This window comes from Gopherus evgoodei, chromosome 9 (assembly GCF_007399415.2).
Source record: "Gopherus evgoodei ecotype Sinaloan lineage chromosome 9, rGopEvg1_v1.p, whole genome shotgun sequence".
NCBI lineage: Eukaryota > Metazoa > Chordata > Testudines > Testudinidae > Gopherus > Gopherus evgoodei.
The window spans coordinates 29931471-30003559 of NC_044330.1; the positions used below are offsets into that span (position 1 = coordinate 29931471).

General features: G+C 39.0%; 1 long non-coding RNA gene across 1 annotated transcript; it reads left to right on the forward strand.

The window, feature by feature from the left end:
- Positions 1–3290: 3290 nt before the first annotated feature.
- LOC115657513 lies at positions 3291–38380 on the forward strand. The gene is made up of 4 exons (XR_004001992.1): positions 3291–3360; positions 25532–25592; positions 27954–27996; positions 37807–38380. It is a non-coding gene; the product is annotated as an uncharacterized LOC115657513 (long non-coding RNA).
- Positions 38381–72089: the final 33709 nt, after the last annotated feature.

Here is a 72089-nt window from a genome sequence, read left to right on the forward strand (position 1 = left end):
CCAATTTATATTTAAAAGTAACTTATTTATAAACAGTTCTGCATATCATCTTTCCAGAGCATGATCATGAAAAAGTATTTTAAATGTTATTCTTTCCACAGTATGTATGTCCTATATAGCCCATATTCTATATTTCCGTTGCATATTTAATATTTTCTGGGACCAGAGAGAGAATTTTTTCCTTACAAGTGTAAAAGTTGTTTGTAGTTAAGACTCCTGAGCTTTTTTAAAAATAAATAAATTAGGAAATAGTTTTATATATAAACATTTTCTGTGCTGGTCTCCCTCTTCAGCACAGTGCATTCTATTTCACTTACAGCTGTGTTGAAAAAAAAACATGTTTTAAATAGTGATTAAATTTCTCTTTGTGGCCGCATAGCTTCCAGATTATTAATTCTGGATTTTCATTATAATATGTAAATTGCATACCTGTCAGAGGATTGTGATGGAATGCAGGCGATGCTATCCTAATTTCATCCATGAAAACAGGTCTCCAGGTCATTTGTATGGCAGTCCCTTGTGGAATCCTCCATGAGGTTTCCAGCCTGTTTGATACCAAAAATGCACAAGAGCACTTGTTAGATTGTAACTATTAGTTCACTTTCTAATTACCGTAGCACACAGAATTATTTCATGGAAGTTTATTTAACATTAAAAATGTATTGACTGATGGCTAACAATCTAGTAACTTTTAAAAATAGATCTAGTGGAGTCAATGTAAAAAACAAACACAAATAACCCCCCAAAACAAAACAACTTTAAAAAAATCAACCAGTTTAAATGTTCTCCTTGCACCTTCACTATGTCATTCTGTCTCTGCCAGGAAATTACTACATTCCAGAGATTCCTCTGTGAAATGCACTCAATCAATATTCTTAAAACTCTTTTATTATTATTTATTGTTAGGCTGGCATTAAAGGCCTGCATGGGTTGCTGGCCATCTGGATTGATATGTAATATTTTTACTGACCTTTTTCAGAACGTCTGGTGCCACAAGGGTCCAGAGGAAGACAAAGACCTTGACTAAAAGAATTAGTCATGTAATGATGCAAACACATTTTTAAGAAGGAACAATCTCCAGAGCCGTCAATAGGTGACCATTCCAAACATACACAACTATGTTACCTTATTTACGTTACCCTTCCCTGCAACCCAGTTTTGTCAGTTTTCACTCAGTAAATTTACGGCTGTGAAATCTTACTCTTATGAATGGTCCTCACTCATTCAAATACTTCCACTAATTCCAATAAAGCTGTTTGCATGAATAAGGACTACTCATGTGGTCAGTGGTTTGCAGGATTGGATCTTAGAGTGTGAGCTCTTCAGGGAATAGGTCATGTATTTTATTTGTTCAATAAAGTGGCATAGACATTTGTGGTGCTGCCGATGTAATAATTATAGGAATATTTTAGCTTCTGATCATATGTCAATATGTACATAAAACATTTAGATTAATTGGAAACCACCTAAGACTTTTTTTTGGTAACATATAATATTTTGCATATTCAGTATATGTAGCTGTTTAGCAAACTGCTGAAGGTACCATTTTTGGAATGACTTACAAAATCTGTAATATTTTTTGTGCGACATCTGGTAGATGACAGTTTCATATTATATTGTCTATTCACATGGCTACTGGCTACTTCACTTTCCTAATTAAACTGAGTATCAGAGGGGTAGCCGTGTTAGTCTGTATCCACAAAAACAATGAGGAGTCCAGTGGCACCTTAAAGACTAACAGATTTATTTGGGCATAAGCTTTCGGGAAGAAGTGGGTTTTACTCATGAAAGCTTATGCCCAAATAAATCTGTTAGTCTTTAAGGTGCCACAGGGATCCTCGTTGTTTTAATTAAACTGATGAGATTTAACAGGGTTTTTTTCCCGCTCCCTTATTGCTTCAATAATGAAAGAGGCAGTTTTGTCTCTAAATAAACTGTAATACTGTAACTTGTTTTACTTTATAGTTATAGAGTAAAGCTTACATTGTACTTTCAAAGCAAGGGGAATTTATAGCTGTTTCAGGCCCTGTTTGTCCCAGTAGGTGTCACTGCTGGGACTGCACGGTGGCAACCTCAGACCTTCAGTATATATATTTTTTAAGATGCTTGACAGTGTACATTAAATTAACTAGATGCCTATATGACACCTCTTTCCGCACCCCATCTTTCCCTTGAAAGAGGTATCATTAAGGTAATCTTAGATTAAAATTAGTTTATGATTATGTAAAGATATGTGGAAAATAGGTTCATATATGATGTCATGAAGAAAATACATGCTCGTCCAGTCTTGTTAAAATTCTGCTCTCTCATTTATCCAGTGCATGTAATTTTTTTTAAATAGGAGAGTGAAACATATATATTTTTTGTTGTAATTTGTCACTCAGGTAAAGGACAGGAAAGTAGATTTTGGGTCAGGGCTGATAAATTTTCATGACAGCTGTGGAAGTTTGTTGAACACATATTATCTTTATGGGAGTAATCTTATTTTCATTATTCGATATTATTTTAAAAAAATGTATTATAGCTTACAAGTTTTCAAAAGTTTTTGTAATTGTTTATAATCTGAAATAGTACTGTGTACCATGTGCTGTAGGTGTTGGGCACCTTTTTGAAAACTAGAATGTATTAATAGACTTTAGGGCCAGAAAGGACCATTATAATAATCTAATCTGATCTCCTGCATAGTACAGGTCAAAGAAATTTACTCTGTGATTTCTGATTAAGCCCATAACTTCTGTTTGGGCTATAGTGTATCCTTTAGAAAGATATCCAGTCCTGATTTAAAGACTTCTAGTGATAGAGTCTCTTCCCATCCCAAGGCAAATTGTTCCAATGGTTCATTATGATCACTGTCAAAAATGTGCCCCTTATTTCTGGTCTTAATTTGTCTACCATCAGCTTTCAACCATTCAGATCTTGTTATGCCTTTTTCTGATAGATTAAAGATGGGTCTGTTTAACCCATCATTGTTTAGATAGGAAATTTCAACACTTATGAAAATGGATAATCTCCAGTGAGTTACACCTTCTGTGGCTAGTGGGTTGTTTTGATGCCCATGAGTAAGATTCAGTTCCTGGGTACTTCTACCCTGGCATATGGTTTGCACTACATTTAAAAAAACAAGAAGTCTATGCATTTAATTCTAAATATCTTAATTTTTCATGAACAAAATGTCTCAATCTTCAAATTTTGTTTTTAAAGACGGAAATGCAATCTTATTTTGAGCTATAACTGGTGATACTTTTATTAACACAAAATACATAGTTATTCATAATGTTAAATGCTATTTACAGGAACCCAAATGGAAGATTTTGAAGTTCTCCATCTGTGAGTTGTCACCATGGAACCCTGATTCTCCAGGTTTTCAATAACTTATTTTTCTAGTGCTCTCAATATAAGTTGTTTGAGCTTTGATGTATGTTTTGCTTAAGCTAGGAGAAATACACATATGAAATGCCATATGCATACAAAAATTCCATATTTGAATGGTTTTAAATCCCAAAGTTACATGGGGGTCCTGTGCACAAAGCAAAATGATTACTCATTCATTTTAGTCATATAATCTTAAAGTATCTTAAAATGTCATAGAGGCACATACATCACAGCTGGGATAAACCTTTATAGTCTCCTTACTTTTTTTAAAAAAGCAAATTTATACTGCGTGTGATGGCTTAAGGAAAAAAATCACAATTATTCTGTATTTTACACAATATATTTATCAGTAATCCGTTCTGCATGCAACTTTAAGAAAAAAACTTAGTCATTTTACTACTTGCTGTTCCAAGTCACTTGTAAATAAAAAATTGCACATAGTGAGACTGGCCAGTAGAGGCCTCTCTAGATTTGCTTTATGATGAAGAACTCTTAGAATGTGCCTTGAATCAGAGGGAGTTAGCAAAACTACTTGAAAAGATTCTTTTGCATAGGGGGGAAAAAGATCACTCTTTAATGCCCTTTTAAGTTTCAAGATGTTGATTAATGTTGCCCTTTACATTAATGAAGTTTCAAGTAAAAGAAAACAAATTTAAAATGGATAAATTCTATTGAGAATGCATTAATTAAACAGAGACTTTACCATATGCTGTGGCTGGAGTGCTTGCTGGCCTTTCTGTTGTTGTTACCTGTGTAAAATCCACCCCATCCTCTACATGAATGCCCAAGCTGAATAGCCATTTGAATGAAGGCTTTAGTTTGATTCGCCATACAAGGGGTACTGTGTCACTGTGTTTTCTTTCTAGGAGTCACTAAGTGATTTCTATATCTGTTGTCATGGTGATATAGCAAAGCAGGGGAAAATGGGGGCAACTTCAGGCTTTCTCTACACCCTCTGCACTAAGAACTAAGATGTTGTTAGCAGGCCTATAAAACATTGGGCTTTATCTGGGCCTTCTTTTTGTTCTCTGATTGTCAATAAAACTCATTTTAAGGGTAACAAGGACATCTAAATGTCATCTGTCACAGTGTTAGAGAGATTAAGTTTGTTTAGGAACTTGTGCTGGACAAAAGGCCACTATTTGTTCGGCAGATACAAAGCAGTGTTGGCTATCAGTGCTCTTGATTTAGAAGGAGGCCCCTGGAACATCTAGGAAAGATCAGCTCGGTTGCAGGTGATAGTGAGAGGTCTCTTGATATGACAGTGTTTAAAACAACACCAAAATAAATATGGTTTTGAACTAAAAGCTATTTTATTGGTCGGGGGGGAGGGAAGAGTTCCATATCCTTTGTAGACAGCACATTACTAAAGTAGCCTCCTAGACCTGAGGTAAGAAAACAGCCATTGACAGCCGTTGGCCTGTTTAAAAACATGACACACACACCTGATAGTCCTTGAATGAATGATAAAAGAAGAGAGAAAAGAGGGTTTTTTTCCAGGGAAAATCCAACAATAATAGGTGTTGCATTAACTCAGCATTTACTCAATAATGAGGCTAAATGGAAAGTACAGATTAATGAAGACATTGGTGTTGTTAAAATCAAATCCTGTGGTTCATATGCTTTCCTTAATAATGAACATTGTGGCTATTGTAGAGGAAGAACAGGATTTTTTTTCTATTAATTTGGCACACATCCCAGATCTCATTCAACCAGAACCTATCCAGTGCAAAATGCAACCCATGGCCTTTATGTTCCACAGTCTTTCCATGTTATATTTGTGTTAATCCAGAAAAAAGGCTTTTCTTTTATCAAATTGAAGAAAAGCAAAGGGTGATCTTCAAGCCTAGATATTAATTAAATAACAGACTAGCCATATTCCTCTCAACACAAAGGTTGGTTGAAGAATAAGTACTAAAATATACATGTGATTATCCTTATTTGCACTACCTATTTGTGCACTTTTAATATTTTTGTGCGCCATTAGGAATATAAAGGAATAATGCTTGTGAAAGCTTGGAGGCTTTTTAAAACCTGAAACATACAGTAGAATAGCTAGGTCTTAGACAATTTAATATGTTTTAGTCTCGTTCTGTGAGCTTGCAAAGTTTTGGTACCAAAAGCAGCGTTTGAAGCAGAACTAAACAATGGTTGGCAGAGCTAAGTGATATTTTTCAATATGGTCTCTAGGGAATGTTTGTTTGTAATATGGAAGGAGATTGAATATCTGTCTTGGGTGTATATCTGTTTGTTGATGTTTAAGACTAAATCCTGCAGTACTGACTCCATTGGGAGATCTGCTTGACTATCACTACAAAATCTGCTCCTTAGTGAAGTGATTTTAACTATGTTGTTCAAGTAGCCTTTCCTGGTGGTCTGTAGAGTGAAATATTTTGAAAATCATTTAGTGTGGAACTGGGAGGGAAGAAGTGGCCCACGGGAAAGGACTCTTTCTCTTATCAAGTAGTCTACAAATGAAAGATCTGAAGAAACTCTGCTTTTTAGCCAATTATAGGGGCTAATTCAAATCAACCTGATAATTTGATTCTTCATCTGGATTAAAGCTGGTTTGTGTTGCCAAGTGAATTATAGCATGTGCTCTATATACTGTACAAACTTCTAATCTTTTGCATAGCACAAAATTAAGCAATTTTGTGGAGGTGGAAGTGAAATCACTCCAGAACAAGGTCTAAAATCCTCTTTAAGTGCTGGAAGTAATGTTGTCTCATTTTCTTCTGGAAATGTGACTGTAAAAAATTAAACACGTGTAAGTATTAAAACTAAACATAACATGCTTCTACCTTCAGTTCCTGTACTAACAATTTCCCTGCCTGATAACTTAACATTCAAATACAGATCCTAAGCTACATCTGCTCAAGGGGGTGTGGGGCCTTTGGAGCCATCTTTTGTGAGACCTGGTTTCTCAGACCAGTTTGGGACTGATCTAATTTCTGGTGCACATTAATGTAGCCCAAGGGAATCAGGATAGCCAAATTGCAGCTATGGCTCTAGCCATGTCCTCTTGTCTCTTCCCATGCCCTTGAACCATAGAGATTACAGGGGTGGTTTAGAGTCCCTATGCCACCCAGGGATTCCCCTTACAAAGGAGGAATTCCCATGCAGACAATTAAGGTGGTTTTCTGGCCTCTGTGCTGCCCTATTGGCACAAAAAAAATTAGACCAGGAGGTCAGAATCTGTTCCTTAGTATTCCATATTAGAATCAATTGTCAGACAAACATGCAGCAGGCTTGTGAGAAGGAAGTATGTGGCTTTTTCTTTGCAGACTTTTTTAGTTTATGACCTGCTGCTCTCCTGTTCTTTATTATTGTAGGTATGTGGTCTGCTATTCATTCAGCCATACCAAAGATTCCAGGGTGTTTACAAAGTTAAAAGGTATAGCACAAGCCAGGAACGCCTGAGTTTCCTTTCCTGCTTGGACTCTGATTTACTGTCTGCCTTGAGAAAGTTTCTATACCTCTGTTCCTCAGGTTCTCATCTGTAAAATGGGAATAATAAAGATTACCTGCCTCACAGAGGTATTGTATGCATTAATGGTCACAGGGCACTTTGAACACGTGAAGTGTTCTATAAGGGCTAAGTGGTATTGTTAACAACAGCCCTGATTTGTTTGGTGGTTTTGCATTAAGATTAATTTCCACTGCTATACAGTATCTTCTATCTTTTAAAAACTGCTTCTGACTGTGATGTAAACTAACATATATGATTTCTGGTATTCTGATATTGAATCATTTTTCTATTATTGTAAAGTGTAAATTGTTTCATAATTTTTAAATTAAAAAAAACAAATGGCATTTGAGAGACCCCTTCCTTTGGCCTTGCAGCAGCAATACTGTTGAAGGCCTAACTACTTGTGCAAGTAATCCCATTGACTTTATTGGAAATACTAAGTACTAGTCAGTGTGAGAAAGACTTGCAGGATTAGGCCTCAGTTAGGAAATGGTTTTAATGCCATCTAAAACCTGGCCACCTTCTCTAGCTTCAAACAAGTTCTAGCTGAGTAGTATTAGAGTGCTCAAACTGGGACACTTGGAATAGTTTCAGAGCAGAAAGCTCTCTGTAGAGCCAGATCCTGCAAACTTTATTAAAGTAAAACTTTCAACAGGAATTTTGCATTGGTAAGGTCTGCAGGATCGGGCTATCAATCTTTGAGCTTCCCACATGCTGTTGGGAATAAATAGGCAGAGGTGCCTGGGACTCTTCAGGAGCACAGAACTTCTTCATTAAGGGCAGGATTCAGATACCCTTTCTTACATTGAGAAGTCCCTTATGTCAGTGGGACTAGTTGTGTAATATACTGTTTGAATGGAATCTCAAAGGACGAAATCCTGCCAGTTAGTGAGTGTTTTAAACTCCTCTGGAAATCAGTGGGAGCAGAGGGCTCTAGCCAGTTGGCAGTATTGAAACTTTAATGTTAAGTGGTGAAATTACCTAGGTGTACCTGAGAAACTTGAAAGATTCTTTTACAGCAGCTGTTAAAAAATGAACAGAAGGAGAATGATGAAAATGGCTTCTTCGTGTTTTTTATCTGCTACAGACATTAGATGTGGTTAAGTTTGGTTAAGTGAAACATTTTGTATTGTTGTTTCTGATATTATTCCTACTTCTGATTTAAATAATGACAACAGCAATCAACTAGCTATATACACTAAAGAGAAGACTATAGCTATGGGTCTTTCACTGGGTTAGCAGAGTCTGACGATGTTCATTTATTCCAGTTGTGACTGTATGTGAGATCTGTCCATACGCTCTTTGCAATAAGTTTAACATTCGAATTGCAGAACAATTCGAGTTAAAAAAGTTATTGCCATTTACAGTTAATTCCAACAACTAACGGAGAAAAATCTAGCAAGAAAACAAAAGTGCGTTTTATTATAGTTTTACACCTATTAAGTTATTGTGAATTGCTAAGGTTTATAAAGATCTTTGAAGATGAAAAGCTCTATATAACATTATTGTACTGGCTTGGAGAAAGTGAAAAAAGAAAAAACCTGTTTGTCCTGATATAATCCTTTTAGAAATTTTAGCAAATCCAACTGCTTTCAAGTACTGGAAACATTTTAGAAAGTGCCCCCAGACTGCTGCTGTTGCTCTAGGCTATCTTATCATATACCATAGCATGCATGGAAGCAAAGCTTAACTAAAGTCATTCTAATGAATTTTGAACAGTTACATGGACCTAATTAACTTTAGGTCCTATTTGAAAGGCAACCTGTTCATGCTGCAATATCTAGCAGAAACCCGAGTTGTGTTATCAGCCTACTCTGCATTTTTCATCATCTGAAAGAGGTATGAGTAATGCTTAGTCTATGAACTCCATGCAAGTGTGTGCCTTTTCCATAAGGTGTCTGAATAACATTTTTCAACTTTTGAAAAGAACTGAAAATTTATGTTGTCTTGCTAGCTACCCTTCCAGCTCTAGTTTCTCTGTCTCAAATTTGGTAAGAAAAGTGATTCTTGTCTATAAAAAGCCAGTGTTTTACCAAACTCTTTTGGTATTGGTTCTTTCATCCATTCACAAGAAATTATCTTCCTTTTAGTCTAATACGGTGTACAGAACAGGGATCTCAAAGTCCAGATATCTTTGATTCCTTTAGAACTGTACAAAATTGAGTTGTTTGCAAATCTGATCTTCAGAAGTATTCAGTATCCACAATTCATACTGAAAACATATAATAGGAATTGGACTTTGGATCTGATCCAGCATGCCATCCAGTCCAGTATCTTCTCTCTGACAGTGGCCAGTACTATCTGATTCAGTGGAAGGTCTAAGAACCCTGTAGTCAGCAGATGAGGGATCACCTGCCCCCAATAACAGTTGGAGCATAGTTGAAGCACTGAAACATGAGGCTTCATATCCTTTCCAAAATGTTTGTTATTATTACTTATGATTAGTATGGATATTCCTAATATTCATATAAATATCCAGTCCCTTTATGACTTTTGTTAAGTACTTGGCCTCAACAATGTCTTGTGGCAATGAGTTCCACAGTAGAGATGTTCTGAAGCACAATTAAAAGCCAAAATTTCCTTCAAAATAAAAATTCTGAAAAATGTCAATTTAGGACCATCAAAGCATGTTTTCCTTTATATTATATTACATATGTTATATTTAATATGTAAATAATACAATTAATATCTTAATAGACTATAACATTTGAAACAAAATGAATCAACATGATAGTCAAAAACTTAACTGAAATCAACATGTTGCTATGAAATGTTTTTATTTTGACTAAACTGCATTTTTTGATGGAAAATGATTCAGCTGAAAGCTTTTCGACCAACTGGATTCTACAGTTTAATTACCTATTGTGTGAAATTGTGTGTTTCCGCGTCTCGTTTTGAACATGCCACCCTTTGGTGTTAGTAAATTGCCCTTGTTCCCATACTGTAAGACAGAGAGAACAGAAGTTTGGAACCTTCTGTAGCCCATTCAGTATTTTATATACTTTTATCATCATATACTCGCTTCTTCATCTCCTTTCCAAGTTAAATAATCCCAGTCTTTTTAATCTATCTTCATAGGAAAGTTTTTCTAGACCTTTGATCATTTTTGTCACTTTTTTGAACTTCCCTCTAATTCTGCAACATCCTTCTTGAGATGGTGACCAGTACTGTATGGAGATATACCTATCTCATAAAGCTGGAAGGGACCCAGAAAGGTCATCAGGTCCAGCCCCCTGCCTTCACTAGCAGGACCAAGTACTGATTTTGCCCCCAGTTCCCTCAGTGGCCCCCTTAAGGGACAAACTCACAACCCTGGATTTAGCAGGTCCATGCTCAAACCACTGAGCTATCACAGTATTCCAGCTGAGACAACACCACTGAATTAAATAAGGGCATTTTAAAATTATCCATACTATTCTCCATCCCATTTCTTGTGCAACCTCATATCTTGTTAGCTTTCTTGATACTGTTGAACATTGAGCAGGGAACCTCATTGAGCTGTCTTCAATATCCCTCCAGGTCCCTTTTCAAAGTTGGTGGTTTGTGTTATGCTTTGAACTTCTGATTTGAATAAAATCTCAAACTGAGACTGTCAGAGCCACTGAATTTCACTTGCTTTTGTTCTGAAACCCTAAATTGCCCCAGGTTCATGCAACAGGTTTGTGAACTGTTTGACAAATCTGAGCTGAGGTTTGAGTTTGTAACAAAACTAGGCAAGTTTTTCACATTGTTTTTGATTTTACAACAAAAGCTATGTGTAGTTTGAGTTTATTCCTGTCTCCAGCATCATATTGTTGTATGTACTAGCTTTGTGTTTCATACAGTTCACTTATCTGTAAAATGGGTATAATACTTTTCTATCTCACAGGATGGTATGAAACTTAATTATGGTCAGCCTGTGGCTGCATCATCCACAATCAATTAGGGGACTGCAGAGGAACACCACATTGACATCAGTGCCTTCAGGCAATCTGTCTGCAGAATACACAGGTTTACAGAATATTTCCAGGAGCAGTGGGAGTATGTACACAGGAGCAGCAGCAGCTGTGTCATGTACTTGGGTGCTACTTGTGCTTTCACCATTCCTTGGATCTCTGCAACCTTTGTTGCAGAAGGAGACGGGGATATGGCAGACACAAGAGACATGTTCTTTTGGTTATTTTGAGATACTATGTGGCATGATGCTGTTCCCTTCATAGGTCTAAAACTGTGGGAAAGGGCTGCCCGTGCTGTCCCTGCTCAGCTCCTTGCAAGGGAGGCCAGAATAAATGCTAGGAAAGTGCTTTGTAATTCTTCAGTGAACCTGTAAGGACAAACTGTTATATTAATAACTTTTTTTAATATGATTTGTGCAGTGTGATAAAATGGTGTCTATCCCTGGCTGTTGATGTCTTTTCCATGTACTTAAAAGATAATCTTTAGTAAATGATAAATCCTGCAATCTCACCCCAATGAAATAAAACCAACCAACCAAGAAGATGAACACAAATAATCCACATCCTTTTACTAACCTTGTCTTGCTCCTCCCTCCCCAAAAGCCTGGGAGAATTTGCCATGCACCCTAAAGATGAACAGATTTTACCTTCTTTGGACCTTGTAGATGGAGTATGTTCCAAAATCAAGACTTCTCCCTTTTAGACTGAGTGTCCCTGCTGATCAAGACTTTGGCAATTTCAGACCATAAAAAAGTGGCCTCTTGAACAGATATCAAGCCATTTATGTAAAATCATATGCCAGGGATAACTTCTAACTAAGCCAGATCACGGGCACGTGACATTACAGGTTCTTGTGAGTAAACGTGTGTTTCAGATAAGGCTAACCTTAAATCTTCATCTTGATTTATTAAGTTTGGTGTTGGCTTCAATGGATCTATTCCCATAAGTAAGGACCACTGCTGCTACTTACTATTGTTGATTGTTTCTTTGGATTTATGTAAGGATTCCAGAATCAGACCCTGAGAAATAAAGAGGACCCAGGGCAGATATTCAAACCTGAATAGTATCTTTCAGTTTTCAGGAAGAAACAGCAAAGAAAATGCTCCATATATTGACATTAAGATTATTTTGATTCTCAGCTGAGCACTTCCAAACTTTCTCCATATATCAAAGTACGCAATGTGACTTTTTTGTATTTTGTATCAGGACTACTACCTCATTCAGTCCAATTCCTTCATAAAGGTTCTGCAGACTTTTATTTTAATTTTTTTTGTACTTTCCTTTATAATTTTCAAGAGATCCACTTTCCATATGACTTCTCATTTATTTCAGTGGGAATCCACACTGGCACATCTCTGTGTAGAATGAGGGCATAAGTTTGGCCCGTAGCTATTAAGTATTCTGGGCATTCTAAAGAGTTACACGGCAGTACATATTCTCGACTTTCAGATAGTGAAAAATGTTGAGATTTGAAGCAGGAAAAATTTGAGACTTAAATTATCTTGTTCAATTAACTGGAACATTTTAATTTTTACTAGAGCTGAATGAGCTTGAGTAAATGTGGTGAGTTGGAAGCTCACTTTGTTTAGCAGATATCAAAAATGCCCATAATGTTGCCCAGTTTAATTCACTCTTGCCAAGCTGGAAAACGCATCTTTTATATAAGGTCACTGAACAAAAAAAAAAAGGCCGAATTTTATTTTGATACACAGGCATCACTCTCAGTGACATGAACTTGTGTGCTACATCAATATCATAAAGCAGAATTTGGCACTTAGCAGCAAATACCTACTACCAGATGCAATGCTTACCACTGGGAGTTATTCCCAATGAAGTCAATAACCGTTTCTCCAGTGTTCTAAATGAAATATGTAAAGTCTTGTTCTATGCCTTAGGTTATCTCTTTTTCCTTTTCTGTCTCTTATCAAACACATACAGTACAGTAGTTTGTTCAGTCATGCTCAATAATGTGGATTTTATTTTTTAGCTTTATACCCTGAGCTTAAGGGGGTACATTTTGTGAAGAGTGAGTCAACCACATAAATAGTGGCTGCTATGGAGCTTAAAAGCTACAGGTTTTAAATTAGAAGGTGCTTTTTTGTCAGATAGGTCTCTGTCGTTCTGATACTGTATTAGTAACAAAACACAAGCTTTTCAAATCAGAAAAGAATCTTTAGTCTGACTCTGTCTCACACTTAACTTTGTATTCTTGTCAAATTGGACTATGTTCATCATTAAAAGCAACATCTGTCTGAGGATGTACAAGTGCTTTACAAATATGAAAGGGTCATTGGGAGATTTTTATGGACTAATGTTTAAAAATTAGTTTTCTGATAAAGCATCCTTTCAATAGTAAGCCCTGTTTTTTCTTTTTAAAAAAGTTACTTAAAAAAATTAAAGTTGTATCTGTTCCCCGGAAATTGTTTAGAAAGGTCTTTTGTTGGCTCAAGAACAAACTGCTCAAGCCTATACTCCTTCCTCCTTCACTTTATTTCTGTGCCCAATCATGCTTCCATTTTCAGTTTCAGCTCTTTTGCTACTTGTAATTAGTAAACCCCGTTTTCGAAGTGTGGGGAATAAGGTGCACTTTAAACAAATCAGTAAACTGAGTATACACAAAGTGCTCTAAAATTCAGAGGGAGTGCAAAAATATTCTTTTTTAAATCTCTTTATAATAATCTTATAGGTTTATTGTGACAATTTTTCATTGAATTTTTGTTTGAATTTTTAAATGTATTTGTTTTAACTGTAAGGTCTCCTTTGCCTTAGCTTTTCTGAAAACGTTCATGTGATTTAAATTTTACTAGCATGAATGCTGGAGAAAGATGAAAGAATTTTCACTGGACATGCTTACAGTTATCCAAACAGGGAATAAACACAACAGCCAGTGATTTACCTGAGCAAACACAGCTACCCAATACTTGTTCCATATCTGAGTAGTGAGTATGAAAAATTGGTACTTCCAAAAATCTGTGCACAATCAATGAAACATATTTTTAAATACTTCCAAACAACTAATAAACTCAAGGGAATTGAAGTTTTCCTAAATATCAAATAAATTATTAATTGCAAATTATTTGGTCAATTCTCATTACTTCCACCTCAGATTACCTCCTTGAGGAATTGTTATTTATTTATCTATGTATGGATGAATTAACTGAGAACTTTAACGGAGATGTTAAGGGCCAAATTCTCAGAAGTGGTCTCTACCTTCAGTGCTTTCATTTTTTGGTGCCCAAATCTAGAGATCTAGGTTCTGATTATCAGAGATGCTACATATTTAAGATTCCAGTTGAATTCCATGTGTGCTGCAGGTATTCAGTAACTTTGAAAATCAAATTCTAGGCATCTTAAGTTAGGAAACCAAACCAGAAGCATATAAAACAAAGAGTTCCTTTTATAACTTGTCCAAGGTCACACACGCAGTCAGGGACAAAGCTGGGAAGGAACCCAGAAATTCTGATTGTACATTAAGGTGTCAAACTCACTTCTGTGAAAAGGGACAAAGTCATTTTAATTATAGTCGGGGGGGTCATATTCTACTCTTATTCTTCTGATAACAATAGAAATGTTGCATAAGACATGGAGAAATAATAAGCTATTGTGTAGTAGGAGGTGACCCATTGGAAGTATTACCCTGCATGATTAAAAACATGAACTAAAGCTTGGAGAGATGGTCTCCTGAAGATCTACACCTGTCAGTCCCAAGTGATGGTAGGTGGGATAAAGTGAAGTTGCTAGCAAAGCATACCTACCATGACCCTGCACTTTGCCCTCCTGTCAGTTCACTGACCCTGAGAGCTCTGAAGAAAGCTGTGGAGAAACACCTGAGCAGGCCTTACAAGGGGTAAGATAATGAGATTCATCTTGATTGTGTGCTTGAGACTTGGTCCAGCCTTCCCTCATTTGTGGAGCGCAGGTTAGTGGGTCTCCCTCACACACAAAATGATATTTTTGCTAAGTGAGAAATCACTGGAGCAAGCCAACTGCCATCTAATAGAGTGGGCAAAGACTCCTTCAGTATATTCCTGGGGCATACACCAAACATTATTGTGCAGTCTTCTAAAGCAGATAAAATTATTAAAACCGCCCTGGTAGCCACCTATGATGCTCTGGCTATGGACTGCCATACAAGCCCTAAAACTGTTACACACAAAGGCTCCACAGGAACTCCACAATTGGCATGAGCTCACTGTCTGCCTCTGGCACTATCTGTCAGAACCTTTTCATCTGAAATCAAGGTAAAGAATCTAAATACTAAAGTTAAATACTGCAGGAGAAAGGCACAAACCATCCTTGTAACCCTGGGAAACCTGGATGTTTGTTGATTGAATGACAGTCGGTCAGTCTAAATTATCAACTTCTTATCATGTCAGATGTCACCCAACAAGATGATGGCCACTAAAATGGGAATAACGTGAGAAGTTATAAAGCCTATTATCTCCTGCACAACCCATTTCTTCTACATATCTCTGAAGCTCCAGCAAAATAAACCCAGAATCTCACATGTAAAGTACAACTGGTATACCAGGAGAGAGTGGCCACTCAGAACTCCATTGGGACACCCCACTGAAGTCTCAAAGGAACTTGTCCCAAAAGACCCACTTACCCTCAATTTTGGGGATACATAAGAATGGTCATACTGGATCAGACTCTTTCTAGCCCAATATCCTGTCTTCTGATAGTGGCCAATGCCAGGTGCTTCAGAGGAAATGAACAGAACACTCAAGTGATCCATCCCCGTTGCCCAATCCCAGCTTCTGGCAAACAGAGGCTAGGGACATTGCAGAACATGGTTTTGCATCCCTTTCCCTCCTGGCTAATAGCCGGTGATGGACCTAACCTCTATGAACGTATCTAGTACTTTTTAAAACCCTGTTAGAGTCTTTGCCATCATCTGGCAAAGAGTTCCACAAGTTGTCTGTGCATTGTGTGAAAAAATACTTATTTTTGTTTTGTTTTAAACCTGCTGCCTATTAATTTCATTTGGTGACCTCTAGTTTTTGTGTTATGAGAAGGAGTAAATAACCCTTATTTACTTTCTCCACATCAGTCATTATGTTATAGATCTCTATCATAGCCCCCCTTAGTCATCTCTTTTCCAAGCTGAAAAGTCCCAGTCTTATTAATCTCTCCTCATATGGAAGGTGTTCCATGCCCCTAATCATTTTTGTTTTCTGAATCTTTTCCAATTCCAATATATCTTTTTTGAGATGGGTCAACCAGATCTGCACACAGTATTCAAGATGTGGGCATACCATGGATTTATATAGAGGCAATATGCTATTTTCTGTCTTACTATCTATCCCTTTCCTAATGATTCCCAATATTCTGTTTGATTTTTTTGACTGCTGCTGCAGATTGAGTGGGTATTTTCAAAGAACTAATGATGCCAAGATCTCTTTCTTGAGTAGAAAGAGCTAATTTAGACCCCATCATTTTATATGTATAGTTGAGTTTATGTTTTCTAATGTGCATTACTTTGCATTTATCAACATTGAATTTCATCTGCCATTTTGTTGCCCAGTCATCCAGTTTTTTTACATCCGTTTGTAACTCTTTGCAGTCTGCATTGGACTTAACTATACTGAGTAGTTTTGCATCATACAAATCATCTGTATCCCATCCTGTGGTGACATATACACGGTCAATATGCGGATAGTTGAAATCCCTCATTACTATTGAGTTTTTTATTTTTATAACCTCTCTAATCTCCCTGAGTGTTTCACAGTCACTGTCACCATCCTGGTCAGGGGGTCGGTAGTATATCCCCATCCTTATGGGGCTATGTGGTTGGAATATTCCAACCATTGCACAATATAGCAAACAGCAAAAAGTTTTGCCTGATGTGGCAACCATTCACACAGAGCCTAGCTAATCAGGGAGTGTCTGAAGTTGTTTATAATGGCAGTTGAGTACAGCTTCTGGTTAGGAGGCTTGTAAATAGAATGTTGTCTCTTAATAAAGAAAAAAACCTGAAGACATTATTAGAACATTTCCGCTTTTGTTAAAATGTCTTTTAAATTGCATTTTAATTTCAATATACAGTAATGACCGCATCCTTGATTTCAATATGAACAAGAGCCTGCTCTTTTATACAGATATAGCAGGGGAAAGTAACAAATGAAAGGATGCACTCTGTTGATAGTGATGACAAAAAACAGGAGGGAAATTATCACCATATTTTGAGCTTGACTTTTTCATTAATACTGTAAAAAATTGAACTTAGAATAGATTTTCATTCATACTTTGTTCATGAAATAAGGGGAAAACCCGTATTTCATTATATACAATCAGTGGCTAGTACTAACAGGATGTATTGTAACTAGAAGAGATGGATTGCTGCTCATCATGCTAATTCTGCTTCAAGAAATTGTGAGATGCATCTGGATTGTGAGGCAGAAGACTTTTTTATAGCCAAGAAAGATAGTGAAATAGAGCTGCTGAATGTGTGTGTGTTTAAGGAAGCTAAAATCAATACACTTGATTCAGTGTTGTACATCTGTTTACTATTTAGATTTATTTGCTTTTGGACCGATTCTGCCCCTTTTACTCACATTGAGTGATAAGTGATTCTGTAATTAATCCTACTGAGGTCAGAGGAACTTCTAATGGAGTAAGGAACTAAATCAGCATGCATGAAGGCAGCAGAATCAGGCCCTTTCAAATGTAACTATTTATCTTAATTGGTAATGTCATTACATAGGTACCACAATAAATAATGCTTGCTAGCTATCTAGGCATTTCTAATACAGTCATCACTATCATATGAAGCAAAGCTATGCTTGTTCGCACTTTGATTTTATTCGCATATTATTAAAATACAATTCTCCATAGGTCAATCTGTTTCTCTCTTGTGGTGCATTCTGCAGCGTTCATTTTTTCACGATTGTTCCCAAGGCTTTACGATAGAGTTCTCATACTTTAGCCTGAAATAGGCTGTGTAAAAAAATTATCATTACACAATCATCATTTCTGGCTTAAGAGTCTCCAAAAGACAGATTCTATGCAGTAGTCATTTCATAATGATGGCAGCCATATTACCTCAGCCTGGGCTCTCTTAGCAAAGCAAAGATGGGAGGCCTCCAAAGAACACACCTGGATACCACGGAATGTGGTGTTGATGAATCATTAGGTGGTACTCTTTGAGTCAGCACTGAACTAAAAGCCCAGCATGGTGCTATAGGACACTGATCTGTAGACAGCATTATCTGTAAAATGAGGCTTTGAACATTTGTAGTCACTGAAAATCCAAGGATGCTTTTTCCAGAAACAGATGTGTTTACCCTGAGCATCTGGCCCAATTCCAATTTTTTGGAGAAATTGGTCTTAACTCCCACCTGACAGCTGATGTGTTCTGTTGTTACTTCTCAATGGGTATCACATTCTACCTCTGATGTGGCTATATTTCAATGGTGGGTGCAGCACATCTTTTAAAAGCAGCAAAGAATCCTGTGGCACCTTATAGACTAACAGACGTTTTGGAGCATGAGCTTTCGTGGGTGAATACCCACTTCCTCAGATGCATGTGGGAAGTGGGTATTCACCCACGAAAGCTCATGCTCCAAAACGTCTGTTAGTCTATAAGGTGCCACAGGATTCTTTGCTGCTTTTACAGATCCAGACTAACACGGCTACCCTCTGATACTTGACACATCTTTTAAGATGCCTTGGGTTCCTTCTTAATTAAAAGTTCTCTATAAATGTATAATGTAGTATTTATTATTATACTTTTCATCTTATAATTCAATTTGTGATCAACAGAATTCAGAATTTAAATTAATTGCATTTTGAATTTGCCTACCCTTTAGCTATATCACTGCCTTCTACATGGCGGAATGTGGGCCCTGCTCAGGTTTATGAGATTATCATTCCTTTGTTGCTGTATATAAACCCTTTTAGTGGCCTAGGCAATGGATATTGTCCTTCAGCTCAAGTGATCAGATCTTATGTGTTAGAAGTAGATGACCATTAGTTCTAACCTCAGTATGGAAAACCTGTATGACCATGGAACTGTCCCACTAAAGTGTATCAGAGAGCCAATGGGAAATTGAAATGTATATACTGAGCTGTTTTTCATAGATAATTGCAAGAATTTTATCTAACCCTGCAGACCATTGTGGGAGTATGTCACATACCAGAGGAAATGGATTTTCTACATTATTATTAAAGGGAGTTTGTGTTTACAGGTTTTAATCCTAGAGGGCCCACAATAATCTGTACAACTGTTAGGAAGGGAAATTATTTTGAGATACTTATTCCAAATCTGCTGGCTAATGATTGCAAAAGTAACTTACAGTTTCACATGGTCTTACTGCAAAAGAATGTGCAATTTTAGCAGCTTTTGAATGAGTTTTGCTTTGAGTTTTGAGGTTCATTTCAAACCCCAAACTCAAAGCGAAACTCAGGGAATGCAAAGTCATTAGATCAAAACCTAAGGAAATATTTGCACACACCCCTGAAACCTTTGAGTCTTGTAGTGCTCATCTCACTGGAGAATGTGAAATGAGGAAAAATCAGGGCTGCAAGAAATAATAATAAAAATAAAATACTAGATCTTGAAAAACAATCTGTGAGGAGTCAAAAGCCCTTGTCAGGCAGTTGCTCATTAAATTTATTTCTGGATATTGCTAGCAGAAGTTCCAAAAATATTTTCCGCAACCTGGGACCTAAGCTACTAATTGTATATTCTCCTGCTTTCTTAGTTGTAATCATTATCTCTAACAAAAGTAAAATTAACCTTATTGAAGGAGTTACTGTTATTTTGTTTGTGTCGTTAATTTGAAAAAAATTGTTCTATTAATTAGTTTTCATTTCATTTTCATCTAGGAACGTGAAAGCCCTTAAATGCTGCAAGAAGTCATGCTTTTTGGATTCCTCTTCCTTATATTTTAGTCCCATGCTCTGAATTGGTCCCTGCTGGTTAACCAGATGTATGCACATTGGGGTGCGAGGGGAGGGAATTACACACAATTGTTGCAAGAAGAGAGAATATAGTTCATTAATTCTAATCCTCCTCCACTACAGTACTTTGGTCCCTGAGCCAAAGTACCTAAGATCACTGTCTCTCTACAGTCCTTCCCCTTATACCAACATCTCTTCTGACATCGTGCATTTCAGTTCTTCTCATATTCTTCAGTTCAACTGATAGAAGCCCATGTATTAGAAGATGGCCATTTGTTGTTTTCCCTTTTGTTTGCTTTTCTGCAACTAGCTAAACTGGTTTAGAAGGACTGATGGGAACAGTAGCAAACTCAGTCTCTCCTTGTGTAACATTTGCCATTAGTTCTTGCTGTCTCCAAAAAGCTTTTAACAATCTGCTCAATGAACAGGGTAAAAGGAGGAAGGAAAGTGAAGAAAAGGAAAATGAATACCGTAGTATCACTAACTTTCTCAGACTGGCAACCCAAAGGGCAATGGCAGCACAGCTTGAAGAGATTTGGGCGTTTTTTTTATAGGGAGCTTCCTTAGTAAATGTGTGACTTTGAGGTGGATACAGGTCAATGATCAGTAGCTTTCTTAGCTGGCGGATCTAGTTCCTAAGTGCTGCCAGAACAGGGACCTATATTTTTCTGCTGTTCTTCCTCCTCTTGCCAGTCTGAGAAAGTTAGTGATACTATAGTATTAATTCTCCTCTTTACTTTCTGACCTCCTTTTGCCCAGTCCATTGAGCAGATTGTTAAAAGCTGTTTGGAGAAATCAAGACCTAACAGCAAATGTTACAGAGTCCTAGGGAATGGAACCATTCCTGGCAACATTTTTCAGCAACCCATTGTCCTTAATTGCTCACTTTTGAACTTTCAGTTCTATTTCAAAAGTGTGAGTGAGACATGGTGGGACTGGGTTGTCCATTAGCCAATACCTATTGCCCTTTGGATTTCTTTCCCTCCTTGACAGGTGGTCCTAGGAAGAGTTGTTCATAACCAGATACAGTTCCCACCCTTCTCTACCTCCCAGTAGCCCTTAAAGCAGCATTAGGAACACTTTCTGCAGTCTATCTCTGGGATGTCAGAGCTGAGAGAAGTCTACGGGTAATGAATTACCTGCAGCAGCAAGCAGTCTCCCCATCATATTATTCTAGTGTCTAGGAGTCTTTGATAAGTTTCCCCATAGAGAAATGTTTCTCTAGAGAAATTTGATGTAAAACTATTTTGCAGGTTCATTGAGATTCCGTTGGGATGAGTCCCTTCAAAAGTCCCTTTTGCTCTGAAAATAAAGTGCCATTAGAAAACAATCTTTCTCACCTTGTTATTGTTATAGGAGCACCTAAGAATCCTAATACTATTAGAGCACCATTGTGTTAGGTTGATCAATTCCATAACACAGGCCTTACGATTTCATCCAGTAATTCCTGCATCAGCCTGAGTGCCTGGACATTCTACTATTACATTCAGGTCTCCGTCCTATGCCATTGAAATCAGTGAGTTCTGCCACTGACTTTAATGGAACAAGATTGTACTCTTCTGGTACATCTTGGACCAAATCTTGAAGATCTTAGTTGATTTTCTTTTAGTTAGACCCTGATTCATTGAATTCTCACACATGTGCTTAACTTTAAACACATACTTAAGTCCTGTTGAAGTAAATGGGAACTTTAAGCATGGTCTTACAGTTAAGCATGTGGTTTAATGCTTTATTGAAAAGGGATGGACTTATGCATATGGCAAGTGCTTTACTGAATTGGGACCTCAGTGCTTACCCAGGAAAAACTTCCATTGGCATCAGTGTGAGTCTTGCCTATGTAAAATATATGTAAGGTCTTCAGGATTGGTTACAAATATGAGATTTTTTTGCTTGTTTTCATCCGTTGTTTCAGCAGAAAAGCACATCGGAATTTTTCATAGCTCGATAATAACTGAATGTCTTAAAAATATTTGGGAGTTTTGCTTGAATGTGTGTTTTGATTACAAATTCACCACATATGGCATGGGGGAAAAAGTGCATGGCCTTAGAAGTTCAATGTTATTGAATTTCACCAATTGTTTCAGATGGAAACCTTTATTTTTTTTCCCCAGATATTTGTTTACTTCTCAATACTAGGACTTACTACAATTTGCACAATAGGTCAGCTCAATATGAAGTATTAAAATCAGGTATTGAATTTTTTGCTTTCTTTGGAGTAGTGTTATAAGAGATAGATTTCACACACAAAAATGCTTCCTGTCAGAACACAGCAAAAAAGAGAAGCAGAGTAACTGAAAGCACTCTTTGTGTCTGTTTTGAAACATGTTCTTGTTTTTTAAAAAGGTTTATGTAATTTTATTTTTACATTTATTCTTTTGCCAGAAACATTTTAGGTGCAGCTAGGGCAAATAATTAATGTAACTCCAAAGATGCATTTTCAAAGATCCATTATATATATTTTAACTTCTATGAGAATTCCTCTGATGCTATTTTTATGTGAGACTCTTGTTCCATTTCAGTAAAAGGATGACACAAGATGTTTGCTTAGAGAAAAGTCTTTGACATCCTCCTGAGAATGTTTTGATAGAATGGCATACATTTGGTTACAATTAGTAAGCCAAACAAGTTGCCATTGTTATCTCACTATGTTTGTCCATAGCTGTAAGGAGCTTTCAGAAAATATCCATCTCCATGTTTTCCATTAACTGGTTGCATGTTCAGCAGAGTTAAAGATCAGGACATTTTGTAAAACTCCCTTATCCTTAAGCTCAGTTTTGTCAGAGAAATTTTAAACTAAGATAAGTGTTTGAAAGTGGCAAGTACTGGTATCGTTAAGTATAAAGGGATATTGTAGATGTACCGTGGCTCATGTTCCTATATGTGGGGAAAAATACTGATCTGTTCTTGCTGCTTCTGGATACAAGATGTTGTATCTGAGAGCTGAAAATAATAGCTCCTGGTGAGAAGTGAAGTGCAGATGAATTTTCCTGGTTAGATTGAAAATAGGGTTAACTCTATTTTAGTTTAATTTTTGAAATTGCTCCCTACCTGGGTTTAGTTGATTTTATTTTATTCATGCTTCACTATGTAGTGTAAAAATAATCAACCTCGTTTCTGTATCTGACATGTGTTGTACTTTCATTTGTGCTCATTTGATGTTTTCTGTATAATCTCGGTTCCTTTTGTATTTTAGCTATAAGATGTCATCTTGTTTTTACTGCTAAATTATCTCCAGTATTTATTAAACTTAATAAATAGAGATTGAGGGAGACTCGGTGGTTCATGAGTCTGATAAAGAGATAAGAAGCCTTCAAAATCATGATCACTGCTTTAATTTTAGTCCAGTTCAGGTCATTAATAATCACAAATTTGACTGTTTTCATAGCTTATGTAAAATGACTTGGCTTCAGTCAAGTTCCTAGTAAACTATTGTCCCCCACAAAAAAACCCCACTGAAACTGTTACTAATTGGAACCATTGAACTTCATACTGGGAAGTGCTGAGCATTGGCTTTAGTGGGAGTTCAGGGTGTTCAGCACATTTTCGCATCAGGTATTTTGTTTGCAACCTCATTGGAAGGGCCATAGATTTATGGGCCATGGAGTCTGAGTGTGGGGGCAGGATGGGTGAGCTTGCACTTCCTCTCACAGTGCTGTAACTCTGTCTGGGGCAGAGTGGAATTTCCTGTATTCCTTCACTGTTAAGTTGGTGAAATCATTTAAATTCTATTAATTTCTGAAGGGATGGGTCAATATTGAATTGAATATTTTACCCCAAATCTGTATTTAAAGGGTCAAATCCTGGGCCAGCCTGAGTAGCCTGGCTCAGTTTTGAACAGATGCATAGGTAAAAGTGGAGAGAGGGGAATTCCCTCCCCACCCCCAGGTGCAGAACAGCCCAATGATTGAAGTAGCCTCAGCCAGCATTTGCTGAGAGGTGCGTGATGGGAAGTTTTGCACAACAGTGGTTGCCTCATCCTTGCCCTGCTGTGCTCCCAGAGTGTTGCCACACAAGGAACTCACACTGGGGGAGGGGAGGGAGGTTTCTATGATATGCAAACAGTGTGCACTGCAGCCCCCTGCAACAGCTACTTTCTTGTGCTGTAAAATTGTACCATTTCTGCTGGCAGGGGCCTCTGAGTTGGGAGTTGAGGGCACACAGCATCTAGGAGAATTGGGCCCAGAATCACTAATAAAATTAGTAACAGCAATAAACCCATCCTTTTTCATGTTCTCATCATCAAGTACAAGTGGTGTCAGTTCATATTCTCTAAAGCATTTTGAATTCTCTTTAGTTGGTGATTAAGTTACTCTGTTCATGAGCAGGGGAAGCTGGATACGAATGTTAACTTTAAGGGTAAACTTAACCTTGTCTGAGGTTGTAACAGACACTGTGAGATCAAAAGCTCTTCCAAACTGTCTTACAGAAAAAGAATGCCCCAGCTTTACCGTTTTTGCTCAATTTCTTCCCTCTGGAAAGAGACTCTATATTTAATACATTTAAACTTGTGGTATGAGCTATCCATTTTGTCTCTCATCTTAAACATAATTTGCCCTGTGTTGCAGTTCTTTAGATTTATGCAGTAGCCACATTTGTTAAAGTATTTGGCAGTGGTGACATCATCTTTGTTGAAATGCCATTGTGAGTGATGAGTCCCAGATGCTAACATACAGCAACAGCCAAGAGAAGGAATACAGTGTAAAATCAAATACAATAAGTTGGGAGATAATAAAAGGTTATTTCCTTGTCTTTTAATATTACAAGATTTATCTTGTTCATATGTTCAGCAAGAGTTAGAATAAGGCCAATTATGAAAATATGATTAGTTATCACCAGGATGATGATACTGTGTGAGCTGTATGGGATGTGCTATGCTGTGAACTTGAGATGAAGACTGCATGAAACATAGTATCTTTTAAAATGTATTTTTGCAATTTTTTGTTAGTTTATTCATCTCTTAAATTTGGACTGATTACAATGTATGTTGAAAATGTGCAAAAAGCCAGATGTCTCTCTCTTTGAACTGCCAGGATTTAATGTGTCATTTGGATAATGGTCATGCATGGTTATATCTGCACATCATGTTTTCTAATGTACTGTAACATGACATGCCAATGTAACCAAGAATAACACAGTTTCCTAATGACATGTCATGTCTGTGAAGTGTAAAAAGGATGTGGCTTGCTGAAAATGTGACTTCATTTTAAAATAAAGTCATTCTCAATACAATTTCTACTTTACCAAAAATAGCTTTCGTCATAGATTTTTTTAGAGATGTTTAATTAAAGTGGTTGACTTCACAGACACATCTTCAGTTGTACATAATTTCTGCATGTGGCACCCTGAATATTATATATTGGCTGTATGATGTGCAATTTTATATACATTCTTATCATCTACTTTGTGAGGTTGGCTTGACTAATCTTTTTTTTTAAAAAAACTAGGTAGAAGTCTTCCCCTCATTTGGCCCTGGCAAGGATGCATTTTCTTTAGAACTTTATACAGACTGAACACTGGATAGTGTTCAGCAACATAAAAACAGCATCCAGAGTTTCAGAGTTGACTTGAGATAACTGAAAAAACCTGCCTAGTTGGCAAATTAAAAAAAAATGTTCTGCAGGTTCATAGGCATAGTACAAACTTAGCTAAAGTTAATGGAGGAGAAAAAGACATTTAAACATGGCCTATTGGGGAGGTTACAAAATGAATGTGTCTTATCAATATGACACTATATGTGATTTGCATAAGATGTATGGATGTGACTTCAGTTACAAGCTACATTAAGAAAAAACAATGAATCAAAATATGACTATTTCATGGCATTATTTTATTTCTATCATTCTATTTTTAGTTTATCTAGAATGAAGATTTTCAAAAATGCTCAGCGTGGACTCAGGAACTTGGTTCTCGAGGTATGTCGTCACTTCAAAAAACCCAAAAGTGCATGTTTTCTTACTGCAGGTTAATAGTGAAGACATGGCAACTTGGCTTTCAACTCAGCTTAGCCGTTTGAGTTCCATTCCAGACGTCCTATCCCAGGAATGGGCAAACTTTTTGGTCTGAGGGCCACATCGGAGAATAGAAATTGTATGGCGGGCCATGAATGCTCACAAAATTGGGGTTGTGGAGAGGGAGGGGGTGAGGGTTCTGGCTGGGGGTGCGGGCTCTGGGTGGGGCTGAGGTTGATGCGTTTGGGGTGCAGGAGGGTACTCTGGGCTGGGATCGAGGGGTTTGGAGAGCAGGAGGGGGATCAGGGCTGGGGCAGAGGATTGGGACATTGGGAGAGGCTATGGGGTGCAGGCTCCGAGCAGCGCTTACCTAAAGCTGCTCCCGGAAGCAGTGGCATGTCCCTTCTCCATCTCCTATGAGGAGGCACGGCTAGGCAGCTCTGCACACTGTCCAATCCACAGGTACCGCCCCTGCAGCTTCTATTGGAGCACTGGAGGGGGCCATTGGAGCACGTAGGAGCTGGAGCGGAGCCATGACACGGCTTCTGGGAGCTGCATGGTGCGGCCCCAACCCTGTGCCCTGGCTGGAGCACCGGAGCAGAGCTGAGCTGCATGGTGTGGCCCCTGACCCAGCGCCCCGGCCGGAGTGGGGTCCAGCCACTTGGTGTGCCCCAACCCACTGCCCTGGCCAGAGCGCTGCCCCAGCACCCCAGTGGGAGCTCGCGGGCTGGCTTAAAATGGCTCACAGGCCCACCCCTGCCCACCTCTAGGCTTTAACTGGAGCTGCTAACCCGAGTTGAAAGCATGATTTCCGTGTTTTCACTGCTATTTAAATCTGTGTTACTTAACTTGACTTAAGGACCACCATTATTATTATTATTATTTTTGGTTAAGACATATCTTCAGTGATTTTAACAGGACTTCACACCTAAGCACTTAAGGTCAAATTTTCAAAAGTATTTAAACACCTCAAGGTGCAGATTGACATCTAATAGGATTTCGAAATGTGCCTAAGCAAGTTAGGCACATAGCTTCCATTGAAATGAATTGAAGGTGTCTAAATATCTTTTGAAAAGCTGACCCCTAAATCACATTTAAAATGGCTCCTAAGTCTCTTTAGCACTTTTGAAAAATGTACCCATAGTGCACTTATACCCAGTAATACTTTTTGGGAAGGGTATACGGTAGATGTAATGCTGTAGTATAAAATGTATCTCTTCCCCTGAATGTAGTGACAAATCTTGCTTTTGTTCATTTTATGAACCTTTTCCTCTTGAGCCATATCATTCAAGTCCTGGGTGATTTAGGGCATACTTAAATGAGATATCAAATCACTCACACATTTCGGGCCAGCTAGTGTAAGCCAGCATAGCTTTGGGGCTGGCCCTCAAAGTCTTGCATCTTCTTGAATGGAATTATTTCATCTCCATTTCATGTCTTTATTTACTAGTAAGGAGACCAGAGACTTCCCTGGCTAGCTTGGTACAGTCTACAGGCTACCCTGATACAGTCTCAATGCACATTTTATTAGGTACATTTTTCCCCAAACCGTATGGTCCCTATTTTCCTTGGGACTTGTGGAACATTTCACACAGTTCTTTAAAAAACAAAAGAAAAAACATTGGGGAGAGAAGGTGACTGAAAGAAAAGGGGTGGTGAGTGGATTTTTTCCTTACATATAGAGATGTACATTTCCAACTGTGGATCTACCCAGCCTCCATGTGCATCCACACAATGTACAGGAACAGATGCATATGGCACACAAAAAATTTATATCTGCCTGTGAAATAATCTAAGAACTGTGCACTATGCATATACAAATGTTTGATTATAGTAAGTACAAAGCTGTTTGCACCAACAAAATAAGCAAACATGTGCTCATGATTTTTTGTGTACTACTTACCTATGTACTTGTATAGTTACTTATACTTTAATGTCTATGCAGCAACCAAGTATTTAAAAATATAAATAATAACAACAATCTCTTCCTTCCTTCCTTCCTAGCCAGACACCCCTCAGAAATGTGCCCCTTGATTTTTGCTTAAGATGCAAATTGCAGAAAAAAGAGAGAGCTCTGCCTGATGGTGACAGTGTGTTTTGACCCCATATATTTCACATCCTTGTGATACTGTGATCCCTTTGATTCTATCTAGGTCAGTGGTGTCAATGTTCTTTGCCATACTAGTTATAACTGCTCTGGGCCAGCTATTGACTGGAAATCTGACTTTTTCCAAACAACATAGTAAACTTTGCCTGTACTGCCGTTCTTCCCTCATTCGCCACGCAGTTTCAAGCTTACGCATCTCTTCCTTCTCTTCCCTACAGGCTAGAGGAGTGTGCTGTTGCATAGTGACGAACTTGTTCTAATGTAAGTATAACTACAGAGCTGTCAATTAAACACCCTGTGATTTCTTGTGGGGCATTACGTTTAAGTTGAAACTCTGGCGTCAGACTCTTTGTTTGCACAGGGTTTTAGTGCAATGGCGTCTCACTGATTTCCTTTAGAAATAAATAGGAAAACACTTGCCAGCGGTATCACGTGATGTTGTGCACAGACTCTGCAGCTGTCTCTGTAATTCTTACAGAAGTGAAAAGGTGATGACTTTTCCACTGTACCACCCAGACCTTTAGTTTTTTCTAAGTCACCATGTACTTGCAAAGCATTGGAAATTATTATGAATATTTATGATGGCATAAAAATGGAGCAGCTGTAAGTTGTTTCAAACATTTTTAAGAACAAGAAACCAATTTCTACTGTAAAACAAATACATCTGTTAGAACTGGGAGAAAGTGGAAGCCCTCGGGGCTGATCTCAACCTCTTTGTGTATTTGAGAGCTGGAACACTGTCAGCGCCAAATAATTGAGTAACACTAATATATGCTGTATAGATAAAAGCTAAAACATATGGGGAAAATACTGAGTTCATAGTTCTAGAGATCATGCATGCAAATAAATCAATATTAATCAGAGATTAATTTGAAGTTGAGTGCCATGAAACATTGTGGATTCTTCCAAAGTTCATAATTACAGCAGAGCCATCTTCTAAACACTTTGCATCTACTTTGATTTGCCTGGAATATGTGTTTTCTGGACTTTGAAAAAGTTATTGCTCCATAGAACAGCAGTTAAAATATGTGTATTTGAAAAAGTGTGTGTGAAAATAGGTACTGTACTGGCTTCAAGGAGGCTTGTAGGGTTTTTCTTCTCAGAATCACAACTTACAAGCAGCCAGTAATCAATATCTAGTTGGAAAAATACTTCAAGAGACTAGCACTACGTTTTGGTTTTAGGGTTTAGAAAGAATTAGTCTACCCTTAATCTGGACATTGCCCGTGGCCTGATATTTAGGTCTACATCTGAGGTACATAAACATCAAAACAGTTTGAGCTTGTAGAATAACGTGTGTTTTAGGTAATGCACAGTACCTTGCTAAAATTAACCACTTGTGTGAATGGGAAACCTGTCCATCTACTTGAGGTTTTCATCCATCCCAATGTGATCATGCAATAATAATAATAATAATAAAGAATGGTCTGATTTAGGCACAATTGACTCATGTTAGCCATATTCAGTTGCTGTGTTGAAGCCCAGAATCCTGAGGGGTTTTTCTATTTTGTTTGTTTTGTTCTTCCAAGAGGATTTCCTACTAGTTAGATTCATACATGTGAAAGCTAGTGCACTTACCTTTGACTGACTACTGACAATAAATTTGGCTCATGAAATGCACACATATAGACCTAACCCTAGCACCTCTTTAAGATAATTCAGAGATCCAGTTGGTGAGCAGTCCCCTTCCATTCACCGAGCAGAATCTTCATCAACATTTTAATCAGCATATAATTCACGGTGCTTCATAAAATCAACTCCCCTCATCCTTGAAGTAGCATTCTCTTCGACTGGCCACTGTTCCAGAATGTCATCAACTATCAGTTTGAGTAGTGTTCCATTACAGTTCAGTAAAGCTTCCATACCAGTATGCAAGACATCATCCGAAGGCCTGATGTTAGCCTGAGAGGATAATAACGATGAGACATTCTTTCAATAAGGGTCTTTTTTAAATATTAAGGATGACTTGTTTTAATTGAAGGAGAGGAAAGAAACTCCTACCAAGAGTCAGAAAGATCCCCTAGGGCACTCCAAAGCGTTTAGACTATGTATTATAGACAAAAACCAGAGACTCAGCAATGAACAAGAGCCTATGAAAAGTGGCCCTCCATCAGAATGTAAATTGCAGCTGATCAGTTTGTTCTCTCCTGCCGTTAAGGCTCTGGCCTTAGTTAAAAAATAAGACAGCTGACTAGCCTAGTTATTAGAGGCAGATTATGGAGGTCTTCTTATTTTATGGTCTGAAAATTTGCTGCATTTGTATAAGAAGGGATAGAGAGTAATTACCGTTCAAACCATTCTTTTCAGCCTACAAGATCCACCTGTTATGTCACATAGCAGAAGTGTACACCAAAAATGCAGACTACTGCAGTGACAGCAGCAGGTGTGTAGCAGCAACAAGTAATCAAATCAATTGAACTGGAGGTGTGGATCAAATTAAAGGATTTCTGTGTTTCTAGATCTCATAGACTCATAGACTCATAGACTAGCTAAAAGAAAATAAACATTTGTTTATTTAAATAAATAAATAGAGAAAAATCTGTGTTTACAATCTGTTCAGAGTAAATGTTAATTGGGGGCAAAGGGGAATCTTTAAGAGGAATTCCAAATAACATGATCTTTTCATACTTGCTGTAATGGTGATTTTAGGCTCAGATTTTTAAAGCTACATCTCTACCCCGATATAATGCTGTCCTCGGGAGCCAAAAAATCTCACTGCGTTATAGGTGAAACCGCGTTATATCAAACTTGCTTTGATCTGCGGGAGTATGACCCCCACCCAGCCACCCCCCGGCGCTCTGCTTTACCACGTTACATCAAAATTCATGTTATATCGGGTTGCGTTATATTGGGGTAGAGGTGTATTTATGCATTGTTGTGATCAGCATCACAAAGCCTAACTGATTTAGGAGTCTAAATTTCATTTTCAAAATGGATTTAGGCACTTAGGAGTCAACTTTTGAAAGTGAGATTTAGACTCCTGAATTAAATGTAGTGTTGCTGAGTGAAGCCGCCCAAATAGCTTTAAAAATCTAGCACTTAGTCTTTAATATGTATGCACAGATAGATATAGGTACAGTATATGCCATTGTGTCTATTTGACAAAGGCAAGCCTGGGTTTTTATTTCTGTTAAGAAGCAAATGCAAAATAAAACTCTTGTCTGTACCATATGATTCATGATTGGCTTACAGAGAATTGAACTGAGTGATAGCACCGTTAGAGCTCTTTTCCAAGAGCCAATTCCTGTGGTCTCACTGGGTCCAGCTGCTGATGACTCATAGAGGAAATGGCAGAGATTAGGGTGCACAGGGAAAAAATCAGAACAGCACAGAAATAAAGCAAATCAACCAAGCATTACCTTTTGTGCAAAACAGAACAATGGCTTAACTACTAAGGTTCAAAATGATCTGTCTTATTCCCCTCATTTGTGCTATTCCTGTTGGAAAGACCACCAGGAAACATGTGAACCACTATGGAATACACACTGTAATCCATGGAACATCTCAATTAATATTCCCTCCTGACTACCACTAGAACAATACATAGCATCAAGCAGTTTAATTTCCGGCAATAATGCCTTTTGTAAGACTGAGAGGTTTTTCCTTTCAATTAGGTCTTAAACAAGGATTTTTGAAAATTAGTTAGGTATTCTGTATATTGTGAAGTGGTAGCTCCAGATTTCATAAGGACTAGCATATGGCTAGGTAAAATGCCTGGAAACATGCTGGCTGTTGTTAGCAATATTACTATCAGTAATTTCTCCCTTACAGATTTGGCATTGGTTCTCTTTAGAATAGAGTTAATCCTCCAACATGCTTTGTTAGCAGATAATATACCCAAAATTGTACAGTACTTAAAACTCTGCTCTTGATTTGACTTAGTGCTACACAAGTAATTATAGACCTGTCAGCAAAAAATTAATGTCGCCTTTCTAATCTAAACAGGAAGACTCAAAGGGGAAGCATTTGGGATCTCAGTTTACTTACTAATGTATAGTAACAATTATTGCATTGGTTAAAAGCACTAAACAATCTGACTCATTCTGAGAGCTCAGTAGATTTTACTAAGTGAGATTGTTAATAAACTGGATTATAAAATAGTTGGGGCAGGAACTTTGTCTTTTGCATGTTTAAAATGCTGTGTGCATTTAAAGTGCTATATCCCGGTAAATACATAAAACAAGAACAAATTTGGCTAATTTATAATATCAGATGCCTTATCAACCAAAGCAAATGGGGGGAAAAAAACCCCACAAACATCCTAACAGCAATCTAAGGACTTGTCTATATGGTGGGAGAATGCATTCTTCATGGGTGTGATTTCTAAAGCGCACCAACATATTGCATACAAATTGGTCCATGTAGATCCTGCTGGTGTGCTTTAAAGTTGTTTGAAACAGTACTACATTAGAGCACAGTAGTACGCAGCAGAATGGTCTACACTGACCAATTAATTTGTAACACGTTGGTGAGCTTTAGAAATCACAGTCCTGTGGAGCGCATTATCCAATCGTGTAGAGAAGCCCTAAGAAACTGTTCAAAATACCTGTGAACATCACCAATTTTATTTCCTATTTTTAAAAATGGATATTGTATATTGACTAAAATCAAGACACTCTGTGACCTGTAGAGGTTTTCTATTTAAAATCTATACCCTGTCAGTGATTTTCATTCTAACAGATGCATTTTATAAATGGTTACTTTAGTATTGCTAAATATTGCTAAAATCTCCAGACTTTTAATTCACTTACTTTCTTCTCCTGTTGTGCTATCAGTTGGTATTTGTGTTCAGAGAAGAAACAGGATACCACTGTTACTGTCACTGTACACACTCCCTGCAGCATGGACTAAATTTTTTAAAGGGTCATAAAAGCACCTCCCATTTTGCACCTGCAACTACCATAATATTTCAAGAAGTTTTGTAAATGAAATAAACAATTTGTATAGTGTTATTTCTATATGGAAGATCACTGTTCAATTCAATTCAATGCTTGTGAACCCTCTGCATGTCATGGATCTGGTATGAATGTTAGCCAGTGTGGGCTAGCATGCAAGGCCACACTAGTGGTGGTCTGAGGATGGGCCAGTAGAGGAGTGGGGAATCAGCATTTAGGTAGATCCAGTGCACCCAATACCCTGTGCAACTGGTGTGAACAGAGAGGGGCTACGGCTGCTATTTCAGGCAATAAGCTGGAGAAGTACCTGCTGCTGTATGCTTCTGTAGCCCCATACCTGAATCTGGAGGTGTCAGGGGTCTGAATTCCACTTGCAATCTGCATAGAGTAACAGAGCAGATTAACTTGTTGAATAATTCTTCATCTATTTGTGTTAATATAGGATCCAGTGTGATGTACTGAGGACAGTGCTGGAATTGCAAGCTATCATTTGAAGAGTGTTGAAAGGAGAGAAGAGGAGATGGTTCCTGGTCCTGCTTTCAGGCTAGGGGTCTCTGTAGGGAAGCATGTGATCAAAATGAGTCTGGAGAAAAACAGCCCTAGTATAAGGTCGGGTGAGTTGTGCCTCTCTGTTTTAGGGAGCAGCCTGCTTTTCTCTCTCTCCCTCTCTTTCTCTCTCTCTCTGGTTTTGGGTTCTTGTGTGTTTATCTTTCTGGATTCTAAGAAATAAAGTAGCATTACATTGCAGCTTTCCAGCAAGAGGTGGTGGTGGTGGTGTTTTTATCTAACTTCACTGTGTATATGTTGTGAACATAAAACCTATGATTCAAGTACTTTGCATTCATCCAGCCTAAATTTACTCTTCTGCATGTGCAGATGGGTGTGAGGGATGAGCTCTTATTCCTGGTTCATACCTTAGAGACAGATTCTGAAATAAGAACTTTTATTTATTAAGTAATGTGCATTGTAAACTGTTTTGATGTTGTAGAAATATTGCCTTCTCCTTACCACTTTAAGATATCCTAGCATAAAACTGGCTGTCAATACAATATCACTTAGGTAATTCGCATCTGGACCTTAGAGCACAACAAAATTATTAGTCCATAAATCTCTACTAATTTATGAATCTTTCATCAACATACACATATAAATTATATCATTAATCACAATGATTTCAGGGATCATGTGGATGTAATTTCATGGGAGCTCTGCAGTAATTTAGCATGAATTGATGTCCACTTATTGGAAAGCACTACCTACGTCGATACTGTGTAAATGATAAACTACAGTGTAAATGATCAACGTAGTGTTAAGGAACTGCCAAAGAAACCTCAAATTTGCAAGTAAAGGCAAGTTATCTTAAAAACAGTTCATTTCAGTTCCATTATATCCAAAAAATCCATTTGATTCTGGCTACTCTTGTGTGAACGTGCAAGGTGTGTAAGAAAGGATACAGAGAACTCTCTCTCCTGCACCCTTGCACAGGGGAAAAGCAGGATGATATACTTGCACTCTTAGTGAGAATATAAGCACTGACTGCAGCACTAGACAGTCCCAATGGGGCAGAGTCTGCCTGGGCTGTAGCTGGTGGATCAGGGCTGGAACTAGATAAACACATGCTCATGGTATGTTGTTATGAAGTGTAGCAATAGCCAACTCAGGCCTAAGGAATCTTACCTTGAGATTATCAGCAATGGTAATACTCTCACTGCTTCCAGTGAGAGGAGGAACAGGCCCATGTATTCATTTGCTTACTCAAACTCTGTACATTGGTAGCCAGATTACATAATTTGAGGCAATGTGGATTAGTGGATAGGATGGCCAGATGGATAGGAAAGTCCAGTCGAAAAAGGGACATGACATTGTCTGGTCAGATCTGCTGACCGGACACCAAAAGTCCGGTTACTGTGGGCGGGGAAGCAGGGAGGTGCTGGGTCATCAGCTCCGCCAGCCCCTACTTAGCCAGAGCCAACTCCTACCTGCATTGGGCAGCTGCAGCTCCTAGCCCCAGCTCTGCAAGTGAGTCCTTCCTGACCCAGGTGGGCACGTGGGAGGAGGGAGGAGAGGAGAAGAGCAACAAGCAATGGGGAGGAGGAGCAAATAGGGGACAGGGCCTCAGGAGAGGAAGCTGGGCGGGGTCAGGGTCTTGGAGGAAGAGGTGGGACGAGGCAGGTTCTGGGAACCCTACTACTGGACGGAAAACTAGATTAGACCTCAAGAGATCTGGGTTCTATTCCTGGAGCTGCCATTGCTGGATGACACTGGGCAACTTGCCTCAATACCCTGTGCCTCCGTTTCCTAAAGTATAAATGTGGATAATGATGTTTCCCTCCTTTGTAAAAGGCTTTGAGTGTGGTGGAGTGGGGACAGGGAGGGGAATACTGAGACTCCATTTGGGGGGTATTCTGTGCTGCCCGCTTGCCCCTCACCTCAGCAGCTGGCACACGTGAGCCAAGTTCCACCTGTCCCCTAAACCAGCTGGTTCTATTTGTTCCTCAGCATCCAGCCTGATCTCATGTATCATGGTGGCCACTCCAGCCCCATCTCTGGGTCCCACCGCTTCTCCCCCATTATGCCTCTGTGAGATATTATGGGGACAGAAACATACATCAGACCATCCCAATATTTCCATTGTGGGGGCTATTCCCTCCATCCTCCTCGTTCTGCCACCCTGGCTTTGATAGTTACGGAGGAAAAATGCTAAATAAGACCTGGCCATTATTATTATATGTAGATTTCTTGTCAGTCTACAGGAGGAGATTCAAAATGAAAATTTCATCTAAACCAAACTTGCGAATCATTAGTTCACTTTCCCTCAAACAGACAAAAACTGCTTCATAACTAAGGAACTTCTGAAGGTAATGAAAGCTTCATTAGGAAAAATGAACTAATCAGTGCCCTCCAAGGGGAAATTCATTCTGTTCAGGAGGCCATAGCCTCTGCTGCTGCACATACTTAATATCATTTATATTATTGTTTAAATCACTACATACATTTTAGATACTTTTAAAAATCAAGTTAATGGACCATATTATATGGCTTAGGATCATTTATATCAAGAATTACTGGTTGTTGTGATAATATATTTGAATATGGATGAGAAAACACATGCAAGCAAATATCATTGCACTTATTTATAGGGTGGGTTTAAAATGCACTCATTGAAATGAACATTTGGAAAAGTTCTATGTCCCATAAGTGAATCTCTTTCAAATTGTGTATATCACCAGTGCTCAAAGATGATATGGCTAAATACTCCTAAAGCCACTTTTACCTCTTTCATGCATTTAAAATCAAACTGCAATGGTAAAACATTGCATCTGCGGAGAAATTTCCCTCTCCCCAACTTTGGTTACTAGCTGTTTGTGTGAGAATGTAGCTCAGGTGTCCACTGGATATTGGAATAAAAAAAGGGTGATAAGTGGCAAATTCACGATTCAGAAAGGAGGTATCCTGAACAGAGAGGGGTCTGGAAGCCTTTAAAATAGGCAAGAACCTAAAAAGAGAGAGAGAAAGAAAGGGCAAAAGAGGATAAGCATATCCTAGACTCAGAAATTCAAAAGTGAATAATTGAAAGAGAAATGGAAGCAAGGAGGAAACATGAAGTAATGAGTGAGAAGATTCTGAAGCAGAAAGAAATCCAAGGCCCTGTGCTACTGGCTCACTGAAAGGCAGAGTATAGTCCCTTAAAATTTCTTACATGTGCCAGGCAACCAGAGAGCTGTGCATCATGGCTTCCTTTAGGTTTCCTGTGTTGTATTCCATTCCTGGCTACACTAGCAGCAGCAGCAAAGGTTGTCTAGAAGCCCAGTTTCTGAAGCCTTGGCACAGCGCATTTCAGAGAGCAAGATTTCTGTCAATTTCATGCTGTTATTGGTGAACAAAGAATTGAGCAGATTGCCAGGGGAGTGTGATGTAGGACCTGGATGGGGGAGAGATTCGTGTAAAACCCAAGGAGAGAAGAGAGTAAGACAGTGTGAAGTAGATGGGGGTCAGGGGAAGGGTGGCTGGAGACAGACAAAATATGTATGATGAGAGTGAGTGCAGTTCACTTTTTAAAAACTTCTTTTGCTCCTTTCATAATTTACTTTTACCCACTTCCTCTCAGGATCTTCATAAAATCCTGGAAGACAGGAGTTTGGGAGCAGAGTAATTAACCCTTGGATGGTTTATGAAAGGAATCACAATCTGCAGGCCCTGGACACATAGAGAGAGTTTGGTCCATTTTTTTCCTATCTATTTGTACGATATCTAGTACAATGGGGTCCCATCCTGATTGCATCCTTTGGGTGCTACCTACAATACAAATAATAACAAATGAAAGTGTTCTTGTTATGAGAAAAATCTGGCCACTTCCTCCCCATGTGGTACGCCCTGACTAAGCAGAGGGATATGTTTCTGATATGGAAAGAAGAGTGCAGAATGAAGAACCCTCATGCAGACATCTGTACCTACTTCTTGCACTGATAGAACTTGCATTGCCCAAGGATGGGCTGTGGGAGGAGCTGAATGGTTACTCAACCTGTATACTGGGCTAACGATGTGTCCCTACAGAATCAGTTTTTTCAGAAAGCATAACAACATTCTGAAAAGCTCTAGCATCCTTTAGAACTCGGAATGCCATAAAGTCATTTCATTCCTAACTGCTTTCAGGGGCAAGTATATGCTTCTCTTATATTTGAAAATGAGATGTGTTAATTTTTTTAAGCGTACAGTAATTGCCTAAATTGTTAGTTGTTGCTTTATGGCCGTCTACATTATAAAGTCACCTAGAGTTTTTTGTATGAGTGGCTTTTCTTGCTTAAACATGAAGAAATAAATAATAATCAATGAATTCACAAAGTACTGCCTCAGTTCTCCTTACATATTACCTGTGTATTACTCAGGATCTAAAGCTAAGTGGGTAGATTGCTCACAGCAACACATTTCATTCATGTTGCTTAGTTTCAGATGTGGAGTGCACCTCCAGGTATCCAGAAGCATGTCCATTACTGAGCATTGTGGTGGAGCCAATAGTACTTCAGCCTCCCTCTTCGAGCAATAGATTAGTGACAGTAGTAGGCGGACAAGTTTTGTCCCTGGGGAATATTAGAAATCTAGAGCTAGAAATAGATGGATTAACTGAAAAGCAACCCACCCTCTGATCTAAATTATTGCCTCTCTTTTTGTATTTCAGGAGGGAACCTGTGATAAAGTGTGATAGGCAGTGATAATGATGGAAGTCCAGGATTCTACACCAAAGTGATAAACTTCATTCTGGCCTTCCTTGTGCCCAATTGTCTTCAGCTGGATATGAGCTCTAGCCTGGAGCTATTTACACCATGATCAGGCTAGTAATTAGCAAAATGTTTAATATAATATAGAAGCAATTAGGAGGTGATAACATGCAATTAAGATGTGTTTTCAGATTAAAGATTTTATAGTGCTCTCTTTCTTGAAAAGATAAAGTGCCTATCTCAAAATGTCAAACTGCAGTGATTTAATCTGAATTATTTTCAATTAATATGCATGTATTCTTGCTATGTGTTCACCATTGTTATTGACATTGATAAATTAAGCTCATCCCTGCAGAATTTATCCTTGAGTCGCTCTATATTTCCTGAATGTCAGCTCTTCATTCGGTTGTTTTTTTTTATTCCTACAAGCTGTGCACGATCTAACTCTTAAGTCCCCTGATTCATCCCTGGGATTACAGTGATGTGTCAGTCTGAGTGGAACAATAATCTGAAAGGGCATTGTTATAAATAGTGTGTTAGAATATAATTGTTTGTCATGTCGTTTCTCCCCTTTAAATCCCTCTGAGTCCTGTTTAAGTAATTTAGACAGCTAGAATGACAAGAGTCTTGAGACTTCATGTATAGAGTTGTCGAACCAGTCTTCAGCCTACTCTGCCTTTTGAGACTATCTCATCTGCAAAATAGGAAGTACAAACAGCAGATGAATTTTGCCTACCCTGTGGGATTTCACACAGGCCATTTATAGAACAATGTAAATGCTACTGATACTAATTCTGCCCTGACTAGTCAATGGAATTGCTTAGACAATAGGTATTAGGATGATTTTTACCATCAGTAAAAAAATTAAATCCCAAGGCACATTAATGCACATGCAGCAGTTTATTAAAGTAATGGAAATATTTAGAGGCTTTCCTTTTAAGACATTTTTATTAATATTGCAATTATGAGGAGTTAAGGTTAGAGATAAGTAGAATGTGAACTTTCCTTTGCAGAACTCACATCAATTTTTCAGCAGGAAGATCTTTCACAGAATAATAGGTGCTAGAGATGCAGAAGACATCACCCAACCCATTTCTCTGCCAGTGCAGGATTGTTCCCAGTTGTGCATTTTTTCGAGTGTTTTGTCCATTCTAGTTTTAGAAGTCCCAAGCAATGGGGCTTCTGCTGGAAAAATATTCTACAGTCTAACGCATTACATGTGTCGGAAACATTTTTCTGATAGTCATCCTACATTTTCACTTTCTTAACAGCATGCCTAATCATAACTGTATCCCATTTCTGCTAAATAATTCCACTCTGTCCTTGGTGCTTACAGTCTTCAATTATTTATTCTTATGTCCTCGGTCTCTTCCACTCCTTACTTGTCTGCATGAGGAAATTTCACTTTATTCAAACATGAAAAGTGAAATGTCCAGTTAGTGGACATGACTTAGCAGTCACTGTAGACCAGGGCAAATTATATTTGGCATGATGTCAACAGTGATTGAACTGTTCTGGGGCCACTGTTTAATCAAGATTATCTGACATGGCTTGCCCTGTCCTATGCTGATTGGTCAGTTGCGGTTACCATTGTGCCAGCTAGCTTGACTCTTTTGCAGTTATGTTTGAATACATTAACATTTTTGTCATGTAGACAATCTGTTAGTAATCTCTTAGCCAAGCAATACATATGTAATTCTTTTAATCTTTCTCTATAAATCAATCCCTCTGGATGTTTTCATTGCTTATCTCTGAACGCCCTCCAAGCTGTCAACAATATCTTTCTGGTCATGTGGTATTTAGAACTGAATTCAATATTCCAGTTGCACCACAGTTGTATAGAGATGGGCTATCTCACGTCTCTGTCCCGTGACATGACTTCCTCTTTATAGTCTGTTTTTTAAAAGGAAGTTAAAAAGATGAAGGGTGACCAACTAACATAAGTATGGTGATGACCACGTCCAGGAGTAAAAGTTGTGAGCATCATAATAAGTGTGCAAATAGGGAGAAGTTGTTTAAAGATTTGTAAGGATTTGTGTCCTGTATACTTCAAAAGAAGGTCATGTTCATTTTGAAGATTTTGGTTGAAAACCTTTTAGGAAATTAGTTGTGGAGTAAAAAAATAAAAATTCTCCACCTATAACTGGGCCAAAAAGAAAGTCCCACTTTGAGAGTTAACTCAACATCACTACTAAGTCAATGCAACAGTACTTAAGTCAAATATAAAATAGCAATGAGTGAGCTGCCAAAAGTCTGATGGCTTAGTTTAGCTTGGATCATCACCAAAAGTGTGGATGGCTATCTGGAATCATTCAGATCTCCAAAGTGTTTAAAGAGAACTGAAAACCAGAAGCATTATGATACTTTCTGTTTCTGGTTTCAATACTGTGAATATAGCTTTTCTCATAGGACCATATCCTTGGTCCAGTCTAAGAACCTAATAAGTCCATAGTAATACTCCCATAGATATCAGTGAGTGCTGGATGGAACCATAAATAGAAAAGTACTTTACATTTATGTGAAGTACATTTAAGAAAAGGGAAAAACAGGTTTTGCAGAGCTACCTTTGAACATTTGGAGTTGCTTTACAACACTTATTGCATCACTAACAAGCCACAGGTGTACACTACAAAAGCGGGTGAAAATGTAATTGAGGGGTCTGATGACAGTTAATTGTCCATAATGTATTTATCCCAAGATGCACTTATACATCTGTTATATATTTAGGTATTTGTTACTAGTAGCTTTTGTGATACTTAAATCCAGGGCAATCTATATCTAAAAGACAATGAAAAGGAAAAATGCTCTCAAGGGGCTGTAAAGTAGCAGTGGGTGATGGATGCAACTTTCTTGGTGCAATTTGACCTCCTCAGCCAACTTTAAAGCACTGAAGGGCATCTGTGCCCCCTGTATGAAATTGCTCTGGTTCTCTTATGTTTTCTGAAAGCCATAGGATGTTTGGGTCGGTGGGACAGTTGGTGCCGCCTTCAGAGGGATCACCCCACCCTCCAGCTTGATGTGTGCAGCAATCCAGCTGGAGCTCAAGGAACCATAACTCATGTTTAAAAAATGCTGCTAGTTACTGCTGATTTTCTAATTTCCCCCTCTTGGCTAAGATGTTTTAGAAACAGGATATAGTGATGTAACAACTGAGATAGGAAAAATATAGACTGTAGAAAAATACTTAAACATAACTATACAGGATATAGTCTCATGAATAAACAAATGGACTAGCAAATCAAATATATTGATGCTACTGGAATAGTAATCAAGATGGACTTTTTTATGCTGGATTTGCCTTCTAGCTACAATTAGATATAAGACCATTTTTCCAATATATTTTTATTTGTAATATTTTTTTACAGACACTTTATCAATGTCATATATAGAGTTCACTAAATTATGCCACTCACATATTTAATAACTAATAATCCTTCTGAAACTATTACAGATTTAAGTGTGATTATAGTAAGGCTATCCAGTAGCTTATTTAATTTATATAAGCATCCATTGTGCAAAGCTGCAGACTTAACTATACTGTAGCCTAGGTCTGTATCTATTTTAGTTTGCTTCTAACGACTTTGCAAATGTTTGACTAAAAATGTTGTACATTATAAAGCTTCACTCAAGTAACATTTGTGCTGTTGCGATTGCTAGATTATCCCCCAACGGTTAAGGAATGTGACATTTCAAATGATGCTAAACGCTATGGGCCAGAATTAGTTACACTGTCTTTTATTCTAAATCTGTGCCATTATAACTTAAAACAGAATCTAGCCCTATACTTAATGCAAATGTTTCTTCATATGTGATATAGTAGGAATATTAAACACTTCCATTTGATCGTTAGTGCTAGTGGTTCAAGGAAGACTTGCTAATGCTTTGCTTTTTTCTTGTGTGTTTGTTTCTTTCCACATTTATGTAAAGTACATTTAAGAAAAGGGAAAAACAGGTTTTGCAGAGCTACCTTTGAACTTTGGAGTTGCTTTACAACACTTATTGCATCACTAACAAGCCACAGGTGTACACTACATAAGCGGGTGAAAATGTAATTGAAGGGTCTGATGACAGTTAATTGTCCATAATGTATTTATCCCAAGATGCACTTATACATCTGTTATATATTTAGGTATTTGTTACTAGTAGCTTTTGTGATACTTAAATCCAGGGCAATCTATATCTAAAAGACAGTGAAAAGGAAAAATGCTCTCAAGGGGCTGTAAAGTAGCAAGGCAAAGAAAGTTAGTCTCTCTGTCTTTGAAATGAATGGCCCTATTTATTTCAATGGGATTTTTTATGCATATGCCATATTGAGGCTTGAGTATCATACACAACTCCTTTTTTAGGGCATGCTATTGGGCTGAACTGCTTGACTACCTGCAGGTATTGTAGACAGGTATTTAAATATTTCTTTAATAGTTTCTTCTCTGTTTCAGCTGATTGCTGTTATAAAACAACTTTTTACAATAGATTAAAGCAGTGTCTATTCACTCCTTGTCGCATGGGGGATTTATGTGTGGGAGTAACTCACAAAACTCCATGCATGCGTGGAGAATAAGTGTGATAATTAGTCATCTACTTTTATCTATATCTGTATGCAGCAGACATTTTAAGATGAGAAAAAGTCATTGTAATGAAATGGATCCTGAATGCAAAATGTAAGGCAGCTTGGATGGTGAACTGATGACAAACCATATGCTGGGCCTGCTTCTGCTCCCTCTAAAGTCAGTGGCAAAACTCCCATTGACTTCAAAGCTGCAAGATCAGGCTTTATAGAAGTAGTGTTACTTCCAGTTGAACTTGCAGACTGATGTTAATAGATTAAAATATTGTAAATTAAATTAGATACATTTAAAAGCGGATTTAAACTCCATTAATAATAATTATTATCATTAATAATAATATTTATTATAGTGCCCTGAGGCCCTATTGTGTTAAGTACTGTGCAATCACTTAGTAAGAGACAGTCCCTGCCTTGGTGAGCTTACAGGCTAAATAGACAATTTGTCAAAAGGGAAACAGAAATACAGAGACTGGACCACTGTTACCCAGCAGAGCTAGGAAAGCAAGCAAGGTCACCACAGTTCCAGTCCAGTTCTCTGTACACTAGACCCTGACCACACCTCATCCCTTGAGTGTTAACTTTGTAATCAATGGTTCATTTTCCTTACTACAGATCCTGCATTGTGATCGCACTTATGAACTGCTGTGCCTGCTCAGAGTCCCATTAACTTTAATGGGGTTCTGCATGAGTACACAGTACAACCTCATGGATCACAATGCACGATCTGGGCCTGTATAACCATATTATCTTCAAAGCATATGATCCATTTTGATTCGGAGGCTGCTGAAATTGGATAAATATTTAGCATCTGAGAAATATCTTCAATTGCTGGACACTGTTATAACCTGCGGCTTGCTTGGAGTGGTCTAATAAAAAATGTGATTGCTGTGGTAAGTATTATACTATGTTCAGAAAAAGTGCCAGGAATAAAATTACTTCAAAATGACTGCACAGTTCAGTTTAATCTGAATGGAATAACTGTTTATTAAAATGAAAAACACAAAACAAACAAACAAAAAATCTGCATAAGCAAGAGTCTATTTAGTAGTAGGCTCTTCATTAAACTTTTAACACTCTGATTGTGTTTATAGTATACTAACTAGACACAATTTTTAATGTCTGCTGTTTAAAAACAAAAAAACAAACCTAAGCCACCAGAGGATGATTTCCTGAAGAATGTTCTCTCAGGTATGTTCAGAATATTAATTAGGCCCATCTATTTCTGTCGGACAATAACAATGTCCAAGAACTGAATAGGATCTGTGACCTGTGAAAGGACTATTCATATGCTTTAGTCTGCCCTAGCGCATTCTTTAACAAGCGAACATAGACATTTTTCACAGTCATCCTAAATGTTTCAACTGTTTCATGGTTTGGTTCTTGTGTCTCCAAAACACACAGCTTTTTTTATTCTCCTCTACTCCACCCCCCAATCTAGTGGGAAGGATTCCATGCTCTTCTCATTTAAATGCTTATACTTTTTATGGTTATTTTTACTGCCATACCTATGGGGCTTCTTACTGTATTGCCTGTAGCTGAAGGAGGTTTTAGAGGAATTAAATTTGTTCAGCTTGAATCTTCAGGGGTATACAACAATATCTTAAACAATTAGCAATAATTAAAAAGCATCTATTCAAACTGTATAAAAGGTAAATAGATTTTATTTAAATACAGTAGGCAGGTTTAAAGGTTTAAATCATTAGTAGCAGAGAGGTTTTATTTCTCCATACCCTTATTTTCTATGACTTTTAAATGGATAATAAAAGAGAACTTGCCATTTACTGCACTAATTTTTAAGAGATGCTATTCTGTCCGATAGCTGCTTGGTAGCTTACAACACATGAAATGAGTTTGTGGTCTCAGTATATTTCCCAACAGTTTCCAAAACTACCACCACACTGACACTAGCTGGCACCCTTCTTGGTGGTCTCAGCAGAGGAATGAATTGACTATTAGACGTGGTCCTTCTAGGTCAGGCACATTAATAGTAAGAGTGTGAAATTTATACCAATATTGCCCTCAGCAGAATAGTCCTATAAGCTATATAGTTGGGTCCATTCTTCAGGACTGTAAATCCAGCAATTATCACAAACACTAAATTCACTCATTTATTCTATGATTCTCTAGCCATGGAATTTTCAATATAAACGACCTTTGCTGCAGATTATCACAAAATGTGCACTAAAATCTAAAGACCACTGTAGATGCGTATGTGCCCCTTGCACGAGAGATTGGATTTTTCTGGATGGCAGAGTCTGTCAGAGCCATAAATGCCCCCTGTGCTGCCTCATGCTTATACAAGGCAGGATGGCTGAGATATGCCCTCAGTTTACTTTTATTGTGCATGGCAGCAAGTCGGAAACCTGGCAAGTCTGACCTGATATTTTCTCTGAGCTTCAGACTCATCTTCTTGACTAAATTTATAGTCTCTCCTTATCTTAATTAATTCTTTTAATTTAATTTAATTCAATCACCCCAGCAGCAGAGTCTTCAGCACTAGCTGCCGTACACCAACACTGACACTCACAACCGCTTTGGCACTGGTACCGACAGATTTGGCACTGGCCTCAGCACCGACATCTGACAATGTCATCATTGGATCTGGAACCAGCACCCCAACACAGGGGCAAGACCAAAAGGTAGTGCGAAATGGAGACCAATCACAGCTCCAAACACTGAGAGGTACTGCGCTGGAGTGAAGAGAAGAGACTTTAGTCTTCCAAGGGCAGGGTATCCAGCTCCTCTGCTGACACTGCCACCAAGCACTACGTTGATCATGGGACTGATATATGCCCTCATAGGGCCATTGAGGTCCCTTCCGGAAATGTCATTGGTACTGGTGTGGCATATGGCACCAGGCTGATATATTATCCCATAGTATTGCTGTTCAAAGCGTATTACTCTTCTTCACTATTGTCAGATTACACCTGCTCCGTAGTGTTGATCAGGGACGCCTCCCCTCTACCTTCTGAGAATGACTCTAGAGTTTCTACTAGAGATCCCTCTTGCAAGTCACCACTGAAAAAGAGACAGAAGTGGCCCTGGGCTGATCAGTCACAATTTTGCCAATACCTATATTCCATGCCATCTTCCCCATACTAGCCCTACTGGGGACTGTGTTCTGGGATGTCCCACAGCAGAGTCCTGACTTGTAGATTCAGGAAGAGAAGGAGATGAGGGTCCCTGGCAGCATCACTATCTAGACTAGTGGTGGGCAACCTGCGACCTGTGGGTTGCACGCAGCCCATCAGGGTAATCCGCTGGTGGGCTGCATGACAGTTTGTTTACATTGACTGTCTTCAGGCATGGCCACCTACAGCTCCCAGAGGCCGTGTTTTGCTGTTCCTGGCCAATGGGAGTTGTGGGAAGCGGTGGGCAGCACGTCTCTGGAAGAACAACAGCACCACCACTCTCCACCAAAAGAATCGTTATTATCACCTGATGAGGCAGACACACACATCCTGCCCTGGCAGCTGATGATTTTAAAGCTTTTCAGGATCTCCTAGGTCACACACTTCTACCTCGCTATAATGTGGCCCAATATAACATGGGTTTGCATATAGCGCGGTAGCAGCAGGGCTCTGGCGGTGCTTTAAAGAGTCCGGGCTCTGGCTGCTGCAGGGAGCCCATGGCCCTTTAAATCACCGCTGGAGCCCTGCCGCTGCTACCCTGGGGCCATGGCAGCTGGGCTTGCCGGTGATCCAAGGTGGAAAACATCAGCTATCCTTCAGCCCACATGGATAAGGGTATAATCTAGATCACTGGTTCTAAAACTTTTGAGTGTGTGTGCAACCCCCCCTTATAAATTAAAAACATATTTTTTATATTTAACACTATTATAAATGCTGAAAGTGAAGTGGGGTTTGGGGGTGGAGGCTGACAGCTCATGACCCCCACAGTAATAAACTTATGACTCCCCAAGGATTCACACCCCCCAGTTTGAGAACCGCTGATCTAGAGGTTGTCCAGTCTAATAGGGTTGAGAGTTTAGATGGCATGCTTATATTTTCTTTTCTTTTGATAACCACTCTGACTTTTTGCCTCTCATTTATAATCACTTAAAATCTATCTTTTGTAATCAATAAACTTATCTCAATGTTTTTGCTTAGCAGTGAGTTTTATTGGTCTGCTTGGTAAATCTGCTCAGGTTACAAAGGCTGATGTATGTCCACTTTCCATTGATGAAGTGGTGAACCAATTCATAAACTTCCATTGTTCAAGAAAGAGTCTTGAGCAATGCAAGATGGTATATTCCTAGGGCACAAGGGAATTTGGGGTGCCTTTGTGTGATTCATGAGTGGGTCTTGGAGCATTCATGCAATCTAGCTGATTGTGGGGCTCCACATGGAGTTGTACCGAATGGTAACAGCACCTGGAGGGGTTTGCTGCTTGCCACCCATAAGGCATTGTGAGAGACAACCCAGAATAGTTAGTAAAGGGGGTACAGTTCCAGATTGCGCCCTGGGGGTCCCATCACAGGGATGTAACTTTTTAGCTAAAGAACGATGAAAAGAATGGACCCTTGTTTAAAGGATTCAAGAGACACCTTTGGGTTCCTAGGGATTTACACTCCAGCTCCTACACTATAGATGTCAGCCCCAACAATCACAATACTTGAGAAGATGCCCCCCATCTGCCTCATCTATTGCCTGCCTGTCATCTAGACAGCAGGTTTGATGGAAGTGTTGAGAGCCATACTGGAACCAATCAGAAAGTAATCTTTGGGAGACATGTTGCCCCATTCCATCTGGCTTGGAGTGATATCAGCTTGGAAAAATGGGTGTTGGGCATAGTTGCCTATTCCATTCACCTCTTTTACCTGCCCCATTCCCTGTCCTTCTTCAGGGATTCTTCTCACAAGAGTTTATTGAAAAAAAATGGCCTCATTACTTCTTCTAGAAGCCATAGAGGAAGTTTCCTCAGGAATGTAGGGGAAGAGGGTTGAATTCCAGATATTTCCCTATCCTGAAAAAGAAAGAGGGTCTTCATCCTATCCTAGATCTGAGGAGACTGAACAAATATATTCACCTCTGCAAATTCAGGATGCCAATACTTGCCTTCATCTTTCCATCTCTTCACACTCAAGACTGGTTCATGGTTCTTGACTTACAGGTCATAGCCATCCCCCTGTCCTATAGGAAGTGCTTGGGATTCACTAGTACAAAATACTTGCTAATACAAGATACTGTCAGTTGGGTTCCATGGCACGGACAGTCATCACAAAATGCCTGGTAGTGCTAGCAGCCAATCTGTGAAGACAAGGCATTCATATCTCCCCTCTCCTTGGATGACTGGGCTCATCAGAGCAGATCACAGTGGGAGACTGCAGTGAATATGGAATGTGCTCTATCCCTGTTCACTCAGCTTGTCGTCATAGGGAACTATGAAAAATCATCACTAATGCTGTTTCAGATGACACACTTCGTAGGAGCTGTGAGGTACCTGAGGACAGGTTCCAGTCACTGCAAGTACTCATATTCCAACTAACACCAACATTTCCTACAACAATATGGATTTGGCTTGTTGTGTTAGGCCACCTATTGATATGCACTTACATGGTACCACTTGCAGCCTTCACCTGTGCTCTCCCTCCCTTCCCCCTCTGCCCAACTCTGGCTCTGGTTGGTCTATTGCCCGCAAGACATCAGTTAGACAGCAAGGTCGGTTGCCCTGAAGAACTGACTTAGTGGCTAGAACCCACAAACACACAAAAAGAGGTACATTGTCTCTGGTGGCATGGCTAGTTGAGTACCACAGATAGACTGCTCCCCAGAGGTCCAGGAAATCCTGATTCACAGCTGTGCTCATCTAAATGAAAGAGGTCTTTGATAAGTGCTGCCACATCCCTCCCTTGTCCTAGTCCAGGCTTTGATAGTGAATAGTCTTGACTATCTTTTCCACTTAAAATTGCCTGGCCTCTTGCTCACCTCTTAAGGTCCACCTCACAGCAGTCTCAGCTTGCCATCTACCTATACAATCATGCTTAGTCTTCCCTCACACCATGGTGCCATAGTTTCTCAAAGGCTATTGCATGCTTACACACTGTCCAAATAGCTACTGCCACCTGAGACATCAATCTGAGGCTCCATTAGAATGCACTCTGAATGTTTCTTACATAACTTCATGCTGTGTGTCAGTCTTTGTGGTGGCTCTCATATCAGCCAGGAGAATGAGTGAGTTGCAGGTTCTCCTGGCTGAACCGCGACATGCTATTTGATAGGGACAATGTGGTGCTCAGACCTCACCTAAAGTTCATTCCCAAGATAATCTCAGATTTTCAGCTAAACTTGTCAAGCAATCTGCCTGTCTTCTTCCCAAAGCCGCATTCTGCATTAGGAGAAAACATTAGATATTTCCAGGACTTTGCTTTATTGTGTTGACAAAACCAAATGATTTAGATTGTCAAAGCCAAAGGCTCATCAAGCTGAGGCACTTCAATTTCATAGTCAACTGTACACAAGGGAGTGAAGGCAGGAGGCTGGGCTTGATGACCGTTCAGGGTCCCTTCCAGTTCTATGAGATCGATAAAACATTTTTCTTTATATAATTATGCATGCAAAATGTATTTTTGTTGCAACAAAATAAAAACTGAAATAAAAAATTAAAAAGTCATGACACAAAACATGTAACATATAAAACAACTTGTAATCAAAAGTAAATAGTTCCACTACATTATAATTATTATATTTGAACATATAAATAGAACCTTAAAAGCTTAAATTTGTTAAAAACAAAAATTAAACAATACAAATCAAACGATTAAGGTAGGTTACCTATTATTAAGGTAGCTTGCCTTTCATTTTTATTAAATGTAAAAATACTTTCATAAAGAAACAGGAAAAACCTATATTTATATTCCAGTTAATGCTAATAAAAAGAGTAAAGTTTTAATAGTCACATTAATCACTTATCAGCTGATTCTGCTACTATTCGGTACATCATTTTCCCCAAAGTAGCATTTCGCTTTATTTACTCTGTACTTTCTGTTTAACCTTTTTATTATTTTCATTCTGATATGTATGTCTCTTACAAATCCAAAAGGATTGCTGACAGATTGTGCTGCAGCACGCTATGTACCTGAACATCTAGATCAGAGTCCAATTCTCTACACTATTCAGTCCTACTTCTGGAAGGTGGATTGTGATTGTACCCTGCCAGACCAATCAATAGTTGCTTATCAAGGTCCCTGTCTGGACACTGTTTGTTGATAACCAATGATCAGTGATCAATAATTTCTCAATAATCAAAGCTAATGATTCAATGGGCAATAATTGGTAGGAATTTTGACTGTGATTATATGTTTAATAAGAAGTATTCTTTCCAGTTTGAATTAGTTTAATAACAAACCACAGTTAAGTCAACTTTGACTGGATTTATTAATCAAATAGTTGGTAAAGACAGCACATAAATAGAGAGGCATACAATTATCAACAGCTGTGAAAGACATTCCCTCTAGTTTCTGACAGTCTGCATCCAGCCTGCCAATGGTCTTACTTCTCCTATCATTTAGGGGTAATTATACCCTTTTTACCCTTATAGTGTGTCATTCTGGTCCTTGTCTATTTCCTGTTTTTGGTACACACTTCTCCTTATCTTAAGTTATGTCCAACGTTCCCAGTTCCATTGCACCTTTTCAGCTGGACTGTTGCCTGGTGGTTAGTCAGTGCTTATGCCCTTTGTTAGATAATTTCATCCATTATACACCTTGTGGTTAATATATTATAAAAAAAAAACAGCTCGCAAAAAAGGTTAAGGGTAAAATTCCATTCTATGTTAGAGACAAGCTGGGTGAGATTTTAATTGCAAAAACACTATGGCTGTTTTTCCTTAAAGCCTTAAAACCTTTCTTGGTCTATCTTAAGTGTCAAGAACACCATCAGTATTCTTCCTAGAACTCACTCTAGTATTGTCCCTGCAAAGGATAATAAGCAGCATAAGACAAGATCTTTGTTCCATATGGATTGTACACTACTTCATGACTCAGTCCTGAAACTAGTTTAATCAGAGATGTCAATATTTATCATCATCTGATATATTTGACCAAATTTATCAAATTACACTCAGTGGTTCTTTAGGAGATGTAAAAAAAGACAAAAAATAAGAAGTTCAGTTTTGTGCCACTGCAGCTCTTTTCCACTGGCCACCTACATTATATTTGGTGTTCTGGCTCTTTCATTCTTTTGGAAGATGTTATAGAAATAGTATTTTTTTTAATTCTAAAAGTTTTTAAAATAAGAATTACAATTAAAACCTGAATTTACATTTTTAAAATATCTTTTCTTGATGCATTCCCTCAGAGGCTCTGTCAGTGATTTTATCACTTATACACTTTCAGTCTTTGGCTTTATACATGGTCATTTTGTTTAAATTCTTTTTTGAAGCCCTCTGCAAGGCTAATATGAGCAATAAGTCTTGCTACTGTTGACACCAATGCTTGTGCTTGTGATTATGAATGATAAGGACTTAGACTTTAAATATTGATTAACTATTTACCTCCATGACAAAAACGCTTACCATTACATTCAAAATATTCCTGAGTTTTAGTGTAATAGTCTATAGCCTTATATTCTAAGTTATCAGTATATGGACAGATGTGCCATCTCCCCATTGCTAACGCTGTAGCAAGCCTCACTATAAAAGGGTGATTTTTAAACACTTCCCCTGCAACTAGTGACTTAATTCTGCATCATTGACATCAACAGGAACTATGCCATTGATTTCAATGAAGCAGAATCAGGCCCTTGTTGAATCCAGAACCAAACTACTCAAAATTTTGATAAGGCTCCATCCCACCATGAGAGTGCTTTTCACAAACTTTTGAGTAAATCAGAAAATAATTGTCAGGCTGTTTGGGTAGAACCTTTTGGAAGGGATGAGCTTTTAAAAATTAATTCCAAATTGTTTGTTTTTATTTATTGTATTCATTCTTTTGGAGAGATTCCTTAAGTACAAACTTCAGATGGGGCTTAAGCTCATTTGGCTCAATTGTGCAAGATGGCATGGTTGTTCAAACCTCAAAGCAATGCTGAGCAAGGCTTACTGTTGCCTGTTAATCATACCCAGTTAAATATGGTTGCTCAGCACCCAAAGTGAGCATTTGAGTGAGGGAGATGAGGTGATATAAGGTGTCAGGTACTTAGTTCTAAGAAAGGAAGAAGGTGCTTAGCATCTTGGTCTGAAAACTCACTCCAGGTTGCATACTGGAATATTGCCTTAGGAACAGTCTATGCTTACTTAGCAACTGGACATAGCCATTCCTGAAGTATAGTTAGCAGTAGCCCCTCAAGTACTGCATAGGGTTCATTCCAGGCCCTAGCCATTGCAAAGACTCACAAAATGTGTACAAATCTGCTCAGCCAGGATTCAGGCCACCATTTTACATTGCAATCTGTATCATTAAAATAAATTGAGGATGTTTAAAAATATCAAGGTTCATCCCTCCCACTGAAAGAGGGCTTTAGAAATCCAAACCAAGGGAATGCTGGGTGCTTTAGCAATAGTGAAAGCTACAGAGAACAACCACATGCACATAGCAAATTTGATTACAGAGATGGGCTGTCTGCTTTGCAGCTCCTGAAAGCCCACTCTTAGCCATAAAAATGCAAAAATAAGGCAACTGGCAATGTGACAGCACAGGACACTTTGTATTCATTCACAATTAGATGTTCGATTCTGTTGTCACCAGATGCTGCCACACACATTACACAACAGAAGTGGGATTAGCAGGAATAATAAAAACCTGTCAAAGCACAAAACCGTGGCCTAGTAGTCCTGGCAAATTAAAGAGCCTGCAATGAGTGCTGGAGCGCGAAAATCACTCACCTTTCCTCTCCTATCCCTTGGAGGTAAGCAACAAATTCCTTCATAAAGTCAGGCCACCACGTAGACAACACAATAATAATAATAATAATGATCTTTTTAAAAGGACAGACCATCCTACTAAAGGTCATCTTTGAGTCATGTATTCCATTCTATGCAATACAGAACAAATCACATGTACCTAGTGTGTCCGTCTGTGTCACTCTTATCAAAATTACTTTGACTGAGTTGTGGTTGATACTTACCTGTTGATATAATCTTCCACAGCATGGCATGCATTTGATTTATCTCTACATGTGACCTAAATTGGGGGTGGTAGCTTTAAAAGAAGCTTATGCAATCTATTTTCCCCTTCTACAGGTGGTGGTGAGAATTTGGAGGGAGTGAACAGGCTGTGTATACAGTTGCTTTGGACCTATGAACTGGATTTGAATTTTTTGTGTATTGATTTAAGTGCACTGTAGCAGTTGTCTGTGGGTTTGGAGGGTGCAGCAGAAAGACAGTGTCTGTTGTAACCTGTGTTCTGAATAATTGGACTTTTGTATTGGTGCCATGCACCATGTCTGTTTCAAATGCTTTCTGAATGTCTCCAAGGTCAATGTCACCGGCCACTCTTCCTAACCCAACTGACATCTCTGGGTCAAATCTCTACCAGAAGCTGTGACTCAGAACTATAGAGAATCTTTTAATTTTAACTGTGCTGTTGGTGACTCTTCCCAGCCTCCAAAAATAAACTGTCTCAGGAACTGGTGATCAGTGGACATGTTTGTTACATTCGCATAGCATTTAATGTATGAAGTTTTCACCACCTCTCTCTTGGAGTCTTCATCCTCTGGTCCTAACTTTTGTGTAAACAACTTTCTATAACCTTGGCTTTCATGGTCTGTTGTTTCTGAGGCAAACAGTTTCCAAGAATAGGAGTGAAGGGACACTGGACTGTGGGGTGCAGGCAATTTGGGGACTGACATCCATGGAAATAAGGGACATTGGAAAGAGAAACTTTCAGACGTTACTAACTTCCATGACACTTTTCCCTCTCCTATAGAGCCTTTGTCCTCACTTCTTATAGGTTAAGGGGAAGCAGGTCAGGCTCTCAGCTTCAGCTGCTATTGTAAGTTTAGATGACCAATATACTAAGGGTAATAAATGTTACCACCTTGCATCTTTCTTGATCCTGTAAGATTTCTACTGGGAATTACTTACAGAAGATGTATTTCTTTATCTGTGGCACATAAACCATTTTTTCTCTTTATTTCAGTCCTTTGAGAAAGCTCAGGGAGTAATAGATAAAATGTCAGAAATAATTAAGAGAAATACTGATATATACCATGGCAGACAATTATACTATTTGGTGATGGCTGTTTTCATCATCTGCAGTCTCATAGATTGAAGTCCCCCAGTCAGTCCCCTGGTAGATATAAATACAGGCATTATCACCTTATTTTAGGGAATAATGTATTGAATCAATGTTCATGAAGACTATATTTTGGGAACTTCAGCTGAGGAAGAAAAAAGAGTTTTTATTAGGAGGCAGAGGGCAGAAGTTCAAAACTGAGTAACAAATCAATACAGAAATCTGGAGTCCCTTATAGTTGTTATACTACATCCAATATCATTCATGAAAATCTGCTCCTTCCTCTTTCACCTCAGCTTTGTTTTGCCTCACTTTTACATTAAATACCTTTTCCCTACTTCATCAATGAAAAAAGGCCTGTCAGTTTAATAAGTGAGTAGAGAAAAACTGCTGTATCAGGTATTAAATCACCCGCATGATCATGTCCTTAATGGCAGCAAAATTACAATGGCTAATCCCAACAATTTCTGTAATCTTAGCACAATTGTCCATGTAAATAGTTTGAGAGTTATCCCTTCAGGAAACTTCCTATGAAGCAGTGGCATACACTGTATACCTACCATATTCTATGATAAAATACAGTAAAATACAATAAATAAATTAAAGAAAGGACTTCAGACTTCTGACATTGTTTACATGATGTGGCTAGGAAGCTCATACTTTCCCCTGATGTTACACACCTACTGTTCTAATGTTAACATAAGTGTTGATTGTTCTTATAACAGCCTAGTATGCCACAAAGTAAACGCAAGAAACAAGTATAAAATGCTCACATTTAAACAAATAAAACACACTTCCTGCCTCCAAAAGCTTGACAAGACAGACAAATTCAAGATATAATGACAAGAGACAACTGTGCACATTATAGTTAAAGGAAGTACATGAATGAGAAAGGGGACAAGTGAAAAACAAGAGGAGGGGACTTGTCCTAGGTTGTGACATCACCATAACCAAAGGTGCAAAGGCAAAAGCACAGGGAAGAACAAAAGACAATAGGAAATTGTATGAAATATGGGCAGAGGTGTAGGTTGGACTAGTCTGGTAAAAGAGGATGAGGAACTTGAACTGCTACTAGTTTGCATGTTAATATACCTGATCCAAAGCATTCCAGTGTGGGACTTTGTGAGCTTAGTGGAGTGCCGTTCCTGTCCTTATTATGTAAGTAAGAGCTTACAATCTAGCAAACACAGAGATAGTGTGCATTGGGTAATATAGTAATGCATTTGGATTTCTGGCTAAGTTTAGGCTTTTAAAGAATTGATTTTCTGTGTCCTTGTGAGAGATCTGTTTTCTTGAATATTTCAAAGATGTAATATTTATTCCCAAAGGCAATGTATGTAAACTAGACTTATAGTAGTAGATTAGCAAAGACCAAAATTAATGAACATAAGTTTTTATATTTTTATCTAATATGAATTCATATAAGGGAACAGGAATTTTACAGGAAGTTCATGTATTGTTTATCTCTTTCTCTTTCAAAATGCATTAGAAAGGGAAAAGGGACTAGGAATGTCACTTAAAAAGCCCTACTCACTCACTATAATTTAATGTTTTTTTGTAATATGGTAATTTGGAGGACTAGTTGTCACCTGCACAATTTAGGGCTCCCACCCTCAACCTTCCCAGGGCCTGGGTTCAGTGTCGCTCTATGGGTTGGTGGGAGCTTTCCCCAGTGCAAGATCCTTTACACAGTAATATTCTTAACTTTTATTTATTAACAATTAATCAGCAGAATACACTCGCTGAGCACACAATGCTCACCGCTCCTGATAAAGCAGATGAGCTTCTCTGGATGGTCAGTCAGGATTGGCTAGTCCAGGGCATCGACTTCTGCACGGTATGGTCATGCAGGGTTTCGATTTCTGGAAGCTTTGATCTTAGGCTGTGTCCCAGAGTTAGGGTCCAAAGAACTTCCTTTTGGACCCCAGTTTATATAGTTAACCTTAGGTCCTGCTAATCTGCACCTAAACCAATCATTTTTACTAAAGTATTATGACCGTGTGCTGTAGCTGGCAGTTGGAAGTGGAGCTACTAGGAAGGTTTGAAAGCTAGAAGCCTCTGGTAATTGGCTGAGCCTTAACCAGTGGGCGGGGCATTCACTCAGGCCAGGGCTTTATAAAGCTGCGTACAAGGAGTTTTGCAAGGGAGTTTGGAAGGGGAGTAGGAGGGGGGGGGCCCCTGTCAGTCTCATCTTTGACCCATTGGTCCCCTGAACCTATAAACTGAGCCACATCCAAAACCTTTCTGTTTACAGCAGAGCAGAGCGGACAGGGAGCTGTAGACGGGAATTTGAGAGAGTTTGACAGAGGGAGGCTTACAATGGTGAGGAGGACCCGCAACACCTGTGCCAGCACTGCTTCTGTCTCCTCCACCTGCGCCTGTAGCCAGACAGAGCACCAAAGCATGGATGCTTTTACCCAGATTCTGGTGTGGGCTTGCAAAGACTGTAATTTGCAATTTCCACTTACTGATATCCAGGTTGGGGGTGGCATCCAATGTGAAAGGTGCCTACTGGTGGAGTCTCTCAGGCAGCAGGTGGGAGAGCTACAGGAGGAGGTGGCTAGGCTGAGGAACATCCATATCCATGAGCAATTCCTGGACAGTATCCATGTGGAGACAGCTGACGGTGCTGTCCCAGTTGACAGGACTACCGACACACTAGTGGAGGAGGAGATGCCTCAGGGTGTATCTGACACACCAGTGGAGGAGGAGGCTCAGGGTAGACCCAGCCAGCTGGTTACTTCTAGCAGCAAGCAGTGCTCCACCGCTGCTGCGAACCCTCCTGCTGTGGTAAAAGATAACCGTTATGCTCTTCTTGATACAGGAGAGAAGGAATCACCCCCAACAGTTAAGGAGGTGAAGCCTCGTACCCCTAAGGCTGGGAGGTCTGCTGCCACCACTGATAATAAGAAACGTAGGGTAGTGGTGGTTGGAGACTCTCTGCTGAGGGGGACGGAGACACCCATCTGTCGCCCTGACCGTTCATCCTGGGAGGTATGCTGCCTGCCAGGGGCCTGTATCTGAGATGTTACAGAGGCATTGTCGAGGATTATCCGGCCTTCTGACTACTACCCCATGCTACTCATCCATGTGGGCACAAATGATACTGCGAGGTGTGACACTGAGCAGATCAAGAGTGACTACAGGGCTCTGGGAGTACGGGTTAAGGAGTTTGGAGCGCAGGTGGTATTCTCTTCGATTCTTCCTGTTGAAGGTAGGGGTCCGGGCAGAGACAGATGCATCGTGGAGGTGAATGCCTGGCTGCTAAGATGGTGTCACCAGGAGGGCTTTGGCTTCCTCGACCACGGGATGCTATTCGAGGAAGGACTGCTAGGAACAGATGGCGTTCACCTTTCGAAGAGGGGAAAGGCCTTATTTGCGCACAGACTGGCTAACCTAGTAAGGAGGGCTTTAAACTAGGTTCGACGGGGACAGGTGAGCAAAGCCCACAGGTAAGTGGGGAACAAGACCTAGGAGATGAGTTGGAAACAGGAGGGAGCACAGGCTATAATGGCAGAGAGGAAGGAGGGTCAGGGCAAAGCTGGGAGGCGAGATCAAACCAGTATCTTAGATGCCTATATACAAATGCAAGAAGTATGGGTAGTAAGCAGGAAGAACTGGAAGTGCTAATAAATAAATACAACTATGACATTATTGGCATTACTGAAACTTGGTGGGATAATACACACGACTGGAATGTTGGTGTGGATGGGTATAGTTTGCTCAGGAAGGATAGACAGGGGAAAAAGGGAGGAGGTGTTGCGTTATATATTAAAAATGTACACACTTGGACTGAGGTGGAGATGAACATAGGAGACGGAAGTGTGGAGAATCTCTGGGTTACGCTAAAAGGGGTAAAAAACACAGGTGATGTCGTGCTGGGAGTCTACTACAGGCCACCTAATCAGGTGGAAGAGGTGGATGAGGCTTTTTTCAAACAACTAACAAAATCATCCAACGCCCAAGATTTGGTGGTGATGGGGGACTTCAGCTATCCAGATATATGTTGGGAAAATAACACCGCGGGGCACAGACTATCCAATAAGTTCCTGAACTGCATTGCAGACAACTTTTTATTTCAGAAAGCTGAAAAAGCTACTAGGGGGGAAGCTGTTCTAGACTTGATTTTAACAAATAGGGAGGAACTTGTTGAGAATTTGAAAGTAGAAGGAAGCTTGGGTGAATGTAATCATGAAATCATAGAGTTTGCAATTCTAAGGAAGGGTAGAAGGGAGTACAGCAGAATAGAGACAATGGATTTCAGGAAGGCGGATTTTGGTAAGCTCAGAGAGCTGATAGGTGAGGTCCCATGGGAATTAAGACTGAGGGGAAAAATAACTGAGGAAAGTTGGCAGTTTTTCAAAGGGACACTATTAAGGGCCCAAAAGCAAGTTATTCCGATGGTTAGGAAAGATAGAAAATGTGGCAAAAGACCACCTTGGCTTACCCTTGAGATCTTGCGTGACCTACAAAATAAAAAGGCGTCATATAAAAAAATGGAAACTAGGTCAGATCACGAAGGATGAATATAGGCAAATAACACAGGAATGCAGAGGCAAGATTAGAAAAGCAAAGGCACAAAATGAACTCAAACTAGCTATGGGAATAAAGGGAAACAAGAAGACTTTTTATCAATACATTAGAAGCAAGAGGAAGACTAAAGACAGGGTAGGCCCACTGCTCAATGAGGAAGGGGAAACAGTAACGGGAGACTTGGAAATGGCAGAGATGCTTAATGACTTCTTTGTTTCAGTCTTCACTGAGAAGTCTGAAGGAATGTCTAGTATAGTGAATGCTTACGGGAAGAGAGTAGGTTTAGAAGAGAAAATAAGAAAAGAGCAAGTAAAAAATCACTTAGAAAAGTTAGATGCCTGCAAGTCACCAGGGCCTGATGAAATGCATCCTAGAATACTCAAGGAGTTAATAGAAGAGGTATCTGAGCCTCTAGCTATTATCTTTGGGAAATCATGGGAAACGGGGGGAGATTCCAGAAGACTGGAAGGGGGCAAATATAGTGCCCATCTATAAAAAGGGAAATAAAAACAACCCAGGAAACTACAGATCAGTTAGTTTAACTTCTGTGCCAGGGAAGATAATGGAGCAGGTAATCAAAGAAATCATCTGCAAACACTTGGAAGGTGGTAAGGTGATAGGGAATAGCCAGCATGGATTTGTAAAGAAAAAATCATGTCAAACTAATCTGATAGCGTTCTTTGATAGGATAATGAGCCTTGTGGATAAGGGAGAAGCGGTGGATGTGATATACCTAGACTTTAGTAAGGCATTTGATACAGTCTCGCATGATATTCTTATGGATAAACTAGGAAAGTACAATTTAGATGGGGCTACTATAAGGTGGGTGCATAACTGGCTGGATAACCATACTCAGAGAGTAGTTGTTAATGGCTCCCAATCCTGCTGGAAAGGTATAACAAGTGGGGTTCCGCAGGGGTCTGTTTTGGGACCGGTTCTGTTCAATATCTTCATCAACGATTTAGATGTTGGCATAGAAAGTACGCTTATTAAGTTTGCGGACGATACCAAACTGGGAGGGATTGCAACTGCTTTGGAGGACAGGGTCAAAATTCAAAATGATCTGGACAAATTGGAGAAATGGTCTGAGGTAAACAGGATGAAGTTCAATAAAGATAAATGCAAAGTGCTCCACCTAGGAAGGAACAATCAGTTTCACACATACAGAATGGGAAGAGACTGTCTAGGAAGGAGTATGGCAGAAAGAGATCTAGGGGTCATAGTAGACCACAAGCTTAATATGAGTCAACAGTGTGATACTGTTGCAAAAAAAGCAAACATGATTCTGGGATGCATTAACAGGTGTGTTATAAACAAAACACGAGAAGTCATTCTTCTGCTTTACTCTGCGCTGGTTAGGCCTCAACTGGAGTATTGTGTCCAGTTCTGGGCACCACATTTCAAGAAAGATGTGCAGAAATTGGAGAGGGTCCAGAGAAGTGCAACAAGAATGATTAAAGGTCTTGAGAACATGACCTATGAAGGAAGGCTGAAGGAATTGGGTTTGTTTAGTTTGGAAAAGAAAAGACTGAGAGGGGACATGATAGCAGTTTTCAGGTATCTAAAAGGGTGTCATCAGGAGGAGGGAGAAAACTTGTTCACCTTAGCCTCCAATGATAGAACAAGAAGCAATGGGCTTAAACTGCAGCAAGGGAGATTTAGGTTGGACATTAGGAAAAAGTTCCTAACTGTCAGGGTAGTTAAACACTGGAATGGATTGCCTGGGGAAGTTGTGGAATCTCCATCTCTGGAGATATTTAAGAGTAGGTTAGATAAATGTCTATTAGGGATGGTCTAGACAGTATTTGGTCCTGCCATGAGGGCAGGGGACTGGACTCGATGACCTCTCAAGGTCCCTTCCAGTCCTAGAGTCTGTGAGTCTATGAAAATTCTTTAGCCAATCCTAACACATTACCTCTACATACAAGAGTCAATTCCAATGTTGTGAGACCAGTTACTCAACAGACAGAAACAATTAAAGACCAGACAGAAACAATTGAAGGTAAAAAGGGAATTATAGATTTCCCAGCTGCTGCCAGAGTGTTATCTTGCAAAGCTTTTCTTTAAACATCTTAATGTCTGTCTGTTGATCTGGTCACTGTTGATGCTATACTTCCTGGAATGCTTTCTTAAAAACCAGATATTCTATTGTTTTGTACAGTTTAGTTGGGACATGTGACTCCCCACTTTTAGCTAATGGCTGCTGTTGCTGCTCTTTACTGCAAAAAGGTCTCAGATCGCATAGTTAGTTGGTAGATCAGCTTGAACTGCAAGCTGTGTCTCTACCCGACATTACATGGCACAAGGAGGCAAACAGTTGCATAAGAGGATCAGGAGAGTGACTAAATCATCTGCCACTTTTAAATGATATTTCTATACTCTTAAAAAAAAGAACGAGGAGAACTTGTGGCACCTTAGAGACTAACAAACTAAAACCCACTTCACCACATGCATGGAGTAGAAAATACAGTAGAAAATACAGTATATATATACTGTATATCACATGCATGGACTAGAAAATACATTTTATATATACTGTATATCGCATGCATGGAGTAGAAAATATATATACTGTATTTTCTACTGTATTTTCTATTCTATGCATGTGATAGATATAGATATATACAGAGAACATGAAAAGATGAGGGTTGCCATACCAACTCTAATGAGACTAATCAATTAAGGTGGGCTATTAGCAGGAGAAAAAAAAACTTTTGTAGTGATAATCAGGATGGCCCATTTCAAACAGTTGACAAGAAGGTGTGAGTAACAGTAGGGGGAAAAATTAGCATTAGAGGGAAATAGTTTTTATTTTCTGTAATAACCCATCCACTCCCAGTCTTTATTCAAGCCTAATTTAATGGTGTCCAGTTTGCAAATTAATTCCAGTTCTGCAGTTTCATGTTGGAGTCTGTTTTTGAAGTTTTTGTTGAAGAATTGCAACTTTTAGATCTGTAATTGAGTGTCCAGGGAGGTTGAAGTGTTCTCCGATTGGTTTTTGAATGTAATAATTCTTGATGTCTGATTTGTGTCCATTTATTTTTTTGCGTAGAGACTGTCTGGTTTGGTCAATGTACATGGCAGAGGGGTATTGCTGGCACATGATGGCATATATCACATTGGTGAATGAACCTCTGATGGTGTGACTGATGTGATTAGGTCATATGATGGTGTCCCTTGAAAGATATGTGGACAGAGTTGGCAATGGGGTTTGTTTCAGGGATAGTTTCCTGGATTAGTGTTTTTGTTGTGTGGTGAGTATTTGCTTCAGGTTGGGGGGCTGTCTGTAAGTGAAGACTCGCCTGTCTCCCAAGATCTGTAAGAGTGAGGGATTGTCCTTCAGAATAGGTTGTAAATCCTGGACGATGCACTGGAGAGGTTTTAGTTGGGGGCTGAAGGTGATGGCTAGTGGCGTTCTGTTACTTTCTTTGTTGGGCCTGTCCTGTAGTAGGTGACTTCTGGGTACTCTTTTGGCACAACTTCTCCTCATTCTTTTTGCTGATACAGACTAACATGGCTACCACTCTGAAATCTATACTCTTAGTTTATTTTTAAAAGCCTCATAGTGTCTTGGGGAGCACTGTGGTTTCCTGATGGTCCAAAGTCTATTGAAGTTGATGGAAAGACACAATCAATCAACCTCATATTGCTAAATACATCATTAAGGGCAATCCAATTTCTGTTGTAGTCTGTAAAGGTCTTTTCATGACTTTAATGAATGATAAACCTCTCTGTGGATCAGGTTCTCAAAGGATAAAATGGGGAAAATAATAACTGCCCATCTTTATCAAACAGTGCACATCTCAGATGAAAGGCTGGATAAGTCTGAAGTGTAATATTAAACATTTAATGGCACTAGAATTCTCAAAGAGCTCTATTCTTTTCTTCTTAAAACAAAAAAGCAGTATTTTTAAAGACCAGATCTTGTTGGGTCCCTATGTAAGAGCTAGGCAGACTTGAAACCCCTGCGCTCTGGTGAGTATAGGGATTCCCAGGCCCTTCCATCTTTAGTAGGCCCAGCATTCCAAACAGAGTTAGACCCGGGCCCTCCCCTTCCCATCTCTCATGTACCAACCAGTAGAACTGACCTCCATGTTGACTTAATAAATGGAACTCCCATAAAGAAGGGGTATGGCAGCAAGCACTCTGACTCTGTATGCAGGGAAGCTGTGAAAGAAATTCTGGAGTGGTGAGACACTACATCATCTCAAAGCAATTTCATGCCTGCAAGGCACAATCAAGCACTCACCAAGTCAAAAGCATGATTCTCCAGTGTAAAGAGAGTGGTATTAAATAGGGCTGTCCAAGACTGTGACAATTTTTTCATGAAATTGGACACATCTTTTTGAAGTGTTTTGTTTCAAGCTATTTTGGTCCCCACACAATTGTGCTTTTTAATGACATTTTGCTTAATGGGTTTTTGCTTCAACACATGAGAAAAATCTAATTTTCTGTGATTAGATGTTTGAGTGAAATTTTATTATTATTTTTTTGCCAAGCAAATATACTGCTTTTGAGTAGGCTACAGCAGAATTTCTCCAATTCTCCATGAGACTCAGCCAATTTTGTGAAGCTGCAACCAAATATAAAAATCTAATGCCAGTTTTATTGATGATATTTTATATTAACAGTAATAGTAATAATAAATGATTCAGTGGAAACATATACCTCCTTTTCTATTCAATTGCATTCTGCTTTTTATATAAATTCTATAAATATAACATTTGTTTTTCAAATTTTAGAAGGCAATAACATTCATGCTGGTATTTTAAAATAAAGTTTGATCCACCTTAACTTTCAGCATGAGTTCTCGTTGGCCCACACACCATTAATAAATCATTAGAGAAAAATTGATCTGCTAACTTATTTAAGAGAGCCCATGCAACCAGAACTTTTTCTGGACCTCAAACTTCTACAATATTTTTACCTCTAAAATATTTTATTATTTCACAATTATAGGTTGCCCAGCTGTCCGGAGATGCTATGGAAAGCATTTATATGGTGGGGATTTATGCTTTAGTAATAACCATGGTTGATATTTATGTCATGTGCAACCACATTAGGATATTTTTCCTGGAGGGGTTATGTACAATATGGCCTTGTTCATATCATAGAACATCTACTCTTAATGGGAGAAATCCATCCACAGGGCAGAGGGAAAACACAAGACCTCCTCTCTAAAAATTAATGTTCTGGCTGCACTGGGAATTGCAGCTTCTCACATGTGGGCTGGTGAGGAAGGCTGTCTTTCATAGGGGTAGGTTGTAAACAGGCCAGGTGAGGGACAATGGGATTTATGTTTATGCAGATCTAAAATCTCCCAAACTCTGCACGAATAAAATGGATGGTCTCTGGCCACCATTTAAGCCTTAATGATTTTGGAGCCCCAGTTTGGAGAGTTGGGGTGAATTTCACCACCTTAAATTCCCCACATTTCACCCTCCTGCTGACTAAGTTATGTAAGTGAAGTGGATTTCACTCAATGAGAGTAAGAGGACCTCAGAATAATTTATGAAACAGATAAAGATGGTATTTCTGGTTCTATAACCAATAGTTCATCACCATCCTCTCTGCTGCCACTAATGTGTTCTTCTGCATTGTTTGCTGATGAAGACTTCACTATGACCCTCACAGGGAGGTTTATGGATTACTCACTTACCTAAGGTGTGACCCCAAGACTAGTGGTGGGCAGGAATATCTCTCTGTTCCTGTACAGTCCTATCTGGTCTGCGCACAGTGAGCAGATGGCAATGAAGCACATGCCTTATGATGGCATATCAGAGCAACCTGTATTATAATATGCAGTCATTGGCCATTCACTACACTCATGAAGCACTTTAGCTCAGGTTGGTACCTCATCGAGGTAGGATGATGCCGAATTGAAATTTCCACCCATGTCACCTGCCATGCTTGTGGCATTTATTGCACAAGTGTGGCAACAGCTGCTTGGGCAAGAGAGTGGGACAGGTTTTACACAAACTCCTCTCACTTAAATCCTTTCATAGTGCAGGTTTTCAGCCATCATCTCCTTTAACTAATTTAACCTAATCAATTTACCAGAGTCTTGTGGTGATAGGGAAGCACCCTCAGAACCAAGATAAAAAATGACCTCACTTTGTTGTAGACATCTCACTCCTCTTTGGTTACAAAACATGGATACTCTACCGACACCACATAAAATGTCTGGAGAGCTTCCATCTTCACCGCCTAAGATCCATTTGAAACATTAAGTGGCAGGACAGGATCCCCAACACTGAAATCCTTGAGAGCTGCCAAATCTCTGGCATGAAGAGCATGCCCATCAGGGCTCAACTTCGCTGGGTCAGGCATGTGATCCGTATGGAGGTTTCCCATATACTGTGCTCTTCAGTCAATCAAGCATGAGAATCCACTCTGAGGGTCAACCCATCCTTAGATATAAAGACACCTTGAAGGCCAACCTCTGAGCATGCAAGATAGACATTAAAACCTGGAGGAACTTGTTATACTGGACAAACTTCAATGGGGAGGTTTGTGCCAGGAGGTTGTGTCCACTTTTGAGGAGTAGCATGTGAGGGCTCTGCAGGAGAAGAGAGCATGTTGTAGGGCCAACACCTCAAACCTTTGCCTCCAATAATGATTACACTTGAAAGACATGCAACTGCTTTTGCAAATCCTGAATTGGATTTGTTTCCCATGGGAGAAGCCATAAAAAATTAATAAACCTGGAACTTAAGTCAACACCAGCTGAACACTCATCTGCAAAGTGACAGGAGGATCCAACAATGAATAATAGATCTGCAATGTAGTCCATTAATTAATTTCATCCAGGGTCTTCTAATGGCTTATCATCACCTACACTCATGAGTAAGGAACTATCTTTTTTTAGTACTCTGATTTTTCATTCTTTTAGCAGATGTATATGTACCAGATCACATCATCCCTTGGGAGACCTACCAAAAGGCCTGAGATATTCAAATTTCCCAGGTTGAAACTCCATAGGTTTCATGCAAGGATGCCACTCATGGAGAAGGCAGAGGATATATCAAATGGATGCCCTGATATCAGGTAGGAAGAGCCATGGATCTTGGGACATCCTAGAAAGACTAGAGAATCCATTTAGAAGTCTAGATGCTCCACAGTACTTGCTGGATCCCTGATCCTCTAGGGAAACATGGTCTTGCCCCCATGGAGCTTAGAATCTGAGGGCCCAATTCTGCCCTTGCTTACACAGGTGCCCCTCTGGCTCTTATCAACCTCACTGGTAATTGCACCCTTGTAATTGATGGCAGAACTGAAACCTAAGTAGATAGAAACCAATACATAGAAATGGTTAGAAGGGTGGTAATATCATACAACATTGCAGAGTCTTTAGGGCTTTGAAAGATAAAAGTAACATGTTTTAATTAATTGGGATTGATAGGGTTGATGAAAGCAATATGTTTTAGGGAGGGACATGGAGGAGAAGTTGGAAGCATGGTGCACCATGTCAGGATGGGGATTCCATGTCTTTAATCCACTTTCCATTTCCTTTGTGGAAGGACATTTCCCATGCCTTGTAATCCTTAACCTTCCAATTTCCTTAGGCTTTACTCCTGTAACTAAGTAGAAATTAACTGATGGCCTCTTATCAGCACTCTCCCTATTTTAGTCACATGTCCCTCCGGTCTCCTTGTCCTATTCACCTTTTTCATGTTATGATTATATACACAGGTCTCCACCCCATGATCTGTGTAGGATCCAGTCTACACTGATTTCATTGTAGCTTTCAGTAATGAAACAATTCCATTTATCACTTCATGTATTTTTTAAAATAATCTTAGGCTTCCACTTTACACAGATCACTAGCAACATGAATTTCTCTTTCTGAGAAGACAGACACCTCCAGGTTTTCATGTAATAGCTTCAGTAACCATTGGAATCAGACAAATTTAATTTCAATGGCAAACACACTGTCTTCTTAGAAACATCATGCCTTAGAAATGAGTACATGATGTGTTGCTGCACAGTCCTATTACAGGAGACTTTGTTCTAACCTATAACTTTTCTCACAGTGAATGAGCCTGTACCTTTAAGTAAAGTTACACTAATGCATAAGTGTTTGCAAGATTGGCTTGTAATATGCAATTAAACTGAACTTTAAATAAATTATCTGAATGATAGATAGGATGGACAGTCATTCGAATGGTGACATTTGAGTTCAGCTAGGTTGGATTTCTTCCCTTTCACTCAAGACAGTTCCTACTCTAATTTTGTGTCTTCTTATTGGATTTTTATTTTTCATGGTTGACAGTGTGGTAGATCATTTTATGGGGAAACACACAGATATTTTCTAACAGCAAACCACTATATTTCACTAGCTTCAGCTTTTCAGATTGTTATTTTCAACTTTTGTTACTGTGACTCTGTAAACCCCACTCTTTTTTTCAGACTGAATACATTGAAATATGAGCTCTGACCCCAGTGGACAGAATTTATGAAAGGCATCTTTACTGGGAAAGATCAGCACTGGTTGAAGAGTGGTTAATATTCTCCCTATTAAACCATGCACAGATAATGCAAATGATCTTGGTCTTTTTGTATACTGAATGCTGGAAAAAAGACTGTAGCTCTTAATCAGCTAATAAAAGGTGACTCATGAATTCAAATATTTAAATTCTATTTTTAAAACGACACTTTGAGGCAAATGCATAATTGTTTGCAAGATAAAGGTGCCAGTGATTTTTAAAAGATAGATGCTGCAATTATTTAGGCACTTAAATTTAGGTTCTGCAATTGGATCTGCATGTGCAGATCCCTGTATTAATCCCACCAGCCAGTGATTCTCCCTCATCAAATTTGATGGGTGTTCTAGAGATTTAATTTAACCAGATAATCTGAAATCAAATAACTGAGTTATTTTTAATATGAGAAAATTGGGTAATTTAGTTCACTTACTTGAACAGTGAATAAATATTAACACCATAAAGCACTTCTGTGCACTTATTTTCCTCTAATATCCTTTCTGTTCCTGTCCTGGAACCTTGTGGCTTTGAGTTCTTTCTTAGTTATATTAATTTTTAGAAACAGCAACTTTGTTTTGAAAATATTCACACAATCAATAAAAACCTGTAACTTCAAAGTGTTCTTATTTATATTTAAGTCCTTCCTATTACATGCTGTTTGTTGCTCTTTGGCTATGTCATCAGTCCCACTGGAGTTCAACAAACTTAACAAGTCCTCTATAGGTTCTCAGACCTGTCCATTTCCCATGTATTCTCATATCCCTGCAGCTTCTGATGTAAAACAGATTTTATGTTTTTGTAGAGCAGAGGTCAACATGAAAGCCTAAAACAAAATAAAAAGCTGGCACTCAACTTTTAGTTCTGGTTTTTATTACAACACAAAGCTAGATTACAGTCATTTTAAAAATGGTAGTATTGTCTTGTATCAGACTCTCACCCTCATTGTAACTCAATTTTTAAATGACCAGGGTACCCAGTTTAGATAACTTATGTGCTAGTGAATTATCATTATCCAACCTAGCTATCCAATCGTATGGTGCTCCAAGAATTGAACACTGAAGCTCAGTACTTACACATTACATTAAGCTGTTTACAATTATAGATAGGAGAATGGTCAAAAAGAACAATTTTCAGATCCCCACATCCTTTCAAGGAAGTAGTATAATCCAAGGAAGGCCATGGGGGCCAAAACATTGATTTTCTGTCTCTCCCCCCATTCTTCCATCTATATTATTTAAACTACTTGATATAATATGTAAGTATTTGACCACTGATGCATAGTTCTTGGGTGCCATAGGACTTGGTAATTGTTTTGAAAACCTAAAATGTGGAACCACAAGTACAGAATTTTGATAAAACACAATCTCTCTGTTGCACTGGATACTCATATCCTATCTGCTAACAGCAATAAGCACTACATGATTTCTGAGCACTCTTCACATCTTGAAATATGACCTAGAGGTCCTAATATGAAAAGCACATGAAATACTGAAATATTGAAAGAGAATCGAATTTTCCATATTTGATGCAGAATTGCATTTGTCATAATAAATAGGTTTGTTCTGTAAAAAAGTTGAAGCATGAAAACATTTACTACTAATGTTGAAGAACACCATGTTGTCATGTTATAATTTAAATAAATTGTTCAATTGTGCATTCTTATAGTAAAAATCTTTGCATGCTGCCTGTGTGAATGCTCAGTACTCTTCTCCATATATTCTTCTAAGTAGAATTCAGGAGCCTTGAAGGGTTCAGAAGGGTACTCACCTAATGTTCCAGAAAGTGCTCTGTTTTTACTCATGAATCATTTCTCTTTACTTTTCTTGCCCATGTTCTTTTTGCTACCGCTGTACTGCTTACATTTATCTCATCTTTCAGTAAATATACTGGATAAAGGTTGAATGAGCATCATATTTATGAATGCTGATTGAAAACAGGTGGTGTCTCATGTTGAAAAATACTGATTATAAAAAGTGGTATCCCATGATTTTTATGTCAAGTATCACAGGGGTAGCCGGGTTAGTCTGGATCTGTAAAAGCAGCATTTTTATATGGCTGATACCAAAGACAATTTTTGTCCTGAACCTGCAATTCCACACAGAGAAAAATTCATATTGACACCAAAGGGATCAGGTTCAAGTATAACTTGTTATGTTTCCAAAATGAACTCTTATACTCAAGAAAATGCTACATAAAAAGCAATACATCCACCTATTTAAATTCCACAGGGTTTTTAATTCACTAATGGCCAGATTCTGCATCTCATTGTATAATACTTTACAAGAAGCTCATTGAAATCAGTAGGTCTACTCTCAGAGTAAGTTACTAGCCAGTAGAAGAAAGAGTAGCAGAATTGGGGCCTAAATCTGCCTGTGTGTATGTATTCAGATACCTCTTTGCATACTTCCAGCCATATACAGAAACAATATGCACCTGTTATTTTACAAGCAGAATTTTTTTAAGTAGGTATTTTACTTATTTTAGAAGTGTTTTAAAATCTCATTTTAAGTTAAATGAAAATCTGAAGTATTCAGACCCTCACTTTTCAAAGAAACAGCACAGTGTGAATTCTTTTTTGGTTTCACGTGTCTTTGCAGTGAGGTGTCAACTCTTTTTTTTAATGGTATGAAATCTCAGAGTGACATAGTGACATAAAGCAACGTGTCTAACCACTCCAAAGATGCATCAAGTCAAAGGAATTGCCAAAGGATGCAGTTCACACCAAAAGGATGGGGGAGGGAGAGGTGAACAGTTTGGGGAAAACAGACTATAAATCTGTTATACGTAGTTTAGCACAAATTTAATTAAGAAGCATTTTGTCAATTTTCAACCAATTAGGCTAGTCTATTGGTTGAAGAGTCCTCCTAACCTTATAACTTAGATGCCTTTCTATTGCAAGCAATATGCTAGCTTCATTTACCACAGGCCATTTTGTGGTAACTGCACCAGAGGGGAAATCTTAGATTAAATGTTTTTAGAAAATGAGTAGTGATTCTTAATAAATGTATGTAACACAAAAGCATGTTTAGCTGAATTTCAAGTTTCTTGTAGGGAGGGACAAGTTGAAACTCTGTCCTTGCTAAACTGTAAAACCCTCACATATTCCTTGGGTGTCACTTTTCAGTGCTGTTAAGTTCACTGGTTTAAAAAGATATATTAAACATTTCTTTCTCAACTGGAGGAGCATGGCATGCACGTCTGGCAGCAAGAGAGATGGTGGCACAGCACAGCAACAAGTGATAGCAGCAGCAGCAAGACCCCTGAGTTGGAGAGACTATCCATTAGAAGATGAGAAGATCACAGCAGGAATTCAGTGTAGTCACATCATGCAGATAGACCAGAATTGGTTGCAGGTTGGGAGCTGTGGGTGATGGGCTCTGCCCCATCAACAGAACAAACCAAATATTTTGTAAAGAGCAAAATTATTTTTTCTAACTCCCATTGAAGTCAGTGGGGATCCTTCCATTGACTTCAGTGGAAGTTGGAATGAACCCTTAGTCTGTAAACCATAACTAAATAATAAACAGACTCTGTAATAAAAAACCTTTAAAACTATGCCCGTCCAATGACTTCAGCAGCTAGGTTAAGCTGTACTGCAGCAAAAAGAATTTAAATGAGGAACCTTGTCTATTATCTGTGTTGGGCTGGTTGGTTGTAACCAGGTGTAATATTCTCAAAAGTGCCAAAATGACTTAAGAGCCTAAGTCCCATTGAAAGTCAGTTATCTGAAGGATGATTCTAAAATGGCTGGGTAACTTGAATAACAGTCTAAATCCAGCCACTGAGTGACTGGAATGATCTCATGAGTCTTGGGATGCCCCTTGTAGCCTAGAATTGGCATCTCTATGCCTCTAGAAATTGAACAATGTGATTGTTCAGCACATTTAGCTGGCCAAATAAGGTTGATTTCTGGTATATTCAGCCATTTATTTTTCCCCACCCACTGTTCAGCTACTATGTATGTGGTATGCTGATCCACTTCGGGAGTTTACAGCAATGGCATTATAGAGCTCTAGCTACAGTTATGTCTGGTATTTAAAATAAGCAGGTCATGCTGCATATATGCATCGTGTGTTGCAGGCAGTGGTTGCAAGCGGAATGTTCACACAAAACGCGCGGCATGCCAGCTCACTTTATCTCAGTAAGGGATGATTTTTCACTGGATCTTTTTACATGCAAGTCAGGCTCCACATTGCCCACAGGAAATAAAAATTCCTTCACCACTGAGACAAATAGCAACATGTGGATGGGAGATAACAGAAATGTACATGCAAGTGCAAAAATTAAATATGCAAATATGAAAATGAGGGAATCCTTTTTTTTTAAAAAAAAAACCATAGAACTGATTAAATTGTCACTGCCGGAAATTACATGGGGCTTTATTCCCTAAACAGCCCTTTTCAGCAGGACAAAAAAGAAACTTCCACAGATAAGAACCACCATCTGGGAACCCAGTGCTTTCCAGTTGCCTTCAGTGTATGAAACCTTTTCCAAAACTTCATAGCTAGCCTAAAATAAAGAAGATAGTATTAGAAAAATGAATTCCATGTCACACAGAATTTTAATCCATTCCCCTTCCTAGCTATAACTTCCTCCCTGCTGCAGCATCTCACCCTTCTATTTCAGTCCCTTACATTAGAAAGAAAGTATTTATTTTAGAAAATGTCTGTGGTGTCATTTCTCAGTGACAGCATTTACTTAAGTTCCCCCCTCAGCCCAGCCTTTGTCCCTCCGAGCTGCACAGGACTATGTTTTTGCCAGATATTTAGTATTAAAAGGATTACCTCAGCTTCCTGCAAGCCCTGCCACTGCTCAATGGTGGTTTGAACAGGCTGCTTGGATGCTGCAGAAAGCAGAGCGCGCAGCGATGATGTCGGCTGTCTCTGAGCCACACCATACTGAAGCTTGCAGTTAAAAGCTGCCTCCAGGAGCAGCAGAGGGTCTTAGAGCTGCAGACTCCAGTGTGAGCGATGCATATTACTGGACTCAAAATTCTCCTTGCTTGGTTAGTAGGGAGGTTTTTCTGTGGTACTGGGTTTTGTTTTTACAAAGGAACAAAACAAAATCCTGTTGTTCTCATTAATTGTCGGGAAAACAACTGATTAAAATATTTCTTCAGCAGATGTGCGGCTGGCAAGTCAATAGGAACAGAGTCATTTTCCTCTTGCTATGCAAGGGCTTTACATATATTATTCCCATGTAGACAGGGCCGGCGCTACCATTTAGGTGACTTAGGCAATGGCCTAGGGCGCCAGAATTTGGGGGGGGCGCTATTTTTCCGGGGGGGCGGCATGCAGGGCCGGTGGACCTACCGCAGTCATGCCGGCGGACGGTCCGCTGCTGGAAAGGCTCCGGTGGAGCTGCCACAGTCATTTCGGCGGACGGTGCACTGGTCTAAAGGCTCCAGCGGACCTACCGCAGTCATGCCTGCGGCAGGTCCACTGGAGCCTTTAGACCAGCGGACCGCTCGCCGGCATCACTGCGGCAGCT